Source organism: Nicotiana tabacum, chromosome 3, assembly GCF_000715075.1.
Source record: "Nicotiana tabacum cultivar K326 chromosome 3, ASM71507v2, whole genome shotgun sequence".
Classification (NCBI taxonomy): domain Eukaryota; kingdom Viridiplantae; phylum Streptophyta; class Magnoliopsida; order Solanales; family Solanaceae; genus Nicotiana; species Nicotiana tabacum.
The window spans coordinates 45,689,463-45,761,551 of NC_134082.1; the positions used below are offsets into that span (position 1 = coordinate 45,689,463).

At 38.2% G+C, this 72,089-nt stretch overlaps 1 protein-coding gene and 1 long non-coding RNA gene across 9 annotated transcripts; one reads left to right on the forward strand and one right to left on the reverse strand.

Moving 5' to 3' along the window:
• Positions 1–12,815: 12,815 nt before the first annotated feature.
• Positions 12,816–16,987, forward strand: LOC107828526 (uncharacterized). 2 transcript variants are annotated; one of them, XR_001657748.2, is made up of 3 exons: positions 12,816–13,440; positions 13,823–16,498; positions 16,721–16,987. It is a non-coding gene; the product is annotated as an uncharacterized LOC107828526 (long non-coding RNA). The 2 variants fall into 2 exon arrangements; XR_012707499.1 differs by having other exon boundaries at positions 12,816–16,498.
• Positions 16,988–17,154: 167 nt separating this feature from the next.
• Positions 17,155–41,083, reverse strand: LOC107816706 (protein ROOT HAIR DEFECTIVE 3 homolog 2). 7 transcript variants are annotated; one of them, XM_075249386.1, is made up of 23 exons: positions 40,981–41,083; positions 40,669–40,872; positions 40,019–40,085; positions 39,788–39,890; positions 35,198–35,268; positions 34,556–34,619; positions 34,415–34,480; positions 34,264–34,311; positions 34,063–34,125; positions 33,876–33,932; positions 33,592–33,750; positions 33,441–33,509; positions 33,273–33,364; positions 31,741–31,819; positions 29,994–30,159; positions 26,942–27,066; positions 26,530–26,792; positions 26,356–26,452; positions 26,083–26,244; positions 25,899–26,003; positions 24,327–24,421; positions 24,155–24,251; positions 17,155–17,638 (listed from the first exon to the last, which is right to left on the reverse strand). In XM_075249386.1, the coding sequence occupies exons 2-23, from the start codon at positions 40,826–40,828 to the stop codon at positions 17,357–17,359; spliced, it is 2,490 nt and encodes an 829-aa protein (XP_075105487.1). In that variant the 5' UTR covers positions 40,829–40,872; positions 40,981–41,083; the 3' UTR covers positions 17,155–17,356. The 7 variants fall into 7 exon arrangements, 5 of the variants coding, with proteins under 5 accessions (XP_075105487.1, XP_075105489.1, XP_075105485.1 ...); XM_075249388.1 differs by having other exon boundaries at positions 24,155–24,207; positions 40,669–41,082; XM_075249384.1 differs by having other exon boundaries at positions 40,669–41,080.
• Between the last annotated feature and the right edge of the window lie 31,006 nt (positions 41,084–72,089).

Sequence of the window (72,089 nt, forward strand, 5' to 3'; positions counted from 1 at the left end):
CCAGCAGAGATAATCTTACCGGCAACATTCCAATCCCCAGCTGAGAAAATAAGATGAGAGAGTCTTATCGGTGAAAACCTTCACAGGCACCATAAGGCGACGTAAGCTGAGAGAAGCAAAATGAGAGAGTCTTATCGGTGAAAACCTTCACAGGCGCCATAAGACGACGTAAGCTGAGAGAAGCAAAATGAGAGAGTCTTATCGGTGAAAACCTTCACAGGTACCATAAGACGACGGGAACTGAGAGAAATGAGAGAGTCTTATTAGTGAAAACCCCGCGAAGGGCACTATGAGGCGACAAGATAGATTGGCAAAAAGGATCCGCATGTTGCGAAGAGGTGGGCACCTATTTATCCCCAGCAAGTGAAGATATCAGAAAGATTGATCGACACAAATAGACTGGGTTGATTAATCCGGAATGCACGACATGATCGTTGGAATCGGTTATACCACCCAGATAAGTTCATTTCTTTTCTTTTCCCCAGCATTTGTTCAGAAAGATTTTCTCTTTTTCCATCTTTTCATTTCTTTGTTTAAAAGACTTTTTCCAGAAATTTATTTTTGAGAAAGGTCTTTCAGAGCTTACTACCAGTTGCCAAAATGGTAAAACACAAAATGTGAAAAGGACAGGCCAGAGATAAGGCAATAAGACAAAAGACGTTCGTTGCAAGGCCAAATAATATTGGTCTAAAATGGCAAGGAAAGTACGGGGAAGAACCGGAAAAATAGCATGTTGAGGAAATTGTGGGCCAAGTTCCAAGAGGATCCCCAGCAGAACCCCGACCAATTATCGACCAAGTTCCGAGGTGGTCGGACAACACAGAATGGGAAAGGAAGAAAGGAAAATCCATCTTCAGCAAAATGACCCCCAGCAAGTTTTGAGACACAGAACGGGGAAGGGATAAATGGAAAAACCATCCCCAGCAGAATGTTATCCCCAGCAAATAACGTCATCCCCAACAAGCTTTTGGAACGCCAAACAGGAATAAGGGGAAGGGAACAATCATCCCCCATCAGGAGTGACATGACCACTCGCCATATTTTAAAAACTAACTAAATTTTCTTTGATTTGAACAGGAAAATAAAGTGTTGATGATGGCCGAAAGACACGCCATAAGAAAGATCGCCAGAACTGGGGCAGAAAATTTTCGGCCAAAGTTGAAAATTTTCTCGGAGAATCGAGGAAACAAATTCAAGTTATTATCTAGCAAATAGGCGCCCACCTGTATAACAAGAGAATACTTTTCATGTCTTTACCAATTAGGCGCCCACCTGTATAACAAGGGAATACTTTCATGTCTTTACCATTAGGCGCCCGACTGTATAACAAGGGAATATATTTCATGTCTTTAGCAATTAGGCGCCTACCTGTATAACAAGGGAATACATTTCATGTCTTTAGTAATTAGGCGCCCACCTATATAACAAGGGAATACATTTCATGTCTTTACCAATTAGGCGCCCACCTGTATAACAAGGGAATAATTTCATGTCTTTACCATTAGGCGCCTACCTGTATAACAAGAGAATACATTTCATGTCTTTAGCAATTAGGCGCCCACCTGTATAACAAGGGAATACATTTTATGTCTTTACCAATTAGGCGCCCACCTGTATAACAAGGGAATATATTTCATGTCTTTAGCAATTAGGCTCCCACCTGTATAACAAGGGAATACATTTTATGTCTTTACCAATTAGGCGTCCACCTGTATAACAAGGGAATACATTTCATGTCTTTAGCAATTAGGCGCCCACCTATATAACAAGGGAATACATTTCATGTCTTTAGTAATTAGGTGCCTACCTGTATAACAAAGGAATACATTTCATGTCTTTACCAATTAGGCGCCCACCTGTATAACAAGGGAATACATCTCATGTCTTTAGCAATTAGGCGCCCACCTGTATAACAAGGGAATACATTTCATGTCTTTACCAATTAGGCGCCCACCTGTATAACAAGGGAATACTTTTCATGTCTTTACTATTAGGCGTCCACCTGTATAACAAGGGAATACTTTTTATGTCTTTACCATTAGGCGCCCACCTGTATAACATGGGAATACATTTCATGTCTTTACCAATTAGGCGCCCACCTGTATAACAAGGGAATACATTTCATGTCCTTACCAATTAGGCGCCCACCTGTATAACAAGGGAATACTTTTCATGTCTTTACCATTAGGCGCCCACCTGTATAACAAGGGAATACATTTCATGTCTTTAGCAATTAGGCGCCCACCTGTATAACAAGGGAATACATTTCATGTCTTTTCCAATTAGGCGCCCACCTGTATAACAAGGGAATACCTTTCATGTCTTTACCATTAGGCGCCCACCTGTATAACAAGGGAATACATTTCATGTCTTTACCATTAGGCGCCCACCTGTATAACAAGGGAATACTTTCATGTCTTTAGCAATTAGGCGCCCACCTGTATAACAAGGGAATACTTTCATGTCTTAGCATTAGGTGCCCACCTGTATAACGAAGGAATATTTTTCAGTCTTTACATTTCAGGTCTTGAAATCTGTACCCCACCGAAAGGCAGAAGGTTACAACAAAATATCCACAGCATAATGCTGGAAGCCGCATCCTCAAGCGGACAGAACAAAATGATGCAAACTGGTGTTCAGGAAAGCAAGAGGCCGGTGTCATCCCCGTCAGTTCTCGGAAGAAAGAAGCACCGGAATAGACGCAAGCCGACAAGAAAGCAAGGCATCAAGAACAAATGGAAGATAGATGGGATCTTGTAATCCGTAGTCTAGCCTAGCTTCTTGATTTTTCTTTTAAGCACGGTGTAATAAGGAGATCGGTAAGTAGTAGTAACAGCATGCAGCAGCAGTAACAACAAATTGCAGTCACATGGTAGTCCCAGCTACCAAAACTTTCCGAAGTACATTAACCTGATTCATGATTAGCCCAGGATATATAGGAAACCTCTGAAGCAAAGGTTCGGTTAAATCTTTTTCAAAAAAAATGCTTCACACGGAGTACCCGAACAGGCAAAAATCGCTCGTATCCGCTCACTTTATCTTTGCACGAAAACTCTTCGTGTTTTCGGACAAAGAGGGGCAGCTGTGAGCACGTGATTTTTTCCCTATATGAGAATCACTCCCAAAAAATTCAAAATAAAATAATTTTCCTTTGTGTGCATTTTTTGGCATTTTTTGATAATTATTTGTATTTTGCTTGTGCATGTTAATGAGCTAAATTAATAAAAAAATATAAAAATATGTCGCATCAGCATTTGATATTTAATTAAGTTTGTTTTACAAAATAAAAAAATCATAAAAATATTGTACGTTGCATTTTTAGCATTTAATGTCCAAATTGGGTGATTTTATCGTTAATCGCTATTTAATTGTGTGTTAAGTGTTATTAAGAGTTAATTAGTATGTCCAGATAATTTTGGGTTTTATAATTTAATCTTAGCATTTTTTTAGCTTTATTATTTAGGAAATTGAATAAATAGAAAAGGACAAAATAGAAGAGATCGGATTGGGCCTTTTCTTCAATTTTAAGTCACAGGCCCAAAGATAACCAACCTTCCCCCTATGACCCGGTTCATTTCAAACCGGGTCGACCCAGTCCATAACCCAAAACCACACCCCACCCTTTCTATTCTCATTCTTGAACAAAAAAAACAAAACCCTAAAGCTACCCCCCCCCCTCTCTTCTTCTTCTCCAAGCTTCGCCAAGAACCCCTCCCATGGCTGCCTTCCCCCCGTCTTCCTGCCTACCCCGACCACCCCTTCATCACCTTCATCCCCACGAATAGCTCCTCCAGTCACGAAGCTTCATCCATGGCTGCCCGCCTCATCTTGTTCATCGATACACACACACGCACCACGACAGTCCGTTGACCTCCCATTTCCGTCGCCACTGCTGCTCCTGCTACGTCCATCCATGGACGAGCTGCCCGCGTTGCTGCTGCTGCTTCATCCAGCTCCAGTCCGTCTCCAAACGACCACAGCTTCGTCTCCTTCATCTTCAGCTACACCCCTCGTCGAAAAGCTTGGCCATGAACGACCATGGCTGCCTCCCTCCCCGACGTGAGCTGCTGCTGTGCGCAGCTTAACCAGCCTCAGTAACGTCGACCAGCAGCTTCCTCGACATCCATGGCTGCCCTACTGCTTTATCTTCTTCATCGCACAGCACCCTCACATATCGTCCTCACTAGACGAGATCTTCCAGTCATGAGTCGTCCGTTCATGGACGTCTTCATCGTCGAATTATTTTTGGTGCGATAATTGTTTCCGGACAGATTTGTTTTCGTTCGAGTTCATCGTCGTTCCGATCCGGTTAGTGGGTTTAAGTTTCGTTTCTGTCCGTATTTTGTTTGATATTCTCGGATCTAAAATTAGTAGATGTTTGATTCTTGTTTTTTGTTCGTGTTTATCGTTTCTTGATTATTGCTTCAGGTTGTTTCATTTGTTCTAATTTATTTTTTTGTTAGTTTAATTATAATATTGTTAGATTTAAGTTGAAGTTCAATTAATTATTTCTTTAGTTTGTTTTTATTCATTTAAAAAGATTTAGTTTTAATATAGAAATATGTTAGTTTGATAACTTGAATCTTTCGTTTTGATTGTAATATTGTTAGATTTAGTTTGAGGTTCAATTGGTTATTTAATTTAGTGATTTGAATCTGTTTATTTGTTCCGTTTAAGCTTAATTTGAATTTAAACTCAGTAATTTGAACATGCTTGTTTGTTATTGTTGTTGAATCTGAAAATAGGATGTTGTTTAAAAATATTGTTCAGCCAAAATAATTCCGGTTGTTTCTTTGTTGTTCATCGTTTAATTTGAATTTGTTGATGGAATTGGATTAAAGATTGGTTATAGCTGCTATATTTTGGTTAATTGATTAGGTGAATTGGTTATAGCTGTTAATTGGATTTTAGTTTTTAGACAATATTTGAAGTTTGAACAGATTTTTGAATTAGGCCAGTAATAGTAGTTTTAGGGGTAATACGGGAATTAACCAATTGTAGATTTATTTAATTGGAAGTGCTCCGTCTACTAGGCTTAATAATATTAAAATATTATAGTGGGGGACAAGACATAATGATGTAAAGTAAAAAGAAAAGGGGATAATGATGAGGTCTTCTTTGACCATTCAAAAAGAGGGAACCGTGGGGTCCGTGTTGACTACTTTTACTTAAGTTAAAAATGAGAAATAGTATAGGTAATAATAAAAAGTTAAAAGTTATACATAGTAGAAGAATATTGGGAAAAAAAAGAGGTAAAAAAGAAAAGGTAGTCTTGCTTTGGGTATAAGAGGACTCATTTGACACTTGAAGAAGAGAGAAAAAGCAGAACGGAGGGAGAGAGAGAACAAAACTAAAAAAAAATCTTCTACTTTCTTCATTGTTTGAAATCAGCATTAATTGCTATTGTTTCATCGAAGCTTGAAGCTTCTTTCTTGGGTTACTACTCCACTGATTTGCAAACTCTGTTACTGGTCTATTCCTGTGTTGCTGGACTGTTGTTGTTGTGCTGTATTGTTACTACTGCTGCTGATTCTCATCTTCCTCTTCTCTTGTATTCAATATCAGGTACATGGCTGTAACCTTGTCGATATTGTAAGCTGAAAATGTGAAAGCATGAATACATATGAAGAATGGAACTTTGAAGTTTTAATTTCGCTTTTTCTTCGTTTCTTTTACTGATTGTATTTAGGCTATTTCATGTATTACTGTTTAATAATAGGAATAAGAGGAAAATGACATAAGTTGGTCTTTAGTGAATCAGCTTGGCAAAACGGGTTAATTCATTAGCTATGAAGGTTTTAATATGGTCAACAGTAGGTTAATCATGAATGGGTAGCTAAATTTATTTAAGGCATGATTTGAGTTCAAACAAGACTAGATAATGTCTAAGTTTAATAAACTTTCTAATAAGCTTTAGTAATTATGGTTAAATCTAGTTTCAAATGGTTGTGAATAATAAATTCCAATAGTTTTTTATATAACAATGCGAGCTTCAATCTAGCTATATTTGATTTCTTTTGAATATTAGTTGTCGAATTTCTTATTTTATTTATAATTTCGAATTTTCTTTTTTTTTAGTAAAATTCCTTTCCATTAATATTTGTTTTAATCTAGCAATTAGTATATTAGGTTTTCTTAATTTTTTTGAAAGCTCTTAATTAATTAGGATTTTCTTTCTTTATTTTAGAGACTAATTTTAATAGAAAAATGTAGTCATTTTAGGATTGACCATTGTCAAAATAAATGAGATGAGCCTCGCCTAGTAAAACGTATAGATTGCGGGGCCCTCACAAATGTATGTATTAATTACTTAGAACTCGGGATCGGCCGCTTAGCGAAATTCACGGCTTTTTCCAAAAATAACCACGCGCTAGTCGTTTTAGGCACGCATTCTAATAATCTTACCTTCTTAAACTCGGGTGTGCATTTCATGCGACTCAAATCCAAATACCAAAACATTGAATAAAATGTGTTCCGGATTGCGGGTGCATTTTATGTGACGCAATCCAAAGACATGTTTTAAACGATGTTCACATTCTAAAATAATAATAATAATAATAATAATAATAATAATAATAATAATAATAATAATAATAATAATAATAATAATAATAATAATAATAATAATAATAATAATAATAAAAATAAAAGCGGCTAAAAGTTAAAATTCGCACATAGGTTCAACATGTATTAAATCAGATAATCAAGCCGAATATGACAGTTGAGCGACCGTGCTAGAACCACGGAACTCGGGAATGCCTAACACCTTCTCCTGGGTTAACAGAATTCCTTATCCGAATTTCTGGTTCGCGGACTGTAATACAGAGTCATTCTTTTCCTCGATTCGGGATTAAATCGATGACTTGGGACACCATAAATCTTCCAAGTGGCGACTCTGAATTAAATAAACAAATCCCGTTTCGATTGTCCTTTAATTGAAAAAACTCCCTTCACCCCTTGCGGGGACGGAAAAAGGAGGTGTGACACTTGCCACTCCTAATGAACATGGTTCATCTAAAAAGACACCAATCAATAGCAAGGTCAAAGTCTTGGTACATGAGAGTGAGACAAATGAGCTGAGATAGCAAAGTTGAAGACACGGTTGGCTGAGGTAGAATCTGAGAGAGATGTTCTCAGAACTGAACTTGCAAGAGAAAAGGAGAAGAATGATGGAATTCTTCAAGACATGTTGAAACTTCTCCAAGGAAAAAATAACCCAGCCCCTACCTCTTCCAAGCCTTAAATCCTAGCCTAGTGTATTTCCTTCAGTGACCTAGTTTGGGATGTTTCTTTTGTTGTTATTTGCTCATGTTTTCAGTATTTTTATTTCCTTTTATGCATTGTGGAAGAATCATATCAACTCTCAATGAAATCAATGAAATCTGCTGGTTTTTGCTCTAACTGTTTGTTTTTATTTCTTTGATAGTTGAAATTCTTAGCTTGATCAATGATGATTAATCCATGATTGCATTTGGGATAGCCCAGTGGCCATGAGTAAGCTTTACAATTTGGGTTCTACATATTTTTATGCAACTTTTCGATGATGCCAAAATGAAAAAAATAAATAGGTTGTGCTTTAAACAAGTGATGTTTAACTTTTAAACAAGTGATGTTTATAACCTAATAAACCTGGTCCTTGATGATAAGTGATAAAAAGAAAAAAAATATATCTAACATTGTGTTGATGTTGAGCTGAGTTTAAACAAGGCCTAAGCGTATGAAAAGTACAGAGTTTGTCATTATTAAAAAGGAGAAAATTTGTTGGCCCAAGTAAAGGTTAGTTTTGAAGACTGACAAAGGAACTCAGGCATGAACCAGGTCCATCCCTTGTGAGCACAGATACGGGCAAATTTGAGCATGTGGGAAGCACGTGAAAGAGATAAACCTAACTTGACAAAATTGATATCTCCTGATCAAAAAGGTTGCATAGTTGATAAGGAAAAAGACTCTTTACTCAAAGAGAATACTGTCCAAGATAGGGAAGGAGTTAGATGTTGAGATTAACTAGAACTCTTCCACCAAGGAAGAGTAGCATTAGAATTCTAGTTAATCTTTATTTACTAACTCTATAAATATCAGTACTATTCTCTTTCACAGGTAATGCACAAATGCAGAAGTTAAATGTGAATTTAGAGAAAAATAGCAAGGCTTTTTGCAAGCATTTCGTATGTGATTCAAGTGTGCAACCGGAAGCTACATGAACAATATAGAAGAACTGGTTTCAAGTGTCTATCTTTTATTCTAGTTCAATTGTAGTGGGTGTTTTCACATAGTACCTTTCAGCTTTATCTAGAGGCAATTGTAATAGGTACTCAAAGTATTCAAGTTATAGTTAACTTGAAGTTGTCGCAACAGTTAGAGGTTGTATGCTACAACGGGATTAGAGTTAGTCCTAAGTTTACAAAAGAGTTTTTGTAAATACAGTTTTTGGCATAGTGATTTAGTGGAGAGTTTGGGAAAATCCTACTGGGAAGTAAGTCGTGATTTTTTCACCTTTTGAGTCAGGTGTTTTCCACATAAAATACTTGTGTTCTTTACTTTTCGCATTTACTATTTTTGCAATAGTAGGTTAAGGAACTCTTAGAAAAATCAGGTCCTTCCATAATCAGTTTAAGCGAAAAAATTGGACATCATACAAATCATCACCGCTCTTGTGTGGTATTGAAGTACAAAACATCACATAAAGTGACACATTTCGTCGTTAAGTCGACGGATTTAACGATACGATGCAGTAAAATTTAAGTAACAACCAAAACAAACATCATATTTAAAGAAACAATACGATACAATACAATAGGTAACAAGCATCCAAACAAGCTGTTAATCAATACTCTTTAACTCTTTCTCTGTATCAAGTTCATACATCAGCCTTCTCAACCAAAAAAAAAGGAAAAAATATTTTAGTTTTTTACTGTTCAAAAGTCAAAACTCACCTAAGATATCCTCTTTCATTTAACCATGTCAATTACCACATGGGAAGATTACTATATCGCATGAGTATCGCCAATGGCCACTATAAGCCCTACACGTGATCTAACCCCCTCAAGATTTATACCTACATTCTCTCTTCTATTGTCATTTGTACCAGCATATAAAACCATTACTTATTTGAGAAATTAAAAGCTTTTTCTTTCTTATTTTATATTTATTAAATATTTTAAATTATAAAAAGTTGAAATTAATACGCCATTAATTCATCCCAATGTATAAGAGACTCTCATTTTAAAATCTCTCAAAATATTTGACTTAATTCCAACCCAATTGATATACCACTTTTCCATTTTAAGTATCTTAGACTACGAATCATGTCAAGTACTTTCATGTAAAATGGAATGAAAGAGTAGTATTAGGTATGCAGTTACCAAATGTGTAAATGTTAAATTTTTTTAGAAAAAAAGTTAATGAAGCAATTTCAAAAATTACTATAATTTTAAGCTTCGAAATTCAAACTCGATCTGTCCTTTCTGAGCTCAGAGTGTGAAATTTTGGATTCGAGTGAAATGATTCGTTTTATAGTCTTTTACAAATATTATTATAGTTTATGATTTGCAAGTGATCGATAAAACATCATACAAGAACCAATAAACGAAATGCATGAATATTTGTTAGATACTATTTTTGTTCAAATAGTAACTGAAAATGTGATACATACTATATGGACTAAAATTACTATGATTATATGTCGACCAGGTCGATATTAGGGAAGCCTTCGAAGGCTGCCACGTGTCGTCAATTGGGGATAATGACTTGGCTTTGAAAGGTCGATGTGATGAGAAAACAATACGTCATCAACAAGGTCGAGGTGACTCAACAGAGGACGAGGACGAGCACTCCTTTTATTAAAGCAGTAACGGCTAGTTCTGTGATTAGGTTCCCCAGAGAATATTTCAATGAATATTCCTCCAAGTTATACTATTTAGGATTTTGTGGCCCATGTATCCTTATGAATAGAAAGATATGTAGTTGTAGAGGAGATTTTGAACATTCATTGTAAAAAAAAGAATAGCATTGACATTCTTTGAAGATTATTCCTTTATCATACATATACAAAGTTTGCCTTTTTCTCATGTCGTGTTTTGGATTTCATGCCCTGTTTGGTAACCTACCAAACCCAAATGAAACCCATAATAAACATGCAACAAGGACTCGATATATGACGAACAAGTTGACTCTCCAATGGATTGGGCTGTAATGGAAAATCAAATCATTACTCCCTCCGTTCCAGTTTATGTGAACCTATTTTTTTTTGTCCGTTCCAAAAAAAATGAATCCTTTCTAAATTTGATAATAATTTAGCTTAAATTTACAACTCTACCCTTAATGAGAAACTTTTATAACCACACAAATACTCTAGGCCTCATTTGGACTTGTTTAGGACCACAAATTCCAAAAGTCTTCATTTTTTTCTTAAACTTCGTGCGCAGTCAAACAAGTTCACATAAATTGGAATGGAGGGAGTACATTTTTTCTTGCTTTAGGCCAAGAGTTAACGGACTTATATCCGCAATCAGAGGTTGGAAGTGGAGGAGATAGACCGAACATTTTCATACAAAGAGTGCATGGAGATCAGATAATATATACAATTTTTATATCATTAAATTAAATTGGCTAATAATAAATGACAAATTTTCACAGTTAATCTAATATGATAACTTAAACGTACATAGAGCAATAAATTAATTAAATGATATCGTATACATAAAATTGCACTATAATAATATGTTACTTTTAACATGTTGATCAAATTGGCCCTACTCTTTTCAGTGGACGCTCCAATTTGTTCAATATATCAAAAGCTTAAAAGGCGGGGAGGGTGGGATCAGAGGAAATTGTACAATAATTAGCTGTCAATTATCTTTGACCTATAGAAGAAAAGTCTACCTAGGCCAGCACATGTCTTCCCCACATCATATTCATGGAATTTTACTCTTAACATTTCGGTGTATTCTTTCCTTCTTCTTTTTCCACGTGTATTCCATCTTATCTTCGATGCATGTATGCTTGTTCCTATTGTTAATCCCAAGTTCAGATTAAAAATATTATAATTATAATGTGACAGTAGGCGTAAAACTACTCAAACTACTATAAATTGTTATAAGTCCATCTTATATATTCTTTTGCTCGTTGATGGTATAGTTTAATATATATATATATATATATATATATATATATATATATATATATATATATATATGAACATGAAGCGCCACTTTAAAGTGAAATGAAATAATTAAGATAGAAGGAATATTGAGTTAAAACTAACACGTCTTGTAAAATTCAAAAAGCTATTAAATTGATTTCTTGGAGAAAGAATTGATTTGTGCACATCACCAATAAAAGAACTAAAATAAAGGTTTTTGTGTTCTCTTTTTATGTTGTATTGAGACATTATTATTGTGTTAATCCAACATATGTTGGTGCTGTGGTATTAAACTTTGAGAAAAAGAATTTCCCGTTGCTTTGGGCAACAAGCGCAACTTATTTTCTATTTGAACTACACATAGAAATGATTACAACGTCTATGTATAGTATAGAGTACTTATTAGATCTAGTTTATCTTGAACAGATGCTGTAAATTTGAGTAAAAACCTTAAGTAAAATAACTTTAAAATGTTTTGGATTCAAAAATCAAATTTTTGAATCTTTGGTTTTGACAAGTTATAATCACGTAATGATCCTATACCAATCAATCTTTCTTCCTTGTTTATTTTTTTATTGGCGTGGCAAACTCTCACAAAAATAAACTTTTTAAATTTATTCCTTCTGCACTGGTTTAGGTAAAACATTAATGGATTTGGATTATGCTAAAAAATAATTGGTGTATGTCGTGGTTAACAGAAAAAGAAAAAAGGCAAAAAATAAAATAAAAATAAAGGCAATAATTAAAGGTCCTCAAATTAAAAACCATACCGACAAAAACTTTCCTCTAGAAATATAAAGTAGTCTCCTTTTTTTTAAAAAAAAAAATCAGATAGTGAAAGATAAAGGCAGAAAGGCAAAAGTTGGAAAGGCATTCAACAATGCATGCTAGAGAAAATTTTGGTCAAGGAAATGAATGGAGAGAGAAGTGGAGAGGGGAGTGAGAGAAAAGTGGGTTTTCTTTGCTTTCATGACTAATTATGTATATGAAATTCACTTATATTCATTCACAGTATAATTTACGTTATCAGGATAATTTAATTTGTATCATAACAAATGAGTTGCAGTATTTACTCATGTTACTAAATTATATTCACTTATTATGAATGAATATATAAATATTACTCTTTTAATTGATCTGATAATAATTAAACTCGTATATGGGTATTCAATAGTACTAAAGTCGTATATGGCTATTCATTATCTAAAACTTAACGTTCAACATTAGTTATTTTATTTTGTACTAACAAATAAGTTATAAAATTGCTTTTATCGAGATTCATACCCTTAACTTTATGCATTGATCTTAATGGAAAATTACATTTTTTTTTCTTTGACAAAGGTGACCAACTTTATCAATGAATCTTACTCATGAAAAAGCAGAAGAAGAGACCTCCACCCAACTTTGTTAGAAAAAGTTGCAAATATATTGACGCATGAAATGAGGAAGAATCATGATGTAGGTCTAAACAATATATTTTCCTTGCTTTACCTAATCAAAAACTTTGGTGGAATCTGTTCTTGTTGGTGTAGGAAAAGTTAAACAGGGATTTAGGACTTGATAGAAAAAGATTGGTGGAGGGGTCCGCGGTAGTGGTGGGGATATAATGACAGTTTTTGCCCTTTAAATATATGGTATTTAGTTAAAAATTTGTTAATTCAAAATTCGACGGTGTAGTACCACTTAGGCGGAAAAAAAACTATTTTTAACATAGAATTCTTCATTCTCAAGGCTCAATCGTAACTTTTGATTAAAGATGAAGAAATCCTAACCATTTTAGAATCTTCTATAAATATAATGATGGTCATAGTAGTTATTTTAGCTAATTAGATTATGGTATTTCCTTTTCTTTCGTGATTTCAAAATTTTGAACGTTTTTGTCTTGTAAGGAAAGTAGGCTAACGGTACATTTATATACATGGTAATAAACCGACCAGCCCAACCTTGACCTAAATATATATATATTCTCATTTCCAACTCCTTTCCTAGTATCTAAGTATTCCCTCTCCATAGCTATAAGTCTCCAAAGAGTAACGAGGAGAAAAGAAGAAATCTTGGTTATTTAGCCAGAACTGTGGAAAAAGTATTGATGAAGGATAGCTAGAATGCTGTGACAAAGATATGGCGGACGAATGAATGAATGAAGAAGGTGCAAAACTTGGATGTGCCTGGCTCCCTGTATGCCACACACTTTCACCAATCCGCGAGTTCTTTGATTGGCTGATCAGTGGGTGGCGTGCGAGGAGCCAAGCATACCACATTATATTCTTAATCCATCTTTCACCCTTATTCCTCCTCCGGTAAAAACTTATGTGGATATTTTTACCCTCTTCTCCCTATCTTTAATCTTTCCTTTTCTTTGATTTTCTCTTACAGTCTAGACATCGACACAAAATTAAGAGTTAGTGATATTCTTCAAATTAATAAGTATATATAATCTCATCATACGTATACTTTTGAGTATTTTTTTACATGTGTATATATGGTTAGAAGCAAAAGAACTAGATTTAATTAATTCACCACCAAATTAAAAGTCGCTCTAAAATTGCCTCGGCCATCACCATTGGTCCCACCTCACAATATTGACCATTAGTCCTTTTTATTTTTATTTTTTGTTATGCGATTATGGTGTGTTAATCTCTAATGTTATCTAGACTTCTACACTTGCACTTTTAAATTCAGGTAATTATCATTCAATGGCATAGGCAGGATTTTACGGAAGCGGTGTCAGGCGCAATTTGTCAATCGGGTTTGGATCAAGGAGTATGATGGGTTTAGAGTTTTATTTCATGCTCCGAATTATCATTTCCTTCTGGTGCATGCATTGCTTTGTCTACAAGTTATAGCCTCTCTCGTGTTGTATTATGTACTATAAACTTGCACGTAAACACGGTACGTTTGACGTATCATTGTTTGTATTGGCACAGAATAAAACTGAGGAGCTAAGAATGTTGCCAACACCAACATCTCTTGTTGAAGCAATTATAGCAGCTCTTGCACCCGTTAATTTTTGGCTTCTAACATTTCGAGTTTAGAATTGATCTCCTCACCTTTTTTCTATTGAATTTTCTTCAGTTTATGCATGCGTGAACATGTCAAAACAATGTATAGTTCTATCGTGTAACGATTTCTAATGCTTGATTTTTTATATCTATGTTTTCCTGTGCGAAATCCACATATTGGATTAATAGTATTAGCTTTTTGAATAATTAACAATAGCATTAAGAACGTAAGTTAATAGGCTGAAATTGTAATATTGACTATCGACCAGTTTGTCTTTCAAAATTCGATGCTCATTGTTTAAAGTTTTAAATTTGCTGATATGAGAATAAAATAAACATATATGTTGTGATAGTGAATAGCTAGTTGAGTTTCTTTATTTTTATAAAATGGTAATTCTTTTAAAGTTTATTCGGAAAATTCACTCACAAAAATTCTCTTCATTTAGTTTTTAATTATCGTCCTTGGCTCAACTCTCTTCCTCTCATCAGCTTTAGAATTTTCAGTTATATAATTTTTTTTGGATTTTTAAGTATGAAAACCATTTTTGTACGGAAGGTAAATGCTACAAATGTTAATTTTGAACTCATTTGTGAACACGCAAAATAAACTACTTCTATATTTTATTACTCATAATTCTAACATTAAGAACTTGCACGATCAACATATTAGCAATATTGAGGTATGGTCTTCGAGATGACAAAAATTTAAAAAGCTTAACCATGCAGTTTATGTACTAAGAATGGTTTAAAAAATGAGTTAGTCAAGATTCTTTCAGTTTTTGGTCAAATAATAAATAAAAAGGACCAGCATATAGCTTTTGGTTCCTTCATATCTAATATTCATAATTTGGAAACTGAAGCTGGAAAAGGTTTTTGGGGGGGATGTTATTTCTTGAAAGGAATATGATCTTTTCAATGGTTAATTAATTTGTAGAATGGAACTGTATCTATTATTCTAGTGACATGATGTTATAGTTCGTCTATTTCGAAGTTTCCCAAATTTTTTTCCATTAAGTTTTCCAGATGAGCATTTCAAAAGTTGGAGAAAAATGACACCTTGAAGGATTTTGGCTATTGTGTGTTTCAAGTTATACTTGTAAACTAGTGGACTTTCAACAGATTTCTTGATAATTATACCCTAAAAATTAAATGATATTTCAAATTATATAGATATATCTTAAAAAAAAAAAAAGGACCATCGTCTTATATAATAACCACTTGTAGCTAATTCTATGATTTATCAAGTAGTGTTAAATGTCTCCGATTATCAAACCTAGGCATAAGATTTGATGATAAAGGGTGTGTTTGGTATGAAGGAAAATATTTTCCGGAAAATGTTTTCCAATTTTTTCATGTTTGATTGGTTTACATGTTTTGGAAAACATTTTCCTCGTGAACTTATTTTCCTCCAATTGGAGGAAAATATTTTCCCTATCAAGAGAAGAGAATATTTTCCTAAACTCTTTTCCAACCTTCCCTCCATTCCCCATCCCTGTCAACCCATACCAACCCACCCCCACACCCCACCCCAACTCCACTTGCCCCAACCCACCCTCGCCTCACCCCCACTCCTCCCCCACTTAAATAAAAATATTATTTATACTGTAGTACTTTCCGGAAAAAAAATTCACTCACCAACCAGACAAGAGAAAATAAGTGATAAAACCACTTATTTTTCATGAAAATATTTTCGATGATAACTTTTTCCTCCGTACCAAACACATCCAAAGTGATCATTACAAAAAGTTTTCTCTATTTTATCACAAGTTGTTTTTAGCAAATACAAACTGATGCTGCAAACGAATATACATTGTTAACAATCCCTTAAACTTTGACGAAAAGATTTTATGAATTTCTGCTACATTTATGTTTAGACTCAAACAATCAGACTTGTATTGAATGCAGTTATTTGCGTGTGGTAAACACTAGAAGTGGAAGGAAAGAAGATTAGGTAAAATTTAGCTTCTGACTAGTTGATTGGAGAAGGGTAGATGAGACTTGGTCATACTAGTATATATAGCTACTTAATCTCTATATACTTTATATCAAGCGCAAGTTGGTTCCAAAATATAAGCAGTTGTTATTATTACCGGCAATTTGGCTTTGGTGCCTTAGTAGAGGTGTGCTTCACCTTAGTGAGAATGGGACCTGGAGGGCCGCCAGGGTGGGGACCACCTCAAGGTCCGGGAGGCCAACCAATGCCTGGACCTGGAGGGCCGCCAGGGTGGGGTCCTCCTCAAGGTCCAGGAGCCCAACCGATGCCTGCACCTAGAGGGCCGCCTGGATGGGGTCCCCCTCAAGGTCCAGTAGGACCCGCCGGTTTCGTTGGTAGTTTTTGCAACTTTATAGGCTCTTGGTAAAATGTTCTATAAACTCTGTTTTTTCACCTTAATTTTAGACTTCTTCTAATATCTGTTAGTTATGAACGCAAAAAAAGAAAGAAAAGGAAAACAGAACTTTTTAGGTCGATTAATTTTGCCTCTAAGTTCTATATATAATTTTTTTCCCCATTTTATTATTTAAGCTTGATTCAGTTGTTATGACATTTACCTTAAACTTGATATTTGCTATTCTACAGCCTGAGCTTGTTTTGCTGCTGCTGGTTATTACAAGACTGTTTTGGACGCCCAATGGGCCCACCCGGGCCTACAGGACCTTATGGACCACCTCCACCATGATCCAATTGCTTGATCCAAAACAGGAGAAATAAAATGGTCGAAAGTTTAGAGTTGTGATTATAGTTGTTTCCTTCTATTGGAGCAAGCTCTCCTTTTTGCCTCTTGTGGTCTTCCACATGTATAATTCTCCAAATTCTCTAATATTAAGTAGTAGCTATTTTGACTCACCCTGTAAAAAGTTGATTTTCATAAAGACATTTGTTATTAGAACCACACCAAATAATTGAAATAACAACTTTATAGCAACTTCATATTTTAGATGCCATATGATAGTTGCCTAAAAGGTACTCAAATGCAAGAGAGAATTCAAAGAAAGCCAAGAGACAGCAGAAAATAAAACAAAAAGCGAACATGATAAGATGAATTCATCAAACTTGATTCAAGTAGCTTCTTTCAAGTAGCTTCACGTTTAGCACTAATATCTTCCTAGGATTGTGGAGTTAAAAGGAGAGCAAAATAAATACACAAACATCATTTACAAGAGTAGCTTCTCTAGTTCTAGCAGAGATGTATATGTATAAGCCTGTTCTACTAAATCAAGAAGATTCTTCCTGTTCCATTTGAGTAACTCTTCTGTGTGTCAGCTGAGGGCTCATGTATTCGAAATCATTTTCAGTTGAGATATTGGATGAACTGGAAACTGAACTTGACACCGGATTAGGACTGTTTACTTGACTCCTAAAGCTCTGAGAAGCAACATGGTGGGTCGTCCTGGATGCTTCAGGAGCAGGATTTCCCTGAGCTTCAGCAGCTAGTCGTCGAAGAAGATCCGCAACAGTTGGGAGGAACCTTGATGAGATGGAAATAAGTCCAACAAGCTGCAGAAAAGGAAAGCTTAACTTCAGAGAACTCACACAAACTAGTATCTCTTGCCTTCTAAATGGAGGTGGGAAATAAGCAAAAAAGTGTCTCATTTAGAGAACCACCAAAAATACAACATTCTGCAGTACTATAAAGGGAAAGTTCACAAAAAAGGCATCCTTAAAGTACATCAGACTGCAGTAGTAGTCATAATTAGCCAATGCTTCTTCAACACCAATTACAAATCTTACTATAATTCTCTTACATCTCAATATTCTCTAATTTGAGAACCTGCTTCTCAAGGTTGTCTAAGCAACGGTTATCCTGCACTTTATCGAAATTATTGACTTGTGGAAAAAGGTGTTTTACCCACATCTTAACATTCTGAACCTAAGAGAGTTTGTCTTCTTAAGCTCAAGAATCTGTTTCAAAGGGGCTAAGCGTTGATCAGTGAGTTGAAGACAAAGTACAAAATAAATAACTATGGCACTCGTACAGCTTTATGGGGGGGGGGGGAGAAGTGCTATGTTCTTTAGAACATAACTTGTGTTTGGATGATTATATTTGAGGAGAAACTGTTGAAGAAAATTTGTATTTGGATTGGATGTTTCTCAGAACACAACTATAATTGGCAACCCTTCACCTTGCTAACCACTTTCGAGTAATCATAAGCATGTACTGGTACAGTCCACAGCAACATAAAAAATTATTCAAAAAAAGGGCCTAAAATACTCCTATTGTATGCTAAATGGTTTATAAAAACCCCCCGTCCATCTATCCGTCTGAAAATATAAAGGATGATAATTCTATTGTCAAAATTACCCCCGCGATTAACGGCACTTTCATGTTGGCTCTCATTAAATGATGTGGCATTCTTTCATTTGTCCACATGGCTCAGTGGGGCTGAAATTGTATTTGGGTGAATTTCGATCCATTTAACCGATCCAACCCACTCTTTTTTTATGTGGGTCCGCTCTCCGAAATTTCAACTCATTTAACCTTAACTTGGCTCTGATCATTTTCAACAGCCTGAACACTATTGACGACCACATGAGGAACTGAAGGGGAAGAAAGTGCCCGATCACCCTTTTTTTGAATTGCTTCATGAGAATTAGGTTGACGACTGACTTCGTTATGATGATGAAAAGCTTGAGGAACATCAGTACCAACCATTTGAGCTGGGGAATTGGCTTGGGCATTTTGTCGAACACCTGGTGAACCCAAATCTGCAGAATTCCCTTTTTGAATTGGTATGGAGATTGAGCCGATGAATTTTGCGTTTAAGGAGATGGAAACGATCTCCTGAACAGCAGGAATCGGTTGGCATTGGTCTTGGGCTAATTGGTTCACCAGAAATCCATGCGCGACCATCTGGTGCATTTTTAGACTGTTCAGATAATCGGAGCTCCCAATTCCGACGGTGAAATCCTCCAAATTTTGGTGGGGAGATTGATACGGACCTGGAGAATCCCCAGTGCTTGGAATGGCTCGATTTGACCCAGAAATGAGCTAGGAAACATTTTGAACGCCCAGGCGATTTTGCGCTACAGTGATCCCAACACCATTTTGCAAATCTATAGCAGCTGGGGAATTATTTTGGGAAATGGTTTGCTGAGGTTGGTGCGCAATTGGAAGGCGCATCTTTTGGTAGTGGTCCGATGGGTTTTCACCGGCGGAAGGCGGAGCAGTGTGCATTAAAGCATGACAGCATTACTGTTCACGGCAGTCGCACTGTACGGAGAGCTGACCCACATAAAAAAGAGTGGGTCGGATCGGTTAAATGGGTTGAAATTTACCCAAATACAATTTCAGCCCCACTGAGCCACGTGGACAAATGAAAGAATGTCACACCATTTAATGAGAGGCCCACATGAAAGTGCCATTAGTCACAGGGGTAATTTTGACAATAGAATAAATGTCCTATATATTTTCAGACGGATAGATGGACGGAAGTTTTTTATAAACCATTTAGCATAGGATAGGGGTACTTTAGGAAACTATTAGCATAACATTGAAGGAATTATGAAGAAAAGAAGTTCAACATAACAGTAGGTAGGGAATAGGTGGAGATCAAAAAGGAAAAACAATGAGAAAGGGATGGTACGGTAATTGAGAACCATGAGATTTCAGGTTCAAATCCCGACGGAGGCAAAACACCAGGTCATTTTTCTCATTTGCCCTAGCCTTGGTGGACAGAAGTTACCTGGTACCTGTGCCGGTGGGAGATAGCAGGTACCTGGTGGAACTAGTCGAGGTGCACGCAAGCAGACGTACACCATGTTAGAAATATACTTTAGAAGCTGCTCTTAGTAAAATTATTTTATTGTTTCAGCATAAGAGTTATTTACTACAGTAATTTAGTTTGAATTTGAAATAATTTTGAACTAGTTTTTAGGAGTGAGCTAATCTCTAGGAGTTTGTTATTTTCAGCATATTTTGTGCTTATTTTTAGGACTTTTAAGTTAGTAGTTATCTTATAAATTGTAGTCCAGATGCAGTTAATAATATAGAATTTTCAGCTTCAATTCCTTTTACATCTATTCCAGTATACTCTTTTTATTTTCTAGTTATCTTCCCCTGTTATTTCCCTTAGTTTCTTTTATCAAGAACCAACAATTGGTATCAGAGCCATCTTCTTAAGGGACCTGAGTAAAAATAAATTCTTGAGTTGAGATGGAGACTGAAACGAGTTTTTCTCAATTGGCTCCTCCAGTCTTTGATGGTGAAAATTACAAGCTGTGGGCAGTGAGAATGGAGAGTTACTTGGAGGCTTTAGATCTTTGGGAGGCCGTGGAAGAGGATTATGATATTCTTCCACTGCCTAACAATCCCACCATGGCCCAGATCAAGAGTCACAAGGAAAAGACAACCAGGAAATCAAAGGCGAAAACAACTTTATTTGTTGGTGTGTCTGCAACAATTTTCACCAGAGTTATGGCTCTCAAATCAGCAAAAGAAATCTGGGATTATCTGAAGGGAGAATATACATGAGATGAAAGAATTCGAGGCATGAAGGTGTTGAATTTAATAAGGGAATTCGAGTTGCAGAAAATGAAGGAATTTGAGACCGTCAAAGAATACTCAAATCGGTTGTTTGGCATTGGTAACAAGGTAAGATTGCTTGGTACTAAATTTAAAGATTCAAGAATTGTTGAAAAAAATTTGTTGCGGTGCCTGAAAAATATGAAGTATCCATAAGTATCTTGGAAAATACAAAGGATTTATCCAAGATTACCTTGGCAGAATTGTTAAATACATTGCAAGCACAAGAACAAAGGAGGCTTATGAGGCAAGATGGTATAGTTGAAGGAGCCTTGGCAGTCAACCACAAAACTCAAAGCAAGGGTAATAATGCAAAGAAAAATTACCCACCTTGTTAGCATTGTGGCAAAAAAGGTCATCCACCATTCAGGAAGAGGCCAGATGCAAAGTGCAAATTTTGCAACCAACTTGGTCATGAAGTTGTAATTTGCAAAGGCAAATCTCAAAAAGCATGAAGTAGATGCCCAAGTCGCCAATGAAGAAGAAGAAGATCACTTGTCTGTGGCAACTCTTATTTCAACCAAGAAATCTGATTTTTGGATGATTGATAGTGGTTGTACAAACCACATGACATATGACAGAAATCTTTTCAAAGAATTCACGTCTATGGGAAATAAGAAAGTTAGAATTGGGAATGGTGATTATATTCTTGCTAAAGGAAAAGGAACCGTTGCAATCCCAACAAATTCAAGTACTAAGAAAATTTCAGATGTTCTTTATGTTCCTGATATTGATCAAAATTTATTGAGTGTTGGACATCTAATGGAAAAAAGATTTAAATTATCTTTTGAAGATAAACATTGTTTCATTTATGATGCAACTGGACTTGAGATTTTAAGGGTTAAAATGAGAGGCAAAAACTTCTCATTTGATCTAACAGACGATGAAAAATAGAGCCAAAATAATCTACAAAGTACACATAATCCTCCAACTGAGGACAAAGTTGTCAATATTTCAAAATAATAAAATTTGGAAGAAAGTTGACAAGCCTCAAGGCAAAATGCAAATCTGGAAGAAAGTTGACAAGCCTTAAGGCAAGATGCAAATGAAGCCGAACAAAGAGCCAACTTATTTCATTGACAATCATGAGATGCAGCAAAATAGAAAAGTGAACTCAATTTACTGCAAGTCCAAAGATCAGTTACTTTCAAAGTCACTTCCAGTTAAAAAGATTACAAGGCATAAATTCAGAATTTGCAGCTTCAAAAGCAATGAAGAGTGTTAGAAATATGCTTTAGAAGCTCTCAGTAAAATTATTTTACTGTTTCAGCATAAGAGTTATTTCTTGCAGTGATTTAGTTTGAATTTGAAATAATTTTGAACCGGTCTTTAGGAGTGAACAAGTCTCTAGGAGTTTGTTATTTTCAGCATATTTTATGCTGATTTTTAAGTCTTTTAAGTTAGTAGTTATCTTATAAATTGTAGTCCAGATACAGTTAATAATATAGAATTTTCAACTTCAGTTCCTTCTACATTTATTCCAGTATACTCTTTTTATTTTCCGATCATCTTCCCCTGTTATTTCCCTTAATTTCTTTTATCAAGAACCAACACACCACAATTATCCAAAAGAGAGAGAAAGGGATGGTACAGTGATAAGATTCAACCTTTTGATGGAATAGGGTCACTTCCGGTCTCCAGCCGACAAATGTTTTTTGATCTTTTAGAAAGATTTTGTTTTATTACTTGAAGAATAGAATTTTATATGTTAATCAGACAAACATCTTACTGTCTTTTTCTTATACGCACCCAAGTTTCTAAATGAGGCAAAGCCATGATATTAGATCAGTTAAAGGTTTTGGGTTCAGGTCAGCAGTGTACTAGTCATACAAAATAAATAGCAGGAGAACCAATGGAAAAACAAACTGCAACATTATCGATTTTTCCACCATGCATGACCACTTAACAAAATCTAAGCTCTTTGAGGTTCCACTTGCACCAAAGCACATTGCTATAATAGGGAACAAACTTGAAGAAAAAACAAAAGCAAAAATAAGAATTTTTGCATTCCCAATGCTTAAGGCCGCTACACCCTCCTGTGCTATGAACTAAACTGTCCCTCTCCCAAAATGACCAACTTCCCTCCCTCCCTTAGTCACATGGCTAAAAGGCACCTACACCAATCTCTTGCTCACCTATAAGAATCACACATGTTGAAAATTGGACATCTGCCATATAAATGTCGAAGTTTTCCTGTTATCATTCTTCTAAGCCCACACACGTTTCCACCACACGTCTCCACGACTCCACCATTCAGCTCGCAAGTAAATGTATTTGGAGACACAAGGGACATAACTTCTGAAATATTTTTCATTCTTCTTTTTAGAGAGTCTTACGATCTTGTTGTTTTCATTCGGCTTTTTTTTTATGACCGAGAAATCTATCCGGAGGCGATTCTTTGGACTAACCGCAGCCTTCAAAACTCGGTGGATAATGGGTCCGCCCCTCTACCCTTCTCCACTTAAATACCAGGCTTTGTTTTGCATGGTGTGGGGGCTTGAACCTGTGACCTAAGACACAAATCCACCACCCTTTGCCACTTGAGCTAGGCCCTGGGGGCTTTTCATTCGGCTTTTATATGGCTTTTTGGTGCTATCCTTCTTGTCTACATTTTCATTAATGTGGTGCTTATGTTTTTCTGAGCTGAAGATCTATTGGAAACAACCTCTCTATCCTCACAAGGTAGGGGTAAGGTCTGCGTACTCACTACCTCCCCAGACCCCATGGTGTGGGATAATACTGGGTATGTTGTTGTTGTTGTCGGTCTTCTTTTTAGAGAACTGCCTTCAGGGACCAAAACAAAATTTTACAGTCTCACATATTTCCAGATAAGGCAGCACAAACAAGTTATATAGACATGTTAATATTTAATACATAATTTCAAGTAGATAGCATTGTGGCTGGATGACTCGATGCTCTCTCACTCTTCCTTTGCTCTTTCTCTGTTGCGACCCTTTTTGTTTTTATAACTGAAAAATCCCAAGGGTCAGTGGGATACAGTTCGAAACTCGGTGGATAATGGACACCTTTCTCCATTTAAATACCGTGCTTTTGTCTGCGGAAGAGTTCGAATCGTGGTGTGCGCCTAACCCACGTACCATTTGCTATGCTCTTACCACTACCAAAGCTTGGGGCTCAAATGGGACCCATTCTTCTATAGTTAAGAAATAATTAATTCAATCTTGAATCCACAGTGGAAAAATTACACTTGCAACTTATTTTATTTCTTGATGTGCTTAAGACAAAGCTGAAAACAAGTCATAGTGCAATAGTGACCTCTATCTTGAAAAACCATTTATGTGTGATCATAGGCAGCAGAGTTGGGACACTATCTTTAAAAACTTTTATGTTTCAGATGTTTTATCTTTTAAACGAAGGAAACACAGACAGCAGATGTTCAGACAAGGAATCAGTTAGTTCAAACAACCTATCTTAAGCTCAGGAAAAGAGTAAAGCCATAAATGAAAACAAGGAACAGCTATTTTACTCACAATGCCATTTCGGAACTCCCCAGGAATGTTCATTTGTACCCACAGAGCTTTCCCTAACAAATATACAACAAAAAGCACCAAGAGGTAGAGCGGATTTCTGTGACAACAGAAACTGAATTAGCTTGAAGAGAACGTACAGAATAAATAAAGAAAGTGCAATAGAAATAAAAACCTTAAAAGAAGCATGAATTCGTTGAAACCGAGTATAATCATAGCCATTATAGCCCAGGCAGGAGGTAACAAATTATTGCTTTGCCTGTATGCTTCCTGAAGGGGAAAAAAAATTGACGCATCAAAAGAGTCCTAGCACTTGAAAAATATCATATCGCACTAGTCCTTCAATAGGTGAACAGAGGAAATTGAGAAGCAGAAAAACTTTGTTAATTAGTACACTCATTAAAAGAATAAGAACAATAAGAAAGATACACATTTAGAGTGACATACAACACATGGAAATAGATAAAAGGCACAGAGAAAAAGCAACCATGCACGAAGTATACAATATAGAATATGCAAAAGTCCTGCATTTGCAGTTCAGCAACGGGAGAACTTCCAGATGGATGAGAGAATGAGACAAGAAAAAAACCCTATGGATCGTCCAGATAATGCATTACAAGAAAGCACAAATCATAGGGTAAACAGGAAAAAGATCCGTAGGAACCACCTAAATCGATATCTTCAACAAGGACGCAAGAACACATTAACCAAGCAGTAAGCAAGTCTTTATGCATATCCACATCAGTGGACAAAGCTTTTCAATCAATTAATCAACCAATCAACTGTGCCTCAATCACTGAATGAGGCTTTTGCTTGAAAAATAAAATGTCTTAGATGGAGCCTCTTTTAGGTATCCAATGAAGTGGGAATAGTCATTCATTCTCTTTTTCCTTTGTTTTGCAAAAGAAGACTGTCATTAACACTTCATTCCTGATGGTATTCGGAGTGATCATTGTTAATACTGTATTAATCCACGAGGAAAATTGAAGGATTCTATGTGGACGATCCAACGAAGACTAGCAAGCTTAAAAACGAGGCTTGGATGTTGGGCCCCATTATTTGAATCTTGACTTGCCACCCACTCTCCCAACCTCTCAAAAAAAAAAATCTGAGACTGTTTATTTTTCTTCCACTTTGCTGCTGTCATTGTGTCTCCACCCACATCATATTGCAAAAGCTAAAATTTTATTAAAAAGGGAAAATCCTTTTGCCAGATGAAATTAACTCTCCAATTGGGAAACAATCAATGATAGCTTATGGGTGCCACTGTGTACCAAACTGTTAGCATTAGGTACTTTTGTTTCAGTAGAAGAGAGAGCAGCAAGAGTGCGAGCAAGGGCGGGCCTCTGCTCTTGCTTTTTTAGTCTTTGTATTTGGCAGGGACCAAGTATGCTGGGAGCATTGAGAGTGCAATAGATTTTTGCATTTGAGAGTGCAGTAGATTTTTGCAATAGAAGAGAAACCTCTGCTGCACCAGCTAAATCATAGTCAATTTGATTCAATCAAAATGACGTGTAGTAGATATACGCACAGACACTGGATGGCACTGGAAGTATGGGAGAGAAGAACCAAAGCCAAATATAGAAGAAAAATTCAGAGTTTCCTGAGATAAGAACATTGGTGCTTTTTTCCAGTCGGTGAGTACTGAAAGAAGGAACTGGTGGACCCAAGAGCAGAGCAAGACACGGGGCAAGAATTTTAAAGCAAAAAACAGGTAGGACAGCCAAAAGCAATATATATTCTTTACCTGTGCTGAAATAGCTTGAGTAACAGTATACTCTGTTTCTGCCATGAATTGCCTCCACAACGATTTGCACTGCACTGGTGTGAGCAATGTGTTCTCTCGTGAAACCTAATAAACATTTTACTGTAGTGAGAAATTTATTGGTGAAAGCCAAAAAGATACAACTGCTAACGTGAGTTCATTGGACCTCTTCCCATGAGCTTGAGGCAAGAGGATCACCAGAATCTCCACGATCCCTATCCCGAATTGAAAATGTCCCTTCCAAGAGTCTAGAAAAAAGTATGCTTTCTATTCTGTCTGGTTTTTCATCCAACCGTATGGCAGCCACTACGGATAAAAGCTTCAGAGACTGCTCCAGATAGAAGAAAGAAATGATAAGAAACTCCTTGTTTTGGGAACAGCAAACACAAAGTCAAACAGTTCAAGAAGAAGCGGAGAAAAATCAAATCCTTGCAAATACCTCAGAGCGGGACTCCTTTGTTATTGATTTAATGTCCTCCTTCCCTGTCCAAAGCCTTGGCATTGAGTCACTATCATGGCTGAACACAGTATTAAACCTAAAGTCCGAAGCTGTCAGTAACTTAAAGGTTAAGACAACAGAAGATCAAAACAAAAAAGAGTAGATTTCGTCTACCTATCCTTCATTCGCATCAAAACTTTTCCAGCTTCTTCTCTTGCTTTCTTCTCTACAACACTTCTAGCGTAGTCCTTCAGATTTTGCATCATTCTGTCAAATGTATCCTGGTCCAACTCAAAGCCGGAAAGAGCCGGGGAGAAGCACGATATGGCCACATCAGTCTCGCGTTTTAGAAGCTTTCTTATTGAAGCCCATGTGTCACTCCCCCCAACCTCAAAAAGGGATTCTATGGGTTCAGCAAGTGCAGCTGTGATTTGTTTCTGTCAAATAAAATCTGGCTAAGACATGCGTCCTCTAAAATTATTGATTTATTGAAGAAGTAATAAAAGGAACCAAAATAAACAAAATCGACAACTAATGAAATTTTCGCCAAGCACCAACAGTGGATTTTCTGCACTAGGAAACTTACCTCATAAGTAGCCTTCAGATTGGACAACTTATCATTACGAACAGAGGATGCATGGGCCTCAATATCACGATGAAGTTTGTCACGAACTTTTGAAGCATCCCAATTAGCATGTCTTACGGCGGCATCTGAAATTGGTAAGAAAGAATCTCAAGTTAAGGGAGCAAAATGATGGGGATAAACTTCCATCTCAATTACCACCAATACTTCGAGCCTACTTGGCCAAGCTTCTAAAAAACTGCTTATTTTGGAAGTGTTTTTATCAAAATAGCTTTTCAGAGAAGTGTTTTTAGAGAAACAATTTGTGTTTGGTCAATTCATTTGAAAAGAGCTTTTTTCAGTATTTGATAAAAAGATTGGGTTTGGCCAATCTTTCCAGAAAGTACTTTTGAGTATTAAATTACGAAAAAAAATGGTATTAAGGTTCATTCGCAACTAGTATTATTTAACTAGATAAATGAATTTAAATATTTTTTATTAAAGAATTTAGTTAAGTTTTAATTTTTATTTAGTTAAAATTTAAAACATAAAATAAAAAATATATATTAAGGTTTTAAATCAATACAAATATAGTAAAACACAAAAAGGAAAGGGGAGAAAAGATTTGTATTTGTAGTTGAGAAATATATCGGTTAAATTAATGAGAGGTAGCTTGGTAAATATAAACTTTTGGCAGGTATAATTTTGTCTTGGGAAAAATAATCTTATGCTTCTGCTGCTTCTGTAGCTTCTTCTCCCTAACAGCAAAAAAGATGCTTCTACTCCTGCACAAAAGCACTTTTTTGTTTCTGGCCAACTTCAAATATGCAAAAAAGGTGCTTTTGGCCCAAGAGAAGTGTTTTCGGCTCCATGAGAGCTTGGCAAAACAAGCTATTATAGTCTAGCGGTATCGGTGTGAGTTTTCCACACAATATTCAATTTTCATTGTTTCCTTCGCCGTCGTTTCCACTTTCCCCATGTAATAGAATATTTAGAAAACCAAAAAAAAAAAAAGATCTTTAAGAGTTACACATAAGCCCACAAAATATATAATTCCATTTTAATTGATTCTTAAGAACTCACACAAAAGCCAAAAAAGTATACGTTATTCAGTCTCTGAAAATCATAACGTAAACAGAGCCATCCAATTCTTCCTGCCCCAACCCTCACCTACCCCCCCCCCCCAAAACACCGGTCCACCCCAGAAAAAGAAGGAACCATGTGAGCAACCACTTTCTAAAGTACCTAAATCGCTTGTCCAACTTTTAACCACATTGCACATAAACAAGCCAAGCTTTATTAACCCCTTCCAGGGGAAGGCACTAGTGATGTGCTTAATCATAGTAACTACTTCACTAGACGCTACACAAATACCAGCAACAGGAAGAAGTGTTAGTATCTCATACATAATTGACCATACTTCACCATACCTTGGAATCACACGGATCTATTAGCTTAAAAACTAAAAACTGAGTCTAAAAGATCAAGTAAACCATATAACTAGTATCACTATCCCAGGGGAAATTATAACAAAAAAATGTCCATAGATACTCGAGTCATTAAAAAATTGCATAGAATATTTTAAATGATTTTCCCTGAATGTTATAAGAATCATCATGAGCATCGTGTATATAGTTCATAATTATGTCATTACACTTGGGAATCCTAAGAATAGATTTTTTTTTTCTTTTTACGTAAATCTGAAATCCTATGTAAGGAGCCATTTGTATTTAATTTACCACTGGATTCGATGAAAATTTTCTCTCTTCTATACTCTTTTTACATGGTATTAGAGCCTCTACGATTTTACTAGAAACTTAAGTAGTTTTCGCCCAACGGTGGAGGGACTTATGTCGTCTTGCGACAAAAGTTTTCATTGTTTTCTATCTTTACTGTCGGCTCCTTTCCTGATGATTGTTCTGACAGCACCCTGCCTCTTTGAATGACCATTCCAGCAGCTCACATCTCTTTCCAGCCTCAACGCCTCTTTCTGCCACTATCTTGACTAATCATTTCTTTTTAAATAATAAGGCACTATCTCGTCTAATCATGGGGCAACTTAACCAGTAACTTTTACAGTCACTCTTCATCCGCCAATTCAAGCTACACCAATGACGTCCTACGGTTTTGCATAACTCTATTTCTTTTTTATGATAGAGAATATATTTCTTTCTGTGTTGCTGCAAGAAGCACATACTTTCAGCATGGAGACTAGCAACCTCCCTTGATAAAAAATTTCCATAACCCTTTCGCTCACAGTGATTGTTCACCATTTTGGCATTATTGGCGACTGTTCATTATTCCTCTTGTTGTTTGTGTTTCTTAATATCAAATCAGAAGACACGAGCTGCTTCACTACCTTGAGTTTGAGGAAAAATGTCGAAATTAGGGGAATCATTAGAATATCATGTAAAATATATTTAATGACTAATATTGCTATAAGCGATAAGAATACGGAGCAGAATGTTATTAATAATCACGCAAAAAAGTTAGGAATCTTAAGAATTATGATTTTTTTAAATCTCGTTTAGCTTAAAACTCCCTACTTAACAACCTTCTTATATGTTTCTAACCACCAAATTCAACAAGATCTTTCTCTCTTTTCATAATGCATTATGGATTTTAAGTCTCGTCCGGCATAAAGATACTGAGCTATCCTCTCTTACCTCTTTCTTTAAATACCCTTTGATGAAGTGTAGCTCACAGAAAAGGTTAAAAGAGTTTTCCATTCTACTGGATAGGCAAGGATTACTGAATGGGGGAAAGAAATGAGGAGTAACTGGGGGAACTATCTCACTAACACCCCAACATCTTGAAACTGACTCTATGCGAGCTAAACAGCCATTCAGTAAAGAACAAAATTTACATGGTGAAGCATCAATTAGATAAAGACTGGCTAAGGAAAAAGCACCAAAGTCAGTAAGGTGCTTTGTCATTCAGAACATGGTTGGTTTCTATGTTTGACCTTCTTCATACTTCACACATCTTTTTTTTTCTTTTAAGGTTGAATTGAATAGAAAGAAGTTGAAATTGGCAAAATCGGAGACTTAGCATTTCAAATCTGATGTAGAAGTACCTGAACATCCTTTATCAAATTCAATTATAGTAGAGTCGGCACATTTACGAACAGATGCAGCAAATGCTTCTCCTCTGCGTAATGATTGTTCCAGCTGAGTCTTAAATGCTTCAAGCGATTTATCACGTAGATGCCCCAACTGTGAAATGAAAGCAGGATGGACCAACTGCAGAAAGCTTTGCATGATGAGCATGTAAAATAATGGTGAATATCATAAAACATTACAACATATTCCTGTTTTATATCAGCACTTAAATGCAATAAAATTCTAACTCTTACCTTACTACCATGCACAAATAGAAGAAGGCACCTAAACCGACACACTAGAAATAGCGTTGCCCTATAATGAGACATTTATGCGTACAGACAAAACGTACACTCTGGTCAGAGGAAAATGTAAATGGATCAGAGAATGCCCTGGAAAGTAGACATTCAGGGGAATGAACTCTTTACATCGTTTGGTTGAAACGGTATATGGGAAGGAGAGGTAAAAGACAAGAGTAGCATGAAGAAGTATCACACAAAATATTTATTATATTCCAAAAGTATTAGATATAAAGAGTACAATGTTTAGGGTTGGTCTTAGATGGCTTGCAGTTTATGTTGGACCCACACTATTCTTGTTGTTTGTCTTAGCCCCGGGCCTTAGATTATGGTTACTGTTATTGCATGTCATTCATCTTTCGATTTTTATGTTTATGTTACTATTACGGTTTCTATTGGAGTTACTAATGAATTCTCTCCTCTTATTTATTTTTTTTACTTTATTTTCGTATTTCTGAGCCGAGGGTCTATCGAAAACAGCCTCTTTGTCCCTATCGGGGCAGGGGTAAGGTCTACGTACACATTACCCTCCCCAGACCCCAGTATGTGGAATTTTACTAGGTAGTTGTTGTTGTTGTTGTTGTTAATGTTTATGTTCTTAAAGGAGTAAGTAAAACTGGAATACACTAAGAGCCCTTTTGCTTCACCTTCTCTTAACCAAATGACATGGAGATAAAGCTACTTAGTTCCTTAGCTGTAAAAGATTATCCTTTCTCTTCCTATGCAAAATCTAACATGTTTAAGAATATATGCACCGTTTCCCCACTTCCAGAGTGGTAAGACAGTGTGGAGGCTCACATCACGTAAATTTTGCAATTCCTGGCTAACACTTAGATCTTGGTCAAGAAAATTCTTCTAGAGTATTATTCTGGTATACAAGTCGTGAACCATGATCATTCTATCCAGTAATCTGAAAAAACTTACAAGAAGCGCAAGAAGAGTGTAGGCAAAGATATAATTTACAAAGACCCCTCTGGAGGAGATAAAAACAACTACCTACTTAGTACAAAGGGGGTAAAAATGAAACCAAGAAAACAAAGAAGAAACTAATTTTCGCAAAAAGAGACAAGTGAACAAGATGAGGAACTAGCAAAAATAAAATTATGCAGTATAAGGAAATGATTCTCCCGAGAACCGGTAACAGAAGTTCCTCAACAACAACAATAATGACTCAGTAAAATCCCACAAAGTGGGGTCTGGGAAGGGTAGTGTGTACGCAGACCTTACCCCCACCCCGATAGGGCAGAGAGGTTGTTTCTGACGATAACAGAAGTTCCTCATGGGTAAGAAATTCATACAAAATTACTGATCAAATTACCAAAGAAGACAGTCAAAGACTAAAAATAGATCCCATGCAAATTCATGAGATAATTTGTCCATGAAACAGTACAACAATTGCAACACAACGTTAACCAGAACTCACTTGCAAAGCTTTCGATAGAAACTGTTGACGTTTTAAACTTCTCACATTTTCTTCAAAGAAGACAGACTCAGCATCATATCTGTTAAAAGAGAAAAAAGATCATTCAAAGCATCAGAGCTACAGCTCACATTGGAGAAAAAACAAGAATTTTACCTCCAGCTTAACATCAAATTTGGAAGTTCAAATGCATCACGTGCATATTTATTTCATATGGGAGCACATAGGAAATGGTTCAGTTAAGTTCTTATGTCAATGTAACCCATCACAATGCTTATCCTATGTTTAGAACCTAAAGAAAGGAAGAAGAAGTTTGAAACTTTTCTCTTTCCTTGTCTCGTTTCAAATGGAAGAAAAAGGAAAGAAGTTAATTCCCCAGTTTTTTCACACTGCTTCTCACGCTATGGGAGCTGGTCATGCCCGAAACTACAATAAATTCAAAGACGGGGGATGGCATTGTTTCAGTGTACCCATCAGAAGTTTCCTCCTTTTCTGGGTAAATGTTATTCCAGTACCTTTCCTTTTGGAGCTCCCAGGGGTTTGGTCTAGTAGTAAGAGAGCAGCACGTGATGTGTGGGTTAGACGCGCATCACTTTTTCAACCTTACCACAGACAAAAGCTTGGTATTGAATAGAAGAATAAGAGGCAGACCCATTGTCCCCGGAGTTTTGAGTTGTGCGCCACTGCCCTGGGGGATTTCTCGGTTATAAAAAAAGTTAATTTGCTCTTTTGGAAGAAAGTCGTTTTCAAGGATTCTATATAAATTTCTCCATAAAACGGAGATAGTCCTTCCATATAAATGTAACACTAGTGGAATGCCTATGCTTTACTGTTTTGAAGGCGGAGAAAAGGTTATTATAAATAAGCGGACCATAAATCCAACTTTCAGTTTCAAACTACTTTTGATCAGTAGGAAGAATCTAAAAATAAGACAGTTTAAATTAGAGCAACTTTTCAAACCCCTCCGAGCACTCATCTTTATACCAGATGTGTGGTGTCACTTCAGATAGTTATGTTTTTAGATCAGACATTTACTTTTCAGTACCTCACCACGTATTGCTACAAAACTACAATGCTATCGCACCCCACATCAGAATTCTCTTAGTAGATGCAGGCCACACAGTCATTCAACAACGCTCCTGGAGAAAAGAATGGTTATGCCCTTCCTCTTTTTTGTTGTTAGTGTTAGTGATCCAACTATTATAGTTAATGAAGAGTCCCTCATCAGTGCTTTAAGGGATGGGTGGTCTCCTTAATATGGCTTGGACAATCCTCACCTCGTGAGCTAGCTTTTGGAGTTGAGTTAGACCCAAGGTCCATTTAACATGGTATCAAAGCACCTGGGTTCGAGTTTCACCGCCACCCAATATTAAAAAGAATTTTCACGTGCTTGGCTCATAAAAAAGAATCAAGCCCGCATGTGAGGAGGCATGTAGAAGACATAATTAAGCAAATAAAAGTGTGCTCTTTCTAATAGCTTAAGCCTTTAGATGAGATGATCACACATCTCATCGGTTAAACACCTATCCACTTACTCTGACAGAAAGTCATCTAAGATGGAGCTCAGTCGTCTTCCAAAATTTCGAACCGCATCCTCATGCACTTCATGCTCGAGAGCTCGCCAGTCCTATATTGAAGTAAGGAGGATTGAGCACTTTATATTTCTGATCGAAACAGGAAAAGTTATAAAGCAGCCGCGAGACCTCATTTATCATCAAGCTACCGAACTTCTCATTTGCAATTTCTTCACAACGCACAGTTGCCACCATGACCTACAAAAGGCAAGTAATTTGGTCATTATATCACTGAAAAAATAAGCTGTCTGCTCAGTGCTCATTACCAAGCATGCTTCACCTTGTGAGCAGGCAAGTCGAGGTCCTTGTTTTCTTTGATAACCTTCCATATTTGCTGTGCACTGTAAGAAAAACCAGAGGCAGGAACAACACCCCGCCTATCACCAGCCAGGCCTCCTGGAGAGATAGAGTGGAAAAACTGCTGCCTAAGTTGGGCAACCTGAACGAATAACATACAAAGCCAAGAGACGTAAAACTCACCCGAGATAGGTAACCATTTGATTCACAAAAAGAAAAAAATCTGGCACTCAAAACAGCAGATATTGTGCAGCTAAGAGGAACTACCTGATTTTTAAACTGCTCTTCCTTCTCCTCGTAACTGGGTAGGGCAGTGACTTCTACCTTCACATCAGAGAAAGACAACGACAACAACAAGAACAACAAACTCAGTATAATCCCACATCATAGAGAAATACAAATTCTAATATGGACAGCTGTGCTGATAACATAAGAATGGCGAAAAAATGCTCACATTGAAAAATTCACTGAGGGGGGTGTCCTTGTGTGCTTGAGGCTTTCGAACTCCATCCCATATCTGCAAAATTAGTCACTTCTGATAAAGCTGAACACAATATATCAATTTTTTTCCAGATTATTTTTCATAGGAGTAGAGAGGAATAGACAAATTTAGTTTGAACAACGACAGCTTCAAAGCGACAGCAAATTCAGTTACCTTCTGGATATCCTCCCTCAGAATAGGCTCAAGATATTCTAGTGGAGTCTGCAAGGAAAGTTGAAACAAATCGCTAGCCAATACCCTTCTGGAACGTAAATAGTAAGGCAAAGTGAATCTTATAGCATCTTGAAGAGAAAGATATGCAAACCTTCGTTTTATCACGTATAACAAAAAGAAGGGTAGTTTTGCGTGGACTAAACAAACGCATCATGACCTACCAAATAAGAAAATAGGTTCAGTTAATTCAAGAATTTTCCACTTCTAAGTAGCCAAATAAACTAGAATTTACCTGAAATACTGTTTTGAGAAGAGGTTTATTGGCAGCCTGCTCCCTGCCAATATCATGGCACCACCTGAAATACCATAGGAGGAAAATCCCATTCAAAAAATGATTCCCTTAAGGGTGATTTAACCGATGGTACATACAAAATTTTAAGAGGAACACAAACCCCCAAACAAGTAAATTTGTTCTTTTTTAGGGAAATTCTCATATCATGAATATGAAAAAGACTTTAAAAATAGCACACTTAGGAGAAAAGTTTAATTTCCTATGCCGCCACTTACAAGAGGCAGGTAACTAGAAGTTAAGCAATAAAGGACCCTCTAACAATGCACTCAGGTCCAAGTAGCCAATCATGTCATCTTCACAGCTGCCACATCTTCTGAATATACACAAGTTGTTAAAGGTAAGTGCGCCATCAGTTTCTCGAGAGGCAGAAAGACTAAAGCCAGTTACAGTTCTATCAAGGTGTCAATCATATGTTATTCTAAGAAAATCTAGAGGTTATGTCAAGGAGCCCAGAAAAGACAGTCAAGGATGTCTATTCAAACTAAAGACAGTGAATAATCCAGCGCCCCACAATAAGATTTAGATGAGCTAGTTAACTTCACTGTTCTCAGTCATCAAACATCAGGCTACAAACTAACTCACATGTTTATTAGTACGACATCTGCAACAGCCAAAGCAAACAACGCACTTTGTTTCTCGAATGTTGTATCGTCCTGCAACCAAGAATTTCCACCAAAGTAAGATAATGTAGGGCACATTAAGTTAATTCTGATGGGAAAAGCAATCATCTGCAAGCACATATATTTCAGAATATGATGCATGTGCATTTGTAAGCCAAGCTTAATAAAACATTTATATCCATTCATAAATGCAATAATTACATCCTCTAAAGAAAGGCGCTTCATTGATAATCTGAGTGCATGAGTTGGTATGGATCACACAGACAAATACTAACTATATCCAAAAGAAAGGTAAATTGGAATGACAAACACCACAAATATTAACATCATTTATGGACTGCAATCCTTGGGATTCCGCTACTTTGCGGGTTTCATTGATAATTATTCAAGGTGCACTTGGATATTCGTGATGAAAAATAGATCCACGTTGTTGTCACTTGTCCATTTTCAAACATTGCCTACTGAAATCCAAAATCAAACTTAGGGTTTGTATCCGCACTTTCATGGTGATGATGCACGAGGATATTTATCTTCTCCATTCAGCATTTGATGAACTCTCATGGGACCATGCATTAAACGGCATGTTCTTACACCTCCCAAAAAATTGGGTAGTTGAGAGGAAGAACACTCATCTCACTGGAACTGCTCACACTCTACTCGCACAATCTCATGTTCCTTTGTCTTTTCAGGATACCGTTCTCACATCTTGTTATCTTATTAATCGCATGCCGTACTATCAAAAATCAGGTTTCACGTTCTATTCTATTTTTTACATTTACCTCTATATTTGCTTTCTCCACGTATCTTTAGGAGTACATTTTTGATTCATAACATAACCCTTGAAAGAGATAAATTAGTCTCTCATGCATTTAAATGAGCGCTTTTTGCATACTATCAGTTCAGAAGGGATGTCATTGCTAATCACCTAAAATCCATCGATACATTATGTATGTCAACATACCTTCTTTGAAAATCACCCTTATAGCCGGTTTGGCCAAGCTTTTAGAAGGGAAAAAAAGTACTTTTAAGGAGAAGCAAAAGTAGTTTTTGAGAAGCAAAAACAAGTAACTTCTCTTCAAAAGCACTTTTCTGAGAAGGATTTTTGAGAAAAATACACTTAGAAGCAGTTTTCAAAAGCTTGGTCAAACACTAATTACTGCTCAAAAGTGCTTTTCAATTAATTAGCCAAACACAAGCTGTTTCTCACCAAAAACACTTTTTTAAAAAGTACTTTTGAGAAAAACACTTCTCAAAATAAGCTAATTTTAGAAGCTTAGCCAAACAGGCTATTATTTACACCTTCTTCCTTCAACCATCTCCATATATCTATGGTCTCACCTACACTAACTTTTGGAGATCTTATCATTACCTCAAAAACATCTCCTTCTACAGCTCCATCACACTTACTTTTCGTCAACGTCGTACGTCAGGTCTAGATGATTCATGCCCAAAACCAAATAAATTGCTTGTTGTGGATCTATCTCCTTCACATAGTCTCCCAATGCCTATTCGGAATGATATTTGTTCTATCGTAATCCTAATCCCACTTATAGCTTTCTGAGTTTTTATCGCATGTCATCACCACGTTATGCTTTTGTGTCGTCTTTTTTTTTATAGTCATGGTTAGGGGTGTTCATAAAAATCCGAAAACCCGAACCAAACCGAAAGCCAAACCAAACCGACCAAAAATACCAATACTTTTTGGTTTGGTTTGGTTTTGGTTTTGAAATTTAAAAACCGATCAAATTTGGTTTGGTTTTGGTTTTAATTAAAAAAAACCGAACCAAACCGAATATAGGAGTAGCTATTTTTAAATTTATTATTACACCTTATATATGTATAGTTTTATACAAAGTTTTAAAAAATTTTATACCAAATATTAATCGTTTGCACTTTTAGTACAGTTCTTTACCTTTACATTCTAGTTTAATGGGTAGTTTTCTTTTGTTAAGTGTAAGAATCTATTTCATGTTAAATATATATTTTTAATTGAGTCCTTAAATTATTCATCACTATTTGATTCAATTATCATCAATATATCTTGGTAAATAATAGATTTCTCAAAGGGCAATTGATTTGATAGTGTTACGTTGAAAATGTAGTCGCCGAAATGTATGTTTGGTAGTGTATGTCTTATATTTAAGAAAAAAATCGACAAATAACCGAAGAAACCGACATAAACCGAATCGAGAAAAAACCGACTTAATTGGTTTGGTATGGTTCTAATATTTAAAAAATCGACTTGCTTGGTTTGGTTTCTTTTTAGGGAGAAACCGATCCAAACCGAACCATGAACACCCCTAGTCATGGTGTCTGGGTTGGCTTGTACACACCTCAACTAATTCCAAGGGGCACCTGCTACTTCCCACCAGCACAGGTAGCAGGTAACTCTCCATCAAGGCTTGCATAGATGGGAAGAAATCACCGAGTATTTTTCCCTCCCGAACCTGAGACCTTACGGTTCTCACTTTATCTTATATCTCTACCTAAGTCTAAAGGCGAAGCTTTTTCTCATTTCGATTGGAGACAAGGTGTGATAGATACTTGGGAATTCATTCGTCTATTTCCAGGAAAATACATTGCCAGTTGTTGATAGGTGTATAGAGTGATAGAGAGAAGATTTCTCCGGATGATCAGATTGAATGACTTAAGGCACATCTTGTCAAAGCTTATAAGGCTATAAGAATTACTTCTAGCGACCTGTCCAGCTAGCAACACGCTGAATGACCAAATAACTCATTGCAAGTATATATCAGTTGTTTACTTTCTTCAACAACATAACGTCTAAGTTGTTCGGACTCTTCACTTTCGGTGACGTACTCGTGTCGACACGATGTGGGTGAGGGTGTGGGTGTGGATGCATATCGGATCTGGTCAATCAGTTTTAAGTACTTGACCAAAATTGCCGGAGAAATTTGGGGCAGTTACCATGATTTTTGAAATCAAAACAAAAGCTAGGGTGAAATTGAAGAAAATGGAATACCTTGTATATATGGATCTCTATGTCCAGACCTTTTCCTTTTACGGAAAAGGGTTAAAAATGCCCCTAAGGCTTAAACTATTGGAAAAGGTTTAAAAATACCCTTCATCCACCTATTGGACTAAAAATACCCTTCAATCCACCTTTTTGGTTCACTTATGCCCTTTGACCGTTAGGTCAATGGTGAATTAAAAATAATAATTATTTAAATTCCACGTGGCAACTTCTTATTGGTCGAAATTAAACATATAACCATATCTACCCGCTTTTAGGACTAACCCGCCCCAAATACTAACCCGACCCCAATAAAAAGTTCAACTGAGAAAAAGACGCCCCACTTCTTCAATTCCTCCTTACTGGTTATCTTTGGTAAGTTCTTTTTTTAAAATTAAAATTAGAACGGTCGTCTAATGGTTAAAATTTTACCCTATAATAGTTATGTAGGTTTCAATTTTATCAAAACACTCTTCGTACCTTGTCATTATCCCTATCTACGAATTCATTCTCATTCTTCCTTGTAAAAAAAATCAAACCCTAGTATGTTTTTTTCAATAACCTAATGCTACTTTCTTATAATTGTTTTTCTTCATCTCCACACTTGGTTATGCATCAGCTCATTTTTAAGAAGTTAAGCAATCATAATTCAATCCACATGGAATAATAGTTAATTACAACTCACAAGCACTATATATATATAGTGACGATAGGGATTTGTTTGGGGGACTATTTATTACTCCATTAGCTTAAGAGAATATCATCCATATCGCAATATTACATGTCCCACTTCTTCAATTCCTCCTTACTGGTTATATTGATTGGGGCGTCTTATTTTATAGTTGAACTTTTTATTCGAGTCGGGTTAGTGTTTGTGGCGGTTTAGTTCGAAAAATGGGTAGATATGGGCGGGTCTTTCTAATAGATTAGATGTTTTAATTTCGACCAATAAGAAGTTGTCACGTGGAATTTAAATAATTATTATTTTTAATTCACCATTGACCTGACGGTCAAAGGGCATAAGTGAACCAAAAAGGTGGATGGAAGGGTATTTTTAGCCCAATAGGCGGATGAAGGGTATTCTTAAACTTTTCCAATAGTTTAGGGGCATTTTTAACCCCTTTCCGTTCCTTTTATCTTCCTCTCGAATTCTCCTCTTGATCAATATTTTTCTCCTCCTTGGAATACCTTGTAAGTTTTCCACATAATGTTTCATAAGTTAGACATTTTTATAAATTTATTTTTAGATATTTGGCTTATTTTTAGCAGAATCCACGCACCCCGCACCCGTATCCATTCCCCCAAAACTTAAAATATCATGAAGGATCCGACCTCTAGATCCGCACCCATATCGGACACTCGCACCCTTGTCCGAGCAACTTAGCATAAGGTAACTTATTTCAGTTTGACATGTTCAGGACGTGCCATTCCTTTCTTTACAAGAATGCACACAGGATTGTACAAAGTGATCTAATGGTATGGTGTTGATACAATGTGACTAGCGGCATTTTATGATCTAAAATAAAGCATCATGTTGGTTTAACATGCTAAAAGAAACGACTACAAAATGCTTAATACCTCACCCCTCTCTCTTCCATCAGTACCCTCCAAATCCATGACAATGGTCAACGGCTCAATACCAATAGCCTTTGCTATCCAAATTCCCTTGGTTGTCTGACTCCTGAAATGAATTTTGAACAACATTAATTTTAGAAACTGAAATTTGAATTGACTATATTTCCTCATTTGGAAAATGTCAATTGCTGTTCTAATTCTTTTGTCCAAAAGAGAGGGAGGGTGCCTAAATACCTTCCTCTGAAAGCATCCATCTCCCTGAAATTGGTATAGAATAAGTGATTTAACAAGGTACTTTTCCCTGTGGACAGAAGTGCATTTATAATTAGCATTAATCATAAACAAAATTTTAAAAAGAAAATGGCAAAGAAAAAAAAAACTGAAATCTTAAAAAAAAAAAGGGGGGGGGGGGGGGGAGGAAGGCAAATTCAGAAAAACCAGTCTATTTACAAAGCTAGAAAATACTTCCAAAAAACTCAAGAAAAAAAATGAAAATGGTAAAAGCTTACCACACTCGTATTTATACGAAACCAATATATAGGTATCCAAATATACTCTTATCACTAAATCATATATAGACACCTTAATTTAAAATTTAACCATGGTATATCAGGATATTTTAGTGCAAACACGGGTGCGGATAAGTTTTTACCAATGAAGATAACATAACAAGAATATAAAAATGAGCCAAACCCAACTTTATTAGATTATGTACTAATTAAGGTAAAACCATACTGGAAATGGAATATTATATGGGGTTTCATTTTTGGCAGTGAAAGGAGCCATGAAAGAAAAAAAAATTGATGAAAGCAACCCTTTCTTTTTCTAGTTTATCAAAATTGGCAAGCGAAATCTATAAAGAATTGAGAAAAATCAAAGCATACCGCTACTCTGCGGTCCCATAATAGCAACAACAGCATAAGAGAGACCGCACCGAGTAAGTTTGACAGTGCTGGTGAAGTTGTCGAGACCCTTCGCGTTGAATTCACCGTTCCCATCTATTAGCTGCGTTGAGCAAGAGTCCTCCTCCCTTTTGACAGGCATTGAAGCTTTTGCTTTGGTTTTTTATTCTTCAAGTTATTGTGTTACTGCAGAAGTTAAAAAGAGCAGAAGAATTATGGAGTTGCTATATTTATTAAGAGGTTTGTCTGAAGATTGCTTGAGAGGAGAGGAATTCCAGTAGAGAAGGTAAGCACATATTCAAGCCGCTTCTTTTTTCCCCTTCCTTTTTCTGGCTTGTTCCAGAGAGAGTATTACGTAGCCTTGGTTTACGCAGTGTCTTTTTTTCTTTTCTTTTTCTCCAAAGTAGTGATTTGATTTATTTATATTTTTGTAAAAGAAGTAACTTAAAAGAGAAAATGCATAAATACCCATTTAAATTGTCCAATGAAAATTATTTACACACCTAAATTTTATGCGTGTCCTAATACCCCACTATTGTTAAAACAATTATATTTATTTACCACCTCCTAAGCTCTGGCCCAACTATAATAAGTTGAGCGGGAAACACGCGCTTTTATTATGAAGCCACGTAATTAAATTGTTCAGTAAATAAAAATAATAGCCTTCCTCTATTTACGAACACTCTCATTCACCCCGTTAGTTAAAAATTCCCAAATTGAAGAACCATAATGCCCCACCTTCAAAAATTCGATTTGCCTCACCAAAATCGATTTGCCTAACCAAAATCGAAGGGGCCTGTTGCAAAATCCTTCGATTTCGTTATTCTTTAGTATTCCGTTTGTTGTTATTGTTTCTTTTGACGAGTTGGTGGAAGATCCATTCGAAGCTGACGGTCTCTGAAGAATCAAGTTCAAACGTTATCTCTGTTTTACTTTGGAGGTAAATCCATCAACCCTAGCCTTTTCTATCATCAACCCTAAATGTTATCTCTGTTTTAGTTTGTTTAATATCATCCGTAACTAGGGTTTTGAACTTGCTTTAAATTTCTTCACTGTAACGTATTCAATGTAAAATCGAGTAACAGAAATACAATTTTTCAAGGCGTAATAATAACCAAATTTCAGTTTTTTCTTGTTGCATGTGTTGTCACTTGTTATGTCGGGGTCTAATGGTAACTATTAATCCTTAATTAGTTTATTTTCTACTATATTGAGGTATTTCAATGTCTTTTGTACTTGTTACACTGAGGTTTTTCCATGGTGAAAAAATCTCCATGGATAAGTTACATTCCTTTTCACTAGAGGATTATGTTGGTGGGATGATTACTGATTGTGTTGATGTCGATGTTGATATGTTCTCAAATTTTGAGTTTCTAGGTTATGTGAAAGAGTTTGGGTACAATAGTTCTTCTGTTATTTATGTTAGACTGCCTAATTATCTCGGTCTAGTAGTAATTAAGGTTGATAGGGACCTTATGAGTATTTGTGAAGAGCTAAAAAGTGGGCATATTTTATAGGTATATGTAGATCACATGATTGATGATGTTGTAGTAGTCCCCCCTCTATTAGAATATGTCATCCAAGTGGGGGTGATAGTAATGTTACTTTTGAGAAGGAATTTGGTCAAGATTTGGAGGGTTGTGAGGGTTTGGGAACTTCTGAAAAGGCATCCAATGTTGCTGAAAATAGTGCCAATAACAGTGTACCTACAGCTGTTACTACTGATGATTAATCAAACTCATTGAATCTAGCAGCAGCATTGCTAATAGCTCAGATTCAGAATATGAGGAGTTGTTTGAAGAAGGAGAAGTTGATTATGGCAGTGATACACATGAGGAGTACACGGCATTTAGGGCAGAAAGAAGGACTGTAGAGAGAAGGAAGAGGAAAGAAAGTGCTCCTGAACAAGAAAATGTTAAACTAGGTAGGAGAGGGCCAAGTATGTTGAATATGAATCTAGGAATAAGAAGAAGAAGAGTTTATAAGGTAAGATAGGTGGTGATGAGCCTTATTACTGTAAGCACGTGATTTTTGCTTCACGGACAATCACTCCAAAAAAGAAATCAAAAATAATGGCAAATGGCCTCGCTGTACAATTTTTCGATTTTTGCGTGACACGTGTTGGCAGTCATTTGTGGTTCTGTCCATTTTTCGTTTAAACTTATCAAACAAAATACAAAATATATGTCGTGTGTAATTAAACCATAATTCGGTCATTAAAAGAAAATTCAAAAAATATATATGCCTCTTTTATTCTAGGTTGTGATTTAACCTACTTAAATATTTTCATATGTGTGTGATAATTGGGTTAAGTGATTAAATTAATGATGGTTTTTTTTTAAATTCATTTTTTCTTTAAAAATTAGAAGAAAGGAGTAATGAAATTGGTTTGGGCCAAAAATGAATTAAAATCAGGCCCAAAACCAGGACACAGGTCCAGTCCAAACATAAGCTGCCCGGGTACGTCCCAAACGACGCCATATCAGCGTCCCTATGTTGAGCCGTTGATTTGATTCAAATGAACGGTCCCGATCAGGCCACACATTTAACCCAAACGACGCCGTCTTAGGCAATTGATCTGAGCCGTCCAACCCCTTGATCCAACGGATCTAGGCCCTCCCCTAGGCCCATCAAATTTGACCCGATCCAATCCCCTACCCGGTCTCAACCCACTATCAGCCCCCGAACGACGTCGTCTTTTTTTCAATGAGTAGATCCTGGCCCTTGATCTCACATGATCCGATGGCCAGGATCTAAACCTCAAAATCATATATAAAGCCCAACTTGGTTACCCCGCCCCCTATCCAAAACACCCCCCCTTCCCCCGGCTTCATCGTCTCCCTGACCAACCCTAACACCCAAACCCTAGCCGCCACCCCACCCCTTCGCCTGAAAGCCGGCGGCAACGGTGTCGTTGGCCATGAGTCTAACACCCCTGAACCACCATGACCCCCCCCTCCAAATCCACACTCAGCTTGCCTCGAATCTTCCCCGAACGTCTCGAATCTTCATTCGAAGGTCCGAGACCAAACCTAGATCTACACCAAACCACCCCATATTCACCCTAGTCACTCCCCTAACGTCCCTCAGGCCTTAATCAGCTTTGGTTCCGGTCAAATACAAGCATAACTTGGCAAATCCCAAATCTGAGTTCAAGAACCCTAAAAAACCAAACCTGTTTTCGTTTGAGGTAAGTTTCCGATGTAATCGTCCTTTCTTGCTTTTGTTTAGGTGTTATGCATATGTTTATGGCTTTGTTTAGTTTGTTTTTGATTATTCTCTGTCCGTCTCCAAAGACCCTTTTGTTTGGTCGATTTCTTTTCTCGAATATTAGTTAAGTGTTATAAGATGTTTAGTCGCTTCGATTGATATTGTCAGTTAGTTAAGTTTCACAAACTGCATAATGAAATGGCCCGAGTGATTTAAATAAATTGGTACCCTGTTTAGTCTATGTTGTTAATCGTTTAATTGTTACGTATGATATTTCGTATAGTCGACCTGAGTAACGTCGTCAAATAATTAAGTTTGTAAAGTTCCATTATTGTCCGAAAAAGGCCTGAAACACTCAGTTTGTTTCTGTTTTAAGTTTAGTTGATTAGCGACTAATTAGTATACGTTATAACTCGCAAAGTTGACTCGTCACATGTTTGACGTTAGTTTCACAGTATTAAATAACAAACGACCTAACTGAGCGATTTAGGTTAGTTTCACAGCCAGTTACTGGCTGATTTTGTTGAAGGTTTGTTTGGACTGATTATAGATTGGTTTGTTAGTTGTGGGAGGGGGGATTCGAACTGGAAAATCTGACTAAGTGTTCAGGATTAGAAGAAGCTGTCAAGTGTCAATTAAAATACTATTAATGGGGAACAAAACACAAGAGCATGGGAATTAAATGAATACTTTAAACTCATAACTCTTGATTAGAGCAATAGGACAAAGCATGAGGGGCTGATTAAGTTTACCAAGAAAAATGCCTTTAGGCATGGGGAGTTAAGGGGTATGGGCAGATTGCAACTGGCAGAATCCAGGCAGCTTGACTGCACTGGGTTGTTGGCTTATAAATAAGTTGTTGCGGAACTAAAAAAGGGCTGGACTTTTAGTCTTCAGAAAAAAAAGAAACCTAAAGAAATTTGCAGAATATTGTAACCAAGTACTGTCTGAAAACTGCTTAGGAGTTCAAGTTGGCCAAGTTGTCTTTGCTAATTGTTTGTGGGTTATTGGCCGAGCCGTTGGTGTCTTTTGAACTGCTGGTCCTGTTACATTGAGTACTCTGGCTTGCTATTTGATTCATCATTCTGTTTCTGGGATTGCTTGTCTGTTGCTCGACCATTTGCGAGCTTCATCATCGTGGCTGGTTGTTTGTTGTTGTGTTGTTGTTGTCTGTTACTGCTGTGACTGCTGCTTGGTTGCTTGCTGCTGACATCCTTCCTTTTCTTTTGTTTGGTTATCTGAATCCAGGTACACATACTAGGTCGATGTAATTCCATGTTTGAAGTTGACATTTGAAGCATGAATACACACATGAAGAAGTTGAAGCTATAAACTGAATTTAGTTTTTCTGCTGATTGTACTTAAACCATTTTTTGTATCAATAATGTGTAATTTCCTTCCAAGGAACTGTATAATTAGCTTATGAACTCCCTAGGTAAGTCCTTAGAGGGATATGAGGCTAGAAATCATCCTGCTTATTTCATGACGTTTGTAAAGATGCATGTTAGACTTGAATCAAGTAAATGGACTTCTAATTGTCGTAATAGTCTAATCTCAGTATACCAAATGGTTCGAATCAGGACTAAAGCTTGATCTTAAAGTCCTTTCATGACAACAGATTAGCCTATTTTAAACTTACAATAGACTGTTAAAGGAAATAGTATCATTTTATCTTCCAGTTTGCAAACTCACGAATTGGCATAAGAACAAGCAGTTAGGCTAATATCGGAATAAGGACAGCCAAGTCCAGTGTAATACCATATGCGTTGGACCCAAGCCCACACGTGCTTTTGTATTTGGAAACTCATAAATTTTATCTCTTGTTTGGGGTTCGACTATAAATACTTTAAGTATGTAATGGGGCTAGGATCTTCTCTCTCTGTCATTCTAGAGACGGACAAAAATAGAAGAACGTAGTCGCTTTAAGATATCCTTTTAAAAAAAAAAAATGAGACGAGCCTCGCCAAATAAAAAATGTACAGATTGCGGAGCCCTCACAAAATGTATGTATTAAATACTTAGATTCCGGGATAGGCCGTTTAGCAAATTTCACGGCCCTACCCAAAATAATAATGCGCTAGTTGCTTTAGGCGCGCCTTTAATAATATTATCTCCTTAAGCTCGGGTGCACATTTATGTGACCCAAATCCAAGTCTCAACGAAATCGAAATGTGTCTCTAATCACGGGTACATTGATTGTGACGTGGTCTGAGATGCATTTCCATGACGTTGTAAATCCTTTTAATAATGAATGAGACGAGCCTCGACAAACAAAAAATGTAGAAGCTGCGGGGCCCTCTAAATGTATATGTATTAAAACACTTAGATTCGGGACAGGCCGTTTAGCTAATTTTATGGCTTTCCCCAAAATAACAATACGCTAGTTGCGTTAGGCACGCTTTTAATAATGTTATCTCCCTAAATTCGGGTGCATATTTATGTGACCCAAATCCAAATCTCAACCGAGTCGAGATATGTCAATAACCACGGGTGCATTGATGTAACGTGGTTCGAGATATGTTTTCACGACGTTGCAAGTCCTATAAAAATAACAGTGAATGATAAAAACGGTTAAAAGATAAAATTGGCACATAAGTTCACATTTGTATAAAATCAGATAATCAAGCCGAATATAACAGTTGAGCGACCGTGCTAGAACCACGGAACTCGGGAATGCCTAACACCTTCTCTCGGGTTAACAGAATTCCTTATCCAGATTTCTGGTACGCAGACTGTAATATGGAGTCATTCTTTTCCTCGATTCGGAATTAAAATTGGTGACTTGGGACACCCTAAATCTCCCAAGTGACGACTCTGAAATAAATAAATAAATCCCGTTTCGATTGTCCTTTTAATTGGAAAAAAAACTCCCCTGTACCCTCGCGGGTACGGAAAAAGAAGGTGTGACAGCTCTGGCGACTCTGCTGGGGACTTTTTACCCAGAACCACTGGTTTAGGGTTAGAAATTCAAGCTTAGATAAATTGTTATATTTGGCTTTGTCTGATTTTTACATGTTTTGAGCCTAATGTGATAAATGCTGCTTTTACCGCTTTGATATTATCTGAACTGTATATAAATTGTGCCGAAACCTTTCTCTTCTTACCTCCGGGGATGTGCTTACTGGTTGAGACTCCCTATTCTGTTAGTGTCATACCCTAAATAAAAGAGGCTCGGAAAGTTTCTAAGCCGGCTGGCCTTTTGGTTCCCGGAAAGGAGCTCCTTCCTCAGCTCGAGTTGTCCGCTCGGGTACACTGTCTAGAACACCGACCCAGGTTTTGAACATAGAATAACGTTACTTCATGCCGGATCCCTAGTAGGAATGCTTATTTGCATCACGTTGCATTTGACTTAGGGGACTCAACACAGGGGTTGGGTCCGTCTAGGACTAGCAACCTGGAACAGAGAAGACCATCCTGATGCATCTTACTTGCTACGTACATATATTTGTTTCAAACCTGCATGTCGACTGGTTTTTGAATCTTGGGAATGTTGAAAAAAAGGAGAAAGAGGAAACAAAAAGAGACATAACAGTTAAGGTATTAATTGATTATTTTAGAAAATGAAAAATAAAATATAAAAAAAAATATAGAAAAAGAAAGTCTTTTATCTTTGGAAAATCTTTTGTTGAAAAGAAAATGAAAAAAAGAAAGAGTCTTTATTTTAGAAAAATAGGTTATTTTATCTTTTTGAAAAATGAAGAGTTATTTTGTCTTGTTTTCAAAAATGGTTTGTCTTGCAACAAAAAATGTTTGCTCATTTAAAATTCCCAAACTACGCGGGTTTGATTCTCACCGGATGTGAGATACGTAGGCAACCCCCATCGGGTCCAACCCCCCTTTTGCTAAAAAGCCAAAAACAAATAAATAATAATAATAATAAATAATATGTCAAATTTTAATTTTGTCATAAAGAAGTCGGGTGACGCTGTTTTATCAAGACATAGCCGAATGTTCCCAAAAGGGACGCCGGAAGGCTGACTTTGCATAAACAGCCACCTTTGGGTCATTTTTTTTAGATTTGGTCCAGTTGACCCACACAGCCTTAAAATCTTCGTCCCCGAGACGTTGAAAGGCCATGTTCGCAATGTTGAGATTGCTAATTTGAAAAACGATAAAAAGAGTCATGAATAAGTCAGGTGATGTTGTTTTGTCATAAATAGCCAAATGTTCCCAAAAGGAACTCCGGAAGGCTGCCTTTGTACAAACGACCACCTTTTTGTTGTTTTTTAATCACACAACCTTAAAAGCCTTCGAAGTGCTGAGAGGTCGTGTTCAGAAACCCTTTTGAAGAAAGTGAGCATATGTTTTTTTTTATTTTATCAAAATAAGTTTCGTTTGTTAAAATCTTATTAATAAATGTGCAGAATGAGCACGTCGCCAAATGAACCCTTTTCAATCATGAATAAAATTCCCCTCCAATTGCGGCTATGGTGGAATGATTTAGGCAAAGAAGGGCAGGACGAAATCAAGAAACATCTGAAAGACCTCACGGGTTTGTTGGATATCAGGCCACGGGGAGATATCATAAGGGCGCTAGTCCCTCACTGGGATCCTGCGCACAATGTCTTCCACTTCTCGGACTTTGAACTTACCCCAACTTTAGAAGAAATAGCAGGGTATATCGGCAGTGCTGAGGCTCCATTGAGGCATAAATACCTGGTTGCTCCAAGAGCCGTGGCGATACACCGATTTCTAGACTCATTGAAAATAGTCAGAACAATTCATAACCCTGACTTGGCAAAAGGTTTTTGCACTATGAGTTTCATATACCAAAGATATGGTCACGTAGGAGGATTCGACAAGCCAGAAAACCAGTTGTGCAGCAAAAGTAACCGTCGAAAGTGGGATGAACACAGACGGGTTGCTTTTATGATAACTTTTTTAGGGCTCTTAGTATTCCCAAGAAAGGACGGGAACATCGACATAAATATAGCAGGGGTCGTCAGTACTTTTCTCACACAGAAAAATAGCACGCTGGCACCCATGATTGTATCTGATATGTTCCGGGCTCTCACGTCCTACAAGGCCGGAGGAAACTTTTTTGAAGGTTGCAACTTGTTGTTACAAATGTGGATGACTGAACACCTATGCCACCGGGCCAGTTTCTGAGCCATGGACCCGCTGGAAAGACCTGCATAGAGGAGTTCTATACCAGAGTTAATGAGGCCTACCTACCTCGAGGAATCTCGGCATGGACCTCATATTTTCGTACCCTCAGCGCCAGTCAAATACAGTGGACGCTGGGGTGGTTGCCGATCGACGAAGTCATATACATGCCAGCAGCTAGGCCCCATTTTCTCTTAATGGGACGTAAGAGCATTCAACCATATGCGCCGCATCGGGTTTTAAGGCAACTTGTGAGGTGTCAGATAGTGCCGAAAGACGAGGATCTAAGCACCCAGGTGATTGGGATCAGTCCCGATGGCCAGTTTCCTGAAGCAAGGGTTCGCCAAATTTGGAGCCAATGTCAACACTTAGAAGCAAATACTTGTGTAGTGAATCGGACAAAAGGGGAAGTTTCACCCGGATATCAGGCTTGGTACAAAGGGGAAACATTGTCTGCAAGGTCGGTTAAAAGACCTCACCTGCAAGAATTTGCCAGATCCTCACAAGAGCAGTGGGGCTGGTTGGCCAAAGAGCGGGAATATCTTGCCGAAACAGGCAAACTGAAGCAACAAGTTCAGGATATGAAGTTTGAGAGCCAATTACAGTCCGTTGCCCACAAGGGAGAAAATAACAGATTAATCAGAGAAGGCGAGATCCTCAAAGCTCAGATCCGGAAGATGAAAAGAGAGGCCAACAACCAACCGAGAAGCCGGGCGGATAAAAGGTTGATAACAGCGTTAAAGGATCAGGTTGCGGAATACCAGGAAGATTTGGAAAAATCCAAGGCTAGCACAGCAAGATTGCGGACCAAGTGGGCAAAAGGTACAATGGCCCGGAGGCAGCGCCTGCGACAAGTCATAAGGGATTATGAACTGAGCGTCGGGACATTAAAGGAAACGAATTCCACTCTTCAAGAGAGGATCTTCAAGCAAACACGAGATGCCCAAGCCGACAGAAGACGTTGTTACGATGCAATGACCAGGATGGAAAGGCAAATGGAGATATTCCAGGATCAACTTGCCAACAATGCACAAACACTAGGATTAAAGAACCGACAGATAAGGCAGTTGTTCGCAGAAAGGGACAACGTTCGAGGAAGGATCGACGAGATTGGGCATTACATCTACATGAGGTGCCTGGCATGTGAGCAAATGCCTCGGAAGACCGTCTTTGTTTCCATCATGGGCTGCGTCCACCGAATCATGAATGAATTGAAAAGCCTGCAGAGAGACCTCACCCCAAGGGCCGCGGAAAGGCCGAATGACGCCTCGCGAGCCCCTAAGTTGGAAAATTAATCTTTGGTCGAGTCTTGTTTATTTGGCTTTGTTGCTTTCCCGTATGTTGTTTTCTCTTCTTTTAATCAAATAGGGTCAAAGAACCGTGGAGTCTGTACTATTGTTGTTCCTTGTTTGAAGTAATTTGTAATAGCAAAATTTTGAGAATGAATTTAATGATTCTAAAAGAATTTTGTGTTTCTTTACTTTATGGCAGAACTACGCCTGGTCTGATTCGCGCGGGGACGTGATACGTAGGCAATCCCCATAAGATTCGACCGCTTTTGGATAAAGAAAGAAAAGAAAATACAAAAATAAAACAAAATACAGGGTTTCCCAAAGTGTTTTAAAAGAGGGAACAAATGAGCAAGTCGGGATGACGCATGTTGTTTGAAACAAAGCACGTAGAAATGGTCAACTGCCTAGGAGCATTGCATCCTCTATGTGTTGTGATCAAATCTGTTAAACTCTAACGCTAACAAAGTTTGTTGTTGTCTGAACCAGACAAGTTAGTTGTTAAAGAACTCTGGCAACACATTCTTACCAAACCAGATCCAAAGGACCGGTAGAAACAAGCATGACTACTTCAGAGAATAGTAATGAGGAAGAAAGGCCGATGAGCCAGTTGTTAAAAGAAGCGATGGAAAAGATTGAAATGATGGGACTAGAGATGAATGCAATGCAGCTAGATCTAGCCAAAGCACAAAAGAGCCCTGAGCCACTGGGGCACATGCCGGAATACCCTCACTCCGGCCCTTCCACAAGCCTCCCAAATCCTCGTTATCATCAAGAAAGGAGCCCTCATGATTCCCAAGCTCCACCACCCCATCAAACTCTCCCAACACCAAATATCCCCACTTTTGTGGGACCCACATCAGCCACCTTGCAAAGAACGACCAGTGAGCCATTATTTCAGGCCCACGATACGCAGTACTACCCCCCTGAGCCTACATTCCATACCCCCGAACCACATGCCTACAATTCACACTTGGAGGTACCAGCAGAGATTGAAAAGCCGGTTAAAACCCCTGAACAGGATGAGGTATTGAGAAAGTTCAAAAGCCTGGAGCAGTCCTTCAGGAACCTGCACGGATTGGGCAACCAAGTCAGCGTAGCTTACAAAGATCTATGCCCTTTCCCGGACGTCCGACTCCTGGCTGGGTTCAAGATGCCTAAGTTTGATTTATATGAAGGGCACGGTGATCCCATTGCACATTTGCGGGGATTCTCTAGCAAAATGAGAGGGGCAGGGGCAAAGATGAGGTGTTAATAGCTTATTTCGGCCAAAGTCTGAGCGGATCTGCACTAGAATGGTATACCAGGCAGGATTCCAGTAGGTGGTACACTTGGGATGATCTGGCGTAGGCTTTCGCAGGTCATTTCCAGTACAATCTCGAGATAGTCCCTGACCGTCTCACATTATTGAGGACTGGGAAGAAACCCGGGGAAAGCTTTCGCGAGTTTGGGTTCCGCTGGAGAGAGCAAGCGGCCAGAGTCGATCCTCCCATAAGAGAGGGAGAGATGGTGGACTATTTCTTACAAACATTGGATCCAACCTACTTTGGTCACTTGGTGACAACGGTTGGAAAATCCTTCAACGAGGTGGTCAAGATAGGGGTCATGATAGAAGAGGGTCTGAGGTCTGACAAAATCCTGAACTACTCGGCACTCAAGGCAACAACCCAGGCTATTCAGAACGACACGGGAGGTGCGCTGAGAAGAAAGAAAGAAGAAGTTGCCATGATCGAGGCAGGCAGTTGGTCCGGATTTGGCAGTCCACACTACAACCAACCCAGACCTCACAGGACAAACTACCCATACAACCCACCACATCACTACTATCCACCCCAAGAACCGCATTTCACCGTCCATCAAGCCCAGACATACGCCCAACCTCCAGTTCGCCCACAATGGCGTGCGCCAGCTCCCCACAATACATATCCAGCTCCACATAATACCTACCCACCACCACAAAATACCTACCCCCCACCCAGAGCATACAGGAACCCTCCAGGGACAGGTTTTCGAGGGAGTCAAGCTGCTAAAAATGATAGGCTACAGAAACATAGAGCCTTTACTGAGCTGGGAGAGTCCTATACCGCCGTATTCCACAAATTGAGACGGTTGGGTTTGGTAAGTCCTGTCGAACCCAGAGAGCAAAACCCCCGCCTCAAAATGTGAACAGGACGATAAGCTGTGAATATTGCTCAGGGATGCTGGGACATGAAACTGAAAAATGTTGGAGACTGAAGCAGGCAATACAAGACCTCATTGATACTAACAAAATCGAGGTCCAGACACCGGAGGCACCTAACATCAATCAGAACCCACTGCCAGCGCACCACGAGACACACATGATCGAGTTGGTGTATGAGGGAGGAGAGTTGAGAAAGCCCTCACAGACGGTGATGATGATCCAGGCCGCTCCAAAAGAAGGGTCGACCAGTAGAGGAACGGGGGTACAGTTGCAGGGAGGAGGCGTCAAGCCGGTAGTGATATTGGGAAAGAGCCCATCTGCCATAACAAGCAGACCCGAGCCAAACAAATTGGTAATATCAGGGACTCCACCCACACCCGCAGTTGTGTTGAAGGGGGTATATAGGGAATTAGTCACCATAAAGCCTATAGTCCAGCTGCCTATGATTGATAGCAAGGCCGTGCCTTGGAAATACGAGAAGGCTGTGGTGATGTACAAAGGAAAACAGGTGGAGGAAGTTAGTTGCGAAGCGCAAGGGCTGACTCGATCAGGTCGGTGTTTTGCTCCGGTGGAGTTAAGGAAAACCAACCCAGTTGCAACCAAGAAACCTGTATCTGAAGAAGAGGCTGAGGAGTTCCTAAGAAAGATGAAAGTGCAGGACTACTCCGTGGTCGAACAGTTGAGGAAAACACCGGCCCAGATCTCGCTGTTGTCATTACTGATCCATTCTGAGGAGCATCGTCGGGCCTTGATGAAGATATTGAACGAAGCTCATGTGCCCAACGAGATTTCTGTGAACCACCTAGAAACCATTGCCAACAAGATTTTCGAGGTGAACAGGGTAACATTCTCAGATGATGACCTGCCGATGGAAGGTACAGAGCATAATAAAGCTCTCTACCTAACTGTCAAATGTGAAAACTTGGTAGTTACTCGGGTATTGGTGGATAACGGTTCAAGTGCCAATATCTGCACATTATCCACTTTGAACTAGTTAAAGATCGACCACGGAAAGATCCGCAAGAATAGCATCTGTGTCCGTGGATTTGACGGAAACGGAACAGCCACTGTAGGGGATGTTGTACTTGAATTGACCATCGGTCCAGTCCTGTTCACCATGGAGTTCCAGGTGCTAGACGCCACAGTATCTTATAACCTTCTGTTAGGACGACCATGGATTCATGCAGCCAAAGCAGTGCCCTCCACCCTACATCAGATGGTGAAGTTCGAGTGGGAAAGATAAGAGGTCGTGCTACACGGCGAGGACACGGTGTGCACCATGGGTGGCGCCATTGTACCTTTCATAGAGACCGATGATGATAAAGGTCCCTGGGTCTACCAGATTTTCGATACAGTGTTGGCAAACAAAATTTCTGAAGGAGAAATCATCCCGCACCCTAGGGTAGCTGCCGCGACAGTCATGATGGTTTCGGAAATGCTGGGTAACGGATTTGTGCCGGGAAAGGGCCTGGGAGTCGAGCTTCAGGGGATTGTCCAACCTGTTTCCCTGCCTAAAAATCTGGAAACTTTCGGATTGGGGTTCAAACCAACCGCATCAGATGTAAAGCAAGCGTGGAAAATGAAGAAGAAAGTCTGGTATCTTCCCAAACTCGTGCCACGTCTCTCAAGATCTTTTGTCAGAGCAAGCGCCAAAGGGCCATCGGTCCCAAAAATTCTAGGACCATTGATTGGTATGGACGGAGACCTGAATCAGAGTTTCGAGAGGCTATTCGCTGATGTCAGTGTGGTAGAAGCTGGAGAAGGTTCCAGCAGAACAGAGATACAGTTTGTGGGGCCTGAGGCCAAAACCAACAATTGGACTGTTACTCATCTTCCTGTCCGAGGGGAGTCTTGGTAGTAGGCTTTGATTTATGTTTTTGTTTGTTTTGTTTTGTTCGGATTATTCCAGGGTGTAATCCAAATTTTACTTTTGTTTTGTAAAAGTGTGAACCCTTTTTTTTCCGCAAGTTTAATAAAGTTCTCTTCTTTTGTCCCATTTTAATTTTTGTTTTGTTCTTTTTTCTCTCTGAACAGTTCTCTTTTTACTGGTTCTAATGACATGGCATGCACAGCGAATCTTCGACCTAGTCTAATAAATCAATCTGAATCCGACTTAATGATACAAGAGGTCGTTTGCGAGGATGACTCTGAATGTGACGAAGATGAAGCCTTCGAAGAGATAAACCGAGAACTGTGCCAATTTGAAGAAAAACCCAAACCTAACCTAAATGACACTAAGGCTGTGAATCTAGGAGACGCTGATAATGTCCGAGAAACCAAGATCAACATCCATATTGAGCCGAGTGTCAGGGAAGAATTGATCAAAACCCTCATGGAATTCAAAGATGTTTTTGCATGGTCATATGACGATATGCCGGGATTAAGCACCAATTTAGTGGTTCATAAATTGCCCACTGACCCGGCATACACTCCGGTCAAGCAAAAATTAAGGAAATTTAAAACAGAAATGAGTGTAAAGATCAAAGAAGAGGTGATTAAACAGTTGCAGGCGAAGGTCATTTGGGTCACTCGATATCCCGAGTGGTTGGCCAATGTGGTGCCAGTTCCAAAGAAGGATGGAAAAATCAGGGTGTGCGTCGACTACCGCAACCTCAACAAAGCAAGTCCCAAGGACAATTTTCCATTGCCCAACATCCATATCTTGATCGATAATTGCGCCGGACGCGAGATTGGATCCTTCGTGGATTGCTATGTGGGTTATCATCAGATCCTAATGGACGAGGAAGATACGGAAAAGACAGCTTTTATTACGCCATGGGGAACTTACTGCTATCGGGTGATGCCGTTCGGATTGAAGAACGCCGGGGCAACGTACATGCGAGCAATGACTACTGTGTTTCATGACATGATACACAAAGAAATTGAAGTGTACGTAGATGATGTGATCATAAAGTCTTGGCGTCAAGAGGACCATGTAGCAGACCTAAGGAGATTCTTCCAAAGACTCCGAAGGTATGATATCAAGCTCAACCCGGCCAAATGCGCATTCGGGGTTCCATCAGGAAAGCTGTTAGGATTCATCGTCAGTCGACGGGGGATTGAGTTAGATCCATCCAAGATCGAATCCATCCGAGATTTCCCACCGCCAAAGAACAAAACAGAGGTAATGAGTTTGCTGGATAGACTCAATTACATCAGCAGGTTCATCGCTCAACTCACAGCAACTTGTGAGCCCATATTTCGGCTACTGAAAAAAGATGCTGCAATAAGTTGGACGACAGAATGTCAAGAGGCTTTCGACCAAATCAAAGGGTACTTGTCTAATCCACCCGTGTTGGTCCCGCCTAAGCCGGGGAGGCCTTTAATCCTTTATCTGACGGTACTGGAAAACTCATTTGGTTGTGTGCTGGGTCAACATGACGACACAGGAAGGAAGGAGCAGGCCATCTACTATCTTAGCAAGAAATTCACAGTATATGAGGTCAAGTACACTCAACTCGAGAAAACATGTTGCGCCCTAACTTGGGTAGCTCAGAAGTTGAAACACTACCTGTCCTCGTATACTACTTATCTCATATCCCGTTTGGACCCATTGAAGTATATCTTTCAGAAACCTATGCCCACAGGGAGATTGGCAAAATGGCAAATTCTGCTCACAGAGTTCGATATCATCTATGTGACAAGGAAAGCCATGAAAGCCCAAGCGCTGGCCGACCATTTGGCAGAGAATCCCATTGATGAAAAATACGAGCCTTTAAGAACGTATTTTCCCGACGAAGAGGTAATGCATACAAATGAGCTGGAGTTACCCGAGGAACCGGGTTGGAAGCTTTTCTTCGATGGAGCTGCAAACGCGAAAGGGGTTGGAATAGGAGCAGTACTCATTTCTGAAACAGGACGCCATTATCCTGTTACGGCTCAACTACGCTTCTATTGCACCAACAATATGGCCGAGTATGAAGCTTGCATTTTGGGTCTGCGATTGGCTGCAGACATGGATGTCCAAGACGTCTTGGTCTTGGGAGACTCAGACCTCTTGGTACATCAAATTCAGGGTGAATGGGAAACGCGGGATCTAAAACTCATACCATATCGACAATGCTTGCACGATATGAGCAAGCGATTTCGGTCGGTGAAGTTCAAACATATCCCGAGAGTTCATAACGAGGTTGTGGATGCATTGGCCACCTTAGCATCAATGCTGCACCACCCTGACAAAATGTATGTTGATCCTCTGCACATTCAGGTCCGTGATCAGCACGCTTATTGCAACGCCGTAGAAGAGGAAGCAGATGGCGAGCCCTGGTTTCATGATATCAAGGAATACCTCAGAATGGGAATATATCCGGAACAAGCCACTGGAGACCAAAAAAGAGCCCTTCGACGATTGTCGAATGGTTTCTTCCTCAGCGGAGGAGTTTTGTACAAAAGAACCCCGGATTTGGGATTGTTGAGATGTATAGATGCCGGTCAAGCCACGACGGTTATGGCAGAGGTACATGCTGGAGTTTGCGGGCCACATATGAGCGGATATGTATTGGCAAGGAAGATCCTTAGGGCAGGGTATTATTGGCTCACCATGGAACACGACTGTATCACTTTCGTGAGGAAATGCCATCAGTGCCAGATACATGGAGATCTGATCCATTCTCCGCCAACAGAGTTACATACGATGTCAGCACCCTGGCCGTTTGTAGCATGGGGCATGGATGTCATTGGACCTATCGAACCGGCAGCATCCAACGGTCATAGGTTCATTCTAGTGACCATTGATTACTTCACCAAATGGGTTGAGGCTAAAACCTTCAAGTCGGTAACTAAAAAGGCAGTGGTGGATTTTGTGCACTCCCATATCATCTGCAGATTTGGGATCCCAAAAGTAATCATCACGGATAACGGTGCGAATCTTAACAGCAGCCTGATGAGAGAGGTATGCCAACAATTCAAGATTACACACCGCAATTCCACCCCATATCGTCCCAAGGCGAATGGAGCGGTCGAAGCAGCCAATAAGAACATCAAGAAGATACTGCGAAAGATGGTGGAAGGATCTAGACAATGGCACGAAAGACTACCCTTTGCTTTGTTGGGTTATCGCACTACCGTACGGACTTCCATAGGTGCAACTCCCTTTTTGTTGGTATACGGAACTGAGGCCGTAATACCAGCGGAGGTCGAAATCCCGTCCCTCCGGATTGTCGCTGAAGCCGAGATTGATGACGAGGAATGGGTCAAAGCTCGATTGGAACAGTTGAGCTTGATAGACGAGAAAAGATTGGCAGCAGTGTGCCATGGTCAGCTGTATCATAAGAGAATGGTGAGAACATATAATAAGAAGGTACGCCCCAGGAAGTTTGAAATAGGGCAGCAGGTATTGAGGAAGATCCTCCCACACCAGGTCGAGGCAAAAGGCAAGTTCGCCCCAAATTGGCAAGGGCCTTATATCGTGACCAGAGTATTGTCCAATGGAGCTTTGTGTTTGACGGATATCGAAGGAAGATGTGTTGACATGGCTATCAATTCAGATGCAGTCAAGAGATATTATGCGTAATGTCTTTGATTATGGCAATTATTGGTTCGTTTGTTTGTACTTGGTACTTGTTGGATAATGAAATGACGGAGACAATTCTTTTTTCTATCCAAACACTTTTTACCCTTGTTTCCCCCTTTTGAGCCTTAAGTCATTCTTTCATACCCCTCTTTCGGAATCATTAGAAACGACTAGAAAACGCAAACATGACAGGTAAACAAAAAGGAAAAAAAGAAAGAAAATAAAACAACTAAACAAAAAGAAAATGATAACAAAAGAAAAAGAAAAGAAAGTCAAATGGAAAAAGAGGAAATGGGAACTACGTTTGACCTGATTCCTCAAAGAGGATACGTAGGCACCTCACGGCTCGGTCATAGTGTGCATCATAGTGTACATAGTATGCATAGTATACACAAGTACGCATAATAGGCACAGTGTGCGAACGCACATAGTTCAACATAGAGTAGAAATAAAATCCTCCAAGCAAGAAAGCTGGGGCAGAGATTATGTTTTAAAAGGTCCAACAAAAGGTTTGATTCCAAAAGTCGTAGATGATCACCCATCAAAGTTATTTCCTTTTTGATAGCCTTTCTTTAGCCCCGCACCAAAACCAACATCGACGTCCAAAAGACCTCCCGATCAATATCCAAGAGATGCCAAGTCAGGCGAATAAAGCCGAGAATAATACACTGATCCCCGACGAAGAAGAAGATCATAAAACTGGAAATGAACCGATAGTCCAAAGGAACCTCCAAAGAGAGGATCATATCAACGACACTCCCACTCTCCGGTGAAGAAATAAAATGAGAGAGTCTTGGCGGTGAAAACCTTCGCAGGCACCACAAGGCGACGAAAGATGAGAGATATAAGAAACGAGAGAGTCTTATCGGTGAAAACCTTCACAGGCACCGTAAGGCGACGGGAGCTAAGAGAAAAGAGAGAGTCTCATTAGTGAAAACCCCTCGAAGGGCACTATGAGGCGACAAGATGGATCAACGAAAAGGTCCGCGTTCACAAAGGAAGGACACCCATTTATCCCCAGCAAGTAAGGTCATCAGACAAGTTGATTGATACAAATAGAATGGGTCGGGAATCTATGGTGCACGTCATGATCACAAGGACCAGTCCTGTTGTCCAGATAAGTTTTTCTCTTTTCCTTTTTCCACCAAGTATTGGTTCAGAAAGATTTTCTTCTTTTCTCTACTTCTTTCGGTTTTTTTCTTCTCTAAGAATTCGTGTTGAAAGAGATTTTTCAAAGTTTACTACCAGTCCAAAGTGGTCAGACGCCACAAGAAAGGGAAATCAATCCAGTACAAGATATCCCCAGGCAATGCAATTCTATGCCTCACAATTCCGGGGGAAGTAAACTCTTGAAGGGGGTAATTTCGGGATTAAAAGCAGACTCCCACGGCATGTCCTAAAAAGAGAAGCAAAAAGGGGGTTAAATGGGAAAACCACCCCAGCAAGCGACATCGTCCACCAACCAGTTGTTGGTGCACAGAGCAAGGAAAAGAAAAGGAAAAATCATCTCCCATCGGAAAGGTCACGTTGCCCCACCATGATTAAAACTAACTAAATCCTTTTGTCTGCTGCAGGAAAATAAAGGTTGATGATGGCAGACGGACGCGATACCAGAAAGGTCACCAAAACCGGGGCAGAAAATTTTCTGCCATTGCCAAAATTTTCTCGGAGGAATGAGGAAACAAAATCAAATATGTCTTAGTTTAAATAGGCACCCACCTGTATAACGAGAGGAATATTTTCAGTCTTAGTTTAAATAGGCGCCCACCTGTATAACGAGAGGAATAATTTTCAGTCTTAGTTTAAATAGGCGTCCACCTGTATAACGAGAGGAATATTTTCAGTCTTAGTTTAAATAGGCGCCCACCTGTATAACGAGAGGAATACTTTTCATGTTTTAGTTTAAATAGGCGCCCACCTGTATAACGAGAGGAATAATTTTCATATCTTAGTTTAAATAGGCGCCCACCTGTATAACGAGAGGAATAATTTTCATGTCTTAGTTTAAATAGGCGTCCACCTGTATAACGAGAGGAATAATTTTCAGTCTTAGTTTAAATAGGCGCCCACCTGTATAACGAGAGGAATAATTTTCATGTCTTAGTTTAAATAGGCGCCCACCTATATAACGAGAGGAATAATTTTCATGTCTTAGTTTAAATAGGCGCCCACCTGTATAACGAGAGGAATAATTTTCAGTCTTAGTTTAAATAGGCGCCCACCTGTATAACGAGAGGAATATTTTCAGTCTTAGTTTAAATAGGCGCCCACCTGTATAACGAGAGGAATAATTTTCATGTCTTAGTTTAAATAGGCGCCCACCTGTATAACGAGAGGAATAATTTTCATGTCTTAGTTTAAATAGGCGCCCACCTGTATAACGAGAGGAATAATTTTCATGTCTTAGTTTAAATAGGCGCCCACCTGTATAACGAGAGGAATAATTTTCAGTCTTAGTTTAAATAGGCGCCCACCTGTATAACGAGAGGAATAATTTTCAGTCTTAGTTTAAATAGGCGCCCACCTGTATAATGAGAGGAATAATTTTCATGTCTTAGTTTAAATAGGTGCCCACCTGTATAACGAGAGGAATACTTTTCATGTTTTAGTTTAAATATTTCAGATTTTGAGAGCAGTAACCCCACCGGAAGGCCGAAGGTTAAAGCAGGAATATCCAGCAGGAAACAACAAAAATCCCCCGCACCAGGAAGCAGAAGGTTGCAAATTCAGGTGCACGAGTCAAAAGGACGCGTTTTGAAAGAAGCGGCTTGTGAACATTAGACCATGCCCAGCACAACAAATCTGATGAAGAAAGCTGTACCACCGAAGGAATCATTGAAAAGCTTAATGAAGAAGGCCATGTCCCTAGCGGACCAAGAAAATGATGAAAACTGGTACTCAGAAGAGCAAAAGGCCAGTACCATCCCTCAAGTTCACAAAATAAAAGCATCGGAGGAAAACGCAAGCCGACAAGAAAGCAAGGCGACAAGAACAAGTTGAAGATAGAGGAGATCTTATGATCCACAATCTAGCCTAGCTTTTTGTTTTTCCTTTTAGAACAATGTAACAAGGAAATCGGTAAGCGGTAACATCCTACAGCAGCATGTAAACAGCACACAACATCGGCAAACACTACAGTCACACGGTAGTCCCAGCTACCAAAATTTCCCGAACTACATTGACCTGATTCCTGTTCAGCCCAGGATATGTAGGAATCCTCGGAAGCAAAGGTTCGGTCAAATCTTTTTTTCAAAAATGCTTCATACGGAGTACTCGGACGAGCAAAAATCGCTCGCTTTATCTTTGCGCGAAAACCCTTCGTGTCTTCGGGCAAAGAGGGGCAGCTGTAAGCACGTGATTTTTGCTTCACGGACAATCACTCCAAAAAAGAAATCAAAAATAATGGCAAATGGCCTCGCTATACAATTTTTCGATTTTTGCGTGACACGTGTTGGCAGTCATTTGTGGTTCTGTCCATTTTTCGTTTAAACTTATCAAACAAAATACAAAATATATGTCGTGTGTAATTAAACCATAATTCGGTCATTAAAAGAAAATTCAAAAAATATATATGCCTCTTTTATTCTAGGTTGTGATTTAACCTACTTAAATATTTTCATATGTGTGTGATAATTAGGTTAAGTGATTAAATTAATGATGGTTTTTTTTTTAATTTCATTTTTTATTTTTTCTTTAAAAATTAGAAGAAAGGAGTAATGAAATTGGTTTGGGCCAAAAATGAATTAAAATCAGGCCCAAAACTAGGACACAGGTCCAGTCCAAACATAAGCTGCCCGGGTACGTCCCAAACGACGCCGTATCAGCGTCCCTATGCTAAGCCGTTGATTTGATTCAAATGAACGGTCCCGATCAGGCCACACATTTAACCCAAACGACGCCGTCTTAGGCAATTGATCTGAGCCGTCCAACCCCTTGATCCAACGGATCTAGGCCCTCCTCTTGGCCCATCAAATTTAACCGATCCAATCCCCTACCCGGCCTCAACCCACTATCAACCCCCGAACGACGTCATCTTTTTTTCAATGAGTAGATCCTGGCCCTTGATCTCACATGATCCGACGGCCAGGATCTAAACCTCAAAATCATATATAAAGCCCAACTTGGTTACCCCGCCCCCTATCCAAAACACCCCCCGGCTTCATCGTCTCCCTGACCAACCCTAACACCCAAACCCTAGCCGCCACCCCACCCCTTCGCCTGAAAGCCGGCGGCAACGGTGCCGTTGGCCATGAGTCTAACACCCCTGAACCACCATGACCCCCCCTCTCCAAATCCACACTCAGCTTGCCTCGAATCTTCCCCGAACGTCTCAAATCTTCATTCGAAGGTCCGAGACCAAACCTAGATCTACACCAAACCACCCCATATTCACCCTAGTCACTCCCCTAACGTCTCTCAGGCCTTAATCAGCTTTGGTTCCGGTCAAATACAAGCATAACTTGGCAAATCCCAAATCTGAGTTCAAGAACCCTAAAAAACCAAACCTGTTTTCGTTTGAGGTAAGTTTCTGATGTAATCGTCCTTTCTTGCTTTTGTTTTGGTGTTATGCATATGTTTATGGCTTTGTTTAGTTTGTTTTTGATTATTTTCTGTCCGTCTCCAAAGACCCTTTTGTTTGGTCGATTTCTTTTCTCGAATATTAGTTAAGTGTTATAAGATGTTTAGTCGCTTCGATTGATATTGTCGGTTAGTTAAGTTTCACAAACTGCATAATGAAATGGCCCGAGTGATTGAAATAAATTGGTACCCTGTTTAGTCTATGTTGTTAATCGTTTAATTGTTACGTATGATAGTTCGTATAGTCGACCTAAGTAACGTCGTCAAATAATTAAGTTTGTAAAGTTCCATTGTTGTCCGAAAAAGGCCTGAAACACTCAGTTTGTTTCTGTTTTAAGTTTAGTTGATTAGCGACTAATTAGTATATGTTATAACTCGCAAAGTCGACTCGTCACATGTTTGACGTTAGTTTCACAGTATTAAATAACAAACGACCTAACTGAGCGATTTAGGTTAGTTTCACAGCCAGTTACTGGCTGATTTTGTTGAAGGTTTGTTTGGACTGATTATAGATTGGTTTGTTAGCTGTGGGAGGGGGGATTCGAACTGGAAAATCTGACTAAGTGTTCAGGATTAGAAGAAGCTGTCAAGTGTCAATTAAAATACTATTAATGGGGAACAAAACACAAGAGCATGGGAATTAAATGAATACTTTAAACCCATAACTCTTGATTAGAGCAATAGGACAAAGCATGGTGGGCTGATTAAGTTTACCAAGAAAAATGCCTTTAGGCATGGGGAGTTAAGGGGTATGGGCAGATTGCAACTGGCAGAATCCAGGCAGCTTGACTGCACTGGGTTGTTGGCTTATAAATAAGTTGTTGCGGAACTTAAAAAGGGTTGGGCTTTTAGTCTTCAGAAAAAAAGAAACCTAAAGAAATTTTCAGAATATTGTAACCAAGTACTGTCTGAAAACTGCTTAGGAGTTCAAGTTGGCCAAGCTGTCTTTGCTAATTGTTTGTGGGTTATTGGCCGAGCCGTTGGTGTCTTTTGAACTGCTGGTCCTGTTACATTGAGTACTCTGGCTTGCTATTTGATTCATCATTCTGTTTCTGGGATTGCTTGTCTGTTGCTCGACCATTTGCGAGCTTCATCATCGTGGCTGGTTGTTTGTTGCTGTGTTGTTGCTGTCTGTTACTGCTGTGACTGCTGCTTGGTTGCTTGCTGCTAACATCCTTCCTTTTCTTTTGTTTGGTTATCTGAATCCAGGTACACATACTAGGTCGATGTAATTCCATGTTTGAAGTTGACATTTGAAGCATGAATACACACATGAAGAAGTTGAAGCTATAAACTGAATTTAGTTTTTCTGCTGATTGTACTTAAACCATTTTGTGTATCAATAATGTGTAATTTCCTTCCAAGGAACTGTATAATTAGCTTATGAACTCCCTAGGTAAGTCCTTAGAGGGATATGAGGCTAGAAATCATCCTGCTTATTTCATGACGTTTGTAAAGATGCATGTTAGACTTGAATCAAGTAAATGAACTTCTAATTGTCATAATAGTCTAATCTCAGTATACAAAATGGTTCGAATCAGGACTAAAGCTTGATCTTAAAGTCCTTTCATGACAACAAATAACCTATTTTAAACTTACAATAGACTGTTAAATGAAATAGTATCATTTTATCTTCCAGTTTGCAAACTCACGAATAGGCGTAAGAACAAGTAGTTAGGCTAATATCGGAATAAGGAAAGCCAAGTCCAGTGTAATACCACATGCGTTGGACCCAAGCCCACACGTGCCTTTGTATTTGGAAACTCATAAATTTTATCTCTTGTTTGGGGTTCGACTATAAATACTTTAAGTATGTAATGGGGCTAGGATCTTCTGCTCTCTGTCATTCTAGAGACGGACAAAAATAGAAGAACGTAGTCGCTTTACGATATCCTTTTTTTAAAAAAATAAATAAAAATGAAACGAGCCTCGCCAAATAAAAGGGACAAATTGCGGGGCCCTCACAAAATATACGTATTAAATATTTAGATTCCAGGACGGACCATTTAGCAAATTTCACGGCACTACCCAAAATAATAATGCGCTAGTTGCTTTAGGCGCGCCTTTAATAATATTATCTCCTTAAGCTCGGGTGCACATTTATGTGACCCAAATCCAAGTCTCAATGAAATCGAAATGTGTCTCTAATCACGGGTACATTGATTGTGACGTGGTCCGAGATGCATTTCCATGACGTTGTAAATTCCTTTTAATAATAAAATGAGACGAGCCTCGACAAACAAAAAATGTAGAAGTTGCGGGGCCCTCTAAAGGCATATATATTAAAATACTTAGAATTCGGGACAGGCCGTTTAACAAATTTTACGGCCTTTCCTAAAATAACAACACGTTAGTCTCTTTAGGATACGCCTTAATAAACCTTACCTTTTTAAACTCGGGTGCACATTTATGTGACCCAAATCCAAATCTCAACGGAGTCAAAGTGTGTCGACGACCACGGGTACATTGATTGTAACGTGGTTCGAGATACATTTTTATAACGTTGCAATTCTTGATAAAAATAACAGTAAATGATAAAAGCGGTTAAAAGATAAAATTGGCACATAAGTTCACATTTGTATAAAATCAGATAATCAAGCCAAATATAACAGTTGAGCGACCGTGCTAGAACCACGGAACTCGGGAATGCCTAACACCTTCTCCCGGGTTAACAGAATTCCTTATCCAGATTTCTGGTACGCAGACTGTAATATGGAGTCATTCTTTTCCTCGATTCGGGATTAAAATTGGTGACTTGGGACACCCTAAATCTCCCAAGTGGCGACTCTGAAATAAATAAATAAATCCCGTTTCGATTGTCCTTTAATTGGAAAAAACTCCCTTGCACCCTCTCGGGTGTGGAAAAAGGAGGTGTGACACTACTATTCAAGGAACTAGGCTTAACAAATCCAAATGATGTTGATGATAAAGGTGAAGGAGAGGTTCAACAGAAAGTTAAAGATAGAAGAAGAGTTTAGAAGGTAAGATAGGTGGTAATAAGCCTTATTACCATTCAGATAAAGCTGCTAGTTTTGAGACAAATCCAGATGATGTTGATGATGAAGGTGAAGGAGAGGTTCAACAGAAAATTAAAGCTAGAAGAATAAAAGAGTAATCTTTGACAAGACTTGCAAGAAAATAGTTTAGGAAACTGGACTTGCATTTGCAAGTGTGAGAGATTTCAAAGAAAATGTAACTAAATATGTTGTTCAACAAACGGTTTCTATAGAAAAGTATATAAATGAACCTACAAGGGTGAGGGTTAAGTTCCTGTCCTTGGCTTCTAGTTGCTAGTTATGATTCTAGGACTAAGGATTTTGTAGTCAAGAACTACAATCCATTTCACAAATGTGATACTAATAGAAAAAAGTTATGTAATTCAAAGTTCTTGGCCAAAAGGTTCAATGAGAGGATAAAAGAACAACCTAGCATAAGAATATTCAAGTTTTAAGAGTTGATTAGAAAGAAATTGAGATTGTATGTTGGAAGGATAGTTTGTAGGAGGGCAAAAAATATTGTGTTGAATGAGATAATGGGTGATCATATACTGGAGTATGGTAGAATATTAGATTATAGGGATGAGTTGCTGATCTAATCCAGGGAGTACATGTGTAGTGAAGCTTAGTGAAGAAACTTTTGAAGGTGGGAAGAAAATGTTAGTTGGAATCTATATTTGTTTTGATGCAAACATGCACCTGCAGAGCTTGGATGTTAAAAGGCATACCATGTGCTCATGCAGTTGCTGCCCTGCATTATAAAAATCTGGAGCCTTTGAACTATATTTCTCACTGGCACAATAACGCCACTTACATGAAAACATACAGTTACTTTCTTCAGCCTGTCTTGGATATGAATATGTGGCCAGAGTCATATAACCCAACTGTTATACCACCTCATTTCAAGAAGATGCCAGGCAGGCCAAAGAAGTTTAGAAGAAAAGAGCCAGATGAAAATAAGACAGGAAAATTGTCCAAAAGTGGAGTGGAAATGACATGAAGTAATTGTCATAACAAGGGTCATAACAAGAGGGGATGTCATAAAGATGTTGGAAGTAATATTGTTGCTACTTCAGCAAGTTATGTGCCTGCAAATGTTGGTAGTTTGAAGCCACCAAAGCAAAGTACTGGAAGAGGAAGGGGTAGGCCAAAAAATTCTAAAGAAAAGGTAAAGTTCTTCCCTTTAATGTCTTCTTTCTTTTTTTTTAAATAATTACCAGATTCTTAGTTTTAATTGGTTGATGTAGGATGCCGGTACTAGCAGTGATGTAAGAACACAATATCACAGGCCAATGATGGTTGGGATGGGAGTTTTACACAGTCAAAGTGGCTTCAAAATTCAAAATGTAAGTTCTAACACAACCTCTCGTATTTAGGTGAATTCATTATCTGATTTTCTGTTGGATTTTGGTAGCCTGGAATGTCCTCTACAAACTTTAAGAATGTGAGGTCTTCAGCAGAAGTAACTGAAGATCTAGGCCATCAACCAACACGAGGTGTTAAATGGAAAAGCAAAGAAGCTATTACATCAAGGTAGCTTCAACAATTGAGAGGCAAGAAACTCATTCAAACAAGGTCTAGGGCTGCTAAGTTAAGCCAGGAAAGCACCACTACAAAACAACCTAATTGATCAAGATATTATTTTGTTGTTGACTATATTGCAATAGACTGCATTATGATAAAATTTTAGGCAGCTATAGACTGCAATTCTGTATTATGATAAGGATTTTTACGCAGCTATAGACTGCATTTCGCATTTTGTTATCTTATGGTGTCTGTTTTGCTGCTGCTACAATGTGAATAAACAGATATTTTGTTATCTCATTTTGTGATTGTTTATTATGTCTGTTTCTTTTAGGTCATGAGACCAAATATGTATTTTAATACAATTTATGCAGCTGTCATATTAAGTCTTTTGTGTGTCTATTGTTGATTGCCAAGTTTTGGGCATAAAAAGAAACAAGCAGAACACACCTACTGCACTTCACAATGTTAAAATGGCACTTTATTAGAAATAACACTTGATTGCATTCCGTTGAAAGGTACATTACATTCAAATAAAAGGTCCATTGTAAACATACAAAATAAAACCTACAAGCAACAACTAAATACATATTGAGATGACAAAATTAAATTCAAAATGGCAACCTCATTGCATCTTCTTTCAATGATATTCCTAGATACCTACAAGCAACAAGTATAATACACATCCCCAATATAATGAACCAATGTACATTTTCCCTAGCCTTGGACTTAGCCAATTTGCTCTTCCACTTCTTTTCCTTCTCTTTCATCTTGTCTATATCAACTTGCAATTTCACCAATTGAGCCTCAATCTTCTTTATCTTCTCCCCTTCTATAGTGTTTTCAACTTTTAAAGTTGCTCTCGGCTTGGCAAGATTTTCAAAGCCTTCTATTGCAGTCTCAAGTTCACCCATTTTGTCAAGCAATTTTGGAATAACAAATTTGGACCTAGGATCAATTTCAGAATCCTTCCAAACTCAAAAACCACAAGATCGTGGACCCTAAGATAAATAACAAAGAAAATTAATCAATGATAATTTTTCACAACTCAATTATTGAAAGAATTTTCACTATCATTTACCCCATAGTATGGACAAGCCCAATATCTTCTTCCTGGGTTCCAAGGGATCCAAGATGTTAACAAATGCAGCACATAGCCATGGTTGCATCGAATTTCTCCACTTGACTCATTTTCTCCCTCTTCCGTACAAAGCCTTGTCAAATTCAAGTGTTTTGAAGGCATTGCAACAACTACAATACAAATAGACAATATCAAAGTCAGATAATTTACCTTTGCTTTCAAAGATCAGATAATTGGATTTTAGGAGAAAGACATTCTACTATCTTATAGAAGAGAGTTAGCACATAGCTGAACGACATGTCTGCTTGGGCTTTTGAGGGTTATTTGGTCATTTCAATTGAAATGGATCTATATGATTGGTTGATAGAGAATCTTATTATAGACACCTTTAAAACTTTTGAGCACTTTGACCAGTTTAGCCCTCTACTTACATCATCAACCATCATCACACTCTTTCTTTGTACTAACTTACATGGACCCCACATCCCAGCCCATCCAAAGAAACAAAAAACTCAGATTTGACAAATCACTTTGCTAAATTCAATGAACAATTTGTAATATGTAATAGATAATGCTTTCGGCTCTCAAACATAAATAGGCTCATCTAATCATTAACGAATTATTTTGGAATTATGTTAAAAATATATTGAATACACCTTAAATTATTTTCAGTTTCTTGTAATTTTTATTATCAATACTAATAAAGAAGATATCCTTTCGATCAGTTTTGGTACCCGTAAGAAAAGGAAAATAACTACGCACTAGTATACTGCTTTTTTCTCAATAAATTTAGTGGTACATTCTCTTTGATTAGTAGGGACTAAATTAAAGTTTTATTAACTTTAAAATACTTGAAAATGTAGTTAACTACTAATAATAATTGATAATGAAGACAATTGTATTATATTCTATCCAATAGGTCAATCACGTAAAATGGGACTAAAATAGTGCTAACAAGATCTCTTATTAGTTTATCAATTTCAAATCAGATTTTATTTTAAGGTCCATTTCATTAATTTCTACAGGTAACGATGATATTGTTAAATATATTTTTTTTGGAGTAAGTTTTTCCGCAAGTAAAATAACGTAGAGACTTAATACTTCAGAAACTTACACGTTTCATTGTAAGAAAATAAAAAGTATTATTTTGATTACCACTTTCTATGTTGGGTACCCTGTTATGATAAAATATGATAAATTATTTAATAGAGGAAATCTAGAGAAAATCAAATATAGTATCAAATTTTGAGAAATATTAAAAATATTAAAGAGCATAAGATAAATTATTACATTTATATTGTAGAAATTTATAGTGCAGTTTATTTTGAAACAACAATTAATTAATTTAGAGCTTAATGTTGTTGAAATTGCATATATTTACTATAAATGGATAGATTCATTATTATATTTGGTGGACAGACTTGTGATATCAAAACGAGAAATTAAATGAGCAATCGAAACTTATGGACATGCTTTTCAATTGAGATTATTTTAAATTCTATGGGTAGAATATCTAAGTGATAAAGAATATCGTCGATGCAAATTGTGCCTTATGAGCAAGACGTCTAAAATATAGATAAAGTATCATGACCTGAATTTTCCACCCTCGGGAGTTGTGATGGTGCCTACTTGTGAAAGCTAGGCAAGCCAACTATTAGGGTTCTACACATTAACAATCGATCCAAATAGTTATAGACAGAAACTAAAGTTAAATAGATGATAAATGCGAAAGAGTTATAACATGATCAAATAATCCAATACAAGTCTACCCACGGATCTGGTGTCACAATTTCACGAACATCTACGAATTACTACAAATACAGGTCTGAAAGGAAAGTACAACTGTTCTCGGAAAGAAAAGAGATAACAGAAAGCTAAAATAGGGAAGGTGGACTTTAGGCTCTGCGGATGCCAGCAGATCTACCTTGATCTCCCTGGACTGAAGGCAGCTACCTCAACGGGTCCGGTACTGAAATCTGCACAAAAGAGTGCAGAGTGTAGTATTAGTACAACCGACGCCATGTACTGAGTAATTGTAGAGTCTAACCTCGGCGAAGTAGTGACGAGGCTAGGACACGACAATCATATATACCTGTGCAGTTAAATCATATACAGATAGAATCATGATAACATGAATCAACATAATAAGGTGGGAAGGGGACATGTTTTGGGGAATAACATGTTCTAACAATAAGCCAATAAAGAAGCATCAATAAAGGAGCATAATGAACATCATATCTATATCAACAGGAATAATGAAATGGTAACACGTGCACGGCATCACCCTTTGTGCTTTTACTCTTGTCCTCACCATAAGAAACAACAGAAACGACATGTCATCACCCTTCGTGCATTACCTCACATAATCATGGCACGGCATCACCCTTCGTGCATTACCTCACATAATCATGGCACGGCATCACCCTTCATGCATTATTCCTCACAATATCGGCATGACATCACCCTTCGTGCATTAACTCTCAAATCATAGCACGACATCGCCCTTCATGCATTAACACTCATAATATCGGCACGATATCACCCTTCGTGCATTACACTCACTCACAATATCATGCACAACATCACCCTTCGTGCTTTACACTCTTCTCACCCAAACAATAGAAAACAATACGTCCCAGCAAGGGAATCAACAATATTAACAAAAACATCCCGGCAAGGGATTCAGCTATAACCAATCTCATTTTCAACAATTACTTTACCAAATGAAATTTAACTTGATTCAATACTCAACAATAGTCAATTACCAAGAAATCTTCATAAGCTTTGTTCAACATCGATAATTATCAATTTAAGCATGGACAGTGCATAATAGAGTCATAACAATCATAGTATAAGACCCACGGGCATGCTTGACACCAACGTATAGATACTCGTCACCACACCTATACGTCGTACTCGATACCAACACATAGCAAATAGACCATAACACATATTCCCTCAAGCTAAGGTTAGGCCAAATACTTACCTCGATTCCACGGACAAGATTAAGCCTCAACTACCGTTTTGCCTCTCGGTTCCACTTCCAATTCGCTTGTATCTAGTCACAATTTACTTAATGATATCAATAAATGCTAAATAAACCAATTCTAATGCATGAAAATAGATTTCCCATTGATTTCCACAAAAGTCAAAAATCGACCCCGGGGCTGCTTGGTCAACACCCGAAGTTCGAACCAAAAACCGATCACTCATTCACTCACGAACTCAAATATGCAATTAGTTTTGAAATCTAACCTCAAATTGAAGTCCAAATCACCAAAATTTGAAAATCCTAACTTCTACCCAAAACACCCAATTTCCCATGAAAACCCCTAGATTATGGAGTGAAATCATGTAAAAAGATGTTATAGATTGAAGAAAATAAGTTAGAAATCGTTTACCTATGATTGGGGAAGAACTCTCTTCAAGAAAATCGCCTATGGGAGTTTAGGGTTTGAAAAGTTGTAAAAATGAAGAAGGATACCGTAAAATCCCACTTAACAAGTCTTAGATATCGCAATTGCGACCAGGGGTTTGCAATTGCGAACCCTTTGGAATCCTATCATCTTCACAATTGCAAAGGAAAACGTTGCATTTGCGACCTCTGGCCTATCTGACAACCTTCGCATTTGTGAAGAATATCTCGCATTTGCGAGAAAGGCTGGCCCTGAGGTCTTCGCATTTGCGAAGCAAAGCTCACATTTGCGGTCCCTGAGTATATCGCAATTATGATGCCTGATCTCGCAATTGCGAGATCAGGGGCCTGCAACACAACTGCAACATACCAGCAATCTTCCTAAGTCCAAATTCACTCTGTGGCCTATCCAAAACTCATCCGAGCCCTCGGGATTCCAAACCAAACATGCACACAAGTCTAAAAACATTATACAGACTTGCTCGTGCGATCAAATCATCAAAATAACAT

Excerpts from the sequence above, each read along its gene's own strand:
- LOC107816706 (XM_075249386.1), bottom strand. The coding sequence starts at position 40,828 with ATGCCTGTCAAAAGGGAGGAGGACTCTTGCTCAACGCAGCTAATAGAT. Across the intron at positions 39,891-40,018 it reads ATGGATGCTTTCAGAGGAAG|GAGTCAGACAACCAAGGGAA; the intron begins GTATTTAGGCAC and ends AATTCATTTCAG. Across the intron at positions 33,751-33,875 it reads AAGAGCAGTTTAAAAATCAG|GTTGCCCAACTTAGGCAGCA; the intron begins GTAGTTCCTCTT and ends TTATTCGTTCAG.